Below are 72,089 nucleotides of genomic sequence, written 5' to 3' on the forward strand. Positions count from 1 at the left end.
GGAATTATGCTGTTTTAGTAAAGTGATGAAAGTAGATTCTCCTCTAAGATCATGACCTCACAAGTCCCATGTCTTTGACTAGTTCCCAGTATTCAGCACAACTTCCCTCATATTATGCGTTTCTTAACTTCAATCAGACAGATGCTGGTTACCACTAAGAAGGAATGCCAGCATTGCACATTCAGGGACATCTTGGAATCCTGGTCATTGAGGTCTGTGGGTTCACAGCTGGGTAGAACTTTTGCTTCCTTCTCTTGATAGCTTCCAGAGTGTCTTCTGGGACTATGAAAGTTAATACTCAGCCAGGAAGCTTTCAGGTCGGATATGGCTCTGAGCCTCCAGGTCCTGTGCCTGAATACGTGGATTCTTCAACAATAAGGATATACTTTCAACTTCCAGAAGGAAACTAAGGCAAGGCATGGTTTTAGAAGTCTCATGGATTATCCTAAATAACAACTTTTAAGAGTTTCTCAGGCCTGGTACCAGGGTTTTATGAGATAGTTTATGGATCTTGAGGAGAGCATTGTCAATCCAAGAGGCCTAACTTCAGTTAAATATATCTGCATTCCCTTTTACTTATATGTATTATACAAAATCTCACTCTAAATGGATTAAAGACATTAATGTAAGCCCTGAAATACAAACAACTTATTCTGATGAGATAGAGGTATAGGAAAAGAGTCTCTGAATGGGACTTCATTTGCCTGGGAATTCAGGCAAACCATTAACAAATGGAATCTCATAAAAATTAAATGCTTCTGCACAGCTACAGAAACAATTGAGTGAAGAGGAAGTTCACATAGTGAAAGACGAACTTTGCTAGCTCTGCCTCTGACAGTGGATTAATGTTCAGAATATATAAAGATGTAAAAAAAAATAATAGAAAACTAAATGATCCATCAAAAAATAGGCTATGGATTTGAACAGAGACCTCTCAGAATAAGAAATAAAATGTCTAGCTGTCATAATCACATCTGCACTCTTGCATTTCATCTTCTATGTCCTGTCCTTGCATATTTTCTCACAAATGAAGAAATCAATGGGAATAGCATGTGAAGTTTGAATGGAAAGATATGGAGGAGGGATATTTTTAAACTGATGATGTCTCTGTTCTTACTGGGGAAGTGGACTCTGTTCTCTTCATAGTGTATTCCTTGGTGATCTTTAATGAATGGACAAGGAATCATGAGGCTGATCACTGGCTTGCTCCCTGGGTCATCTAGACAGTACAACCATCTGCTTCTTTGAATTCTTTTTGCTTGGAACTTGGAATCCAAATTCAAAGTTGGCATACACCTGTAACCTCAACATGTGGAAAGCTGAGGCAGTTGACAAGTTTGCAGCTATACTGACCTCATAAGCATACTCTAGGCTTGAGATGTAGCTCAGTTGTATAGTGTTTCCAAAGTATATGCAAAGCACTACAACCATAACAAGACCATACACACACCACCACCACCACCACCACCACCTCCAAAAAAAGAAAGAAAGGAAGGAAAGGAGAAAGAAAAGGAGGGAGGGAGGAATGAAGGAAGGAAAAAAGAAAGAAAAGAAGAGAAAAGAAAAAGAAGTAAAATGGCTAAGAGCTATTTTTAAAAGTTACCTTTAGCAACTAAGGAAACAAAAATCAAAACAACTTTGAAAGTTCATCTTTCCCCAGTCAGAATGGCTAAGATTAACAAAACAAATGAGAAAAAATACTAGAGAAGATGTAAAAAAAAAAAAAAAAAAAAAAAAAAAAGGGAGCCCTCATTCACTATCCATGGGATTGCAAACTAGTGCTGCCATTCTCAAAATTCTCAAAATACTAAAATTCATTCCACCGCATGACCTAGCTATACCACTCTTTGATACCTTCTCACATGACTCGATATTCTACTCTACAGATGCAGCAGAACATTGACCAATCATGTTCACTGATGTTCTATTCACAATAGCTGGGAAATGGAAACAACCTGAAAGTCCTTCTGGTGGTGAATGGGTAAAAATGTGGTACATAAGGAACAGCATTCATCTGAAAACAATTTGATCATGAACTTTGCAGATGAATGGATGGAACTAGAGAAGATCATATCGAATGAAGTGACCCACATCCAGAAAGACATATATCTCATGTTCTCTCTCATCTGTGGTTCCCAGCTCCAAATCTTCAGATGTGAGTGCAGAACTTAGAATTACCACAAAATCCAAGGAAGTAAAAAGGGACCATGGCAGGGCATGGGGAGGAGTACTTGGAAGGGGACTAACAGGACACACGTGATTTGAAGGGGGGAATGGAAAAGATGGGAGGAGGGGTGTTATCAGGGAGAAACAGAAATGCAGGAGAGGGAGGGAAGAGGGGAAAAAACACTCAGGATGGCTGAAAAAGCCAAAAGGAGCAAAAATCATAGTTTTTGATGGGGAAGCTTTTAAGTTTCAACCTCAGTTTTTGTCTCCAAAAACTGGTATTAATATCCACTCTACAGAAATTTGGAACTGACATGTAAGAATTAGCAAGGAACTTGCAATGAATTCTGGACATTCTGAGATGCTATGCTTGTCTGTTCAGAGGAGGGAAAACAGCAGCTGGAGTTCATCCTTTACAGTCATAAGGGAAGCCAGCCTGGGAAAGGAAAGGGAACAGAGCTGAAAGAGAAGGAGGGGAAGCCGGTGGGAGCTCCAACTGAAGAGAACCGGAAGGCTCATCCCGAATAATGGGCACACACCCCTTGTGGTTAAAACCAGGATTAATTTGCTGTCTTAGGATTGCTGACCATAAGAAGTCTAACTTTGCAGCAGGACCAGACTGTTTTTGCATACTTTTCCACTAGGTTTTGATGGCCCAAACATTCCAAGTCATAAATTCTCTAAGCCCAGCAGCCCACTCCTGAGACATGCTTAATTGCCTGATTCGATAGCCGTCTCAAAACTCAACTCAAAAATACTTTCCTAAGGTCATCAGCTAACTGACGGCAGTATCTATTTCCAGTACATGAGTAAATGCACAAATGTCTAGACAAGCAGCCCGATGGTGCATATAGTTCTTTTGGAACTGATTTCATAAATGAGTGTGGGAAATATGAGTTCTGTATGCTAATGAAACCAAATCTGCTTCCTGATTTATAAGCTTAACACTAAATGTAGAAAATACTCATTTTCACTTTCACATGTAAATATAAAAAGCAGAGGAAAGGCTAAGAATTTGCAAATATATGCTATTATTGTCAACTGCCCAGAAATTTCAGGAATGTTTAGACTTAAATATTTATAAAATACCCATTTTGAATGCATTTTTAAAATTTTATTTTTCCAATATAATGACAGTGAAATTTTACACAGCCTGTATTGAATTTACGTATTCAAATGAGGCTTTACCAACAATAAAGTAGATTAATACATTGCTAGAGTTTGGCATTTGCCTTTATGTCAAAAGAGTTAATTTAGCTCTATGAATTACAAAAGACTTCATATTTGTTTCTTTTAAAAGCATTACTAAATGGTTGACCTGTGTAGTTACATAAGGTTTTGATAGCTCCGTTCACATCTACAGAAACTTTTAAAAATGATTCTGAATATTGCAGGCAAAATACTTTTATTGTAGGCAATTATTTAATCTGCATATTTGGCTTGATGCATAATAGATTGTGTAGAAAAGGCATCCACAATATGCTTGAGTTTCCAGCATCTAGCTTTCTTTTCTTTTTTTTCCTTTTAGTAATGATATTGACAGACTGTTTTCTGGGTTTTTTTTTTTTCTTTGCCAGATTATAAAAATGAGGCTGGTTGGGAGTTACTTGTAGTTTCCGAGTTGAATGGCAGAACGGACATAGACACATCGGAAGGTGGATGGCTGGATCTCCCAGTACTGGACAGGATTGCTGAAAAGACTCACTCCGGAGTACGAAGCCTTCTTAGTGTTGTAGCCGGGTGGGCAGAAGTCGTTTGACCCGACTGTGGAGATGTTGTTGTTGTGAAGGTAGACAACCTGTAACGTGAAATAGTGCGAAAGGATTATTCTCTCCGTATGTGTATTGAGGTTCTTCACGTAAATACTGCTTTTAATTTGGACCTTTTGATACGAATACATTGTGACTCCTCAAACCAAATTCTGTTTCCTGCCTTCCTCTCAAAAGCTGTTTTTCCTTCCTCTGTCTCTGTAAATTTCACCCCAATCCTTCTAGGTGCTCAGGCTGGAAACATTACAATTATACTTGCACTCGGCTTCCAGATGGACTCTCTATCCCATCATCCAGCTCTGCTCTCTAATCTTCAAAGTGCATCATAAAGTGGTCCTCCTCATGTCTACTCCGACAGTCCAGCCTAAGTTTCCAGGCCCTCTTCCTTAACTGTTGAAACCGCTGGTTGTTCCTCCTACTTTCTCCTTTGTATTTCAGAAGTCCATTTTTTAAAAATTTTACATCCCAGAGGAACTTTAAAACTAACCACCACCAACCAACACCACCAACCAAAAAGGGCAGTCCAAAGGTAAAATTAAAAGACGATCCATGTCACAAAAACAGGAGAAGGTGAAAATTACACCTTGTCTTTTCCTGGGGATAGTGGGGGAGGAAGCAAGTTCTCATCGGGACCTTCCCATCCTGCAGGCTGACACCATTCTGCTCCAAGCCTGTATCTTATCCTGTCACTGTCCAAGCCCAGTCCAATGTCACACACAGGCTTCCTCCCCTGCAGGAACTGCCCTAAGGCACCTGCAGGTTTGCTGCCTCGTTTTCTCCTATCAGACACGCCTTCTCTCGTTATCCCTATCTGCCATTCTTAATTCAGAGCTATGTCTATCTTTATTCATAGCAGTTATCACTACGCAATGTAATGGGCTTTTTCTCTGTTTTTCTTTTCTAGAGCAAAAGTTTAATGAGGGAAGAAGCTGCTCCCTTTGCTCATGGCTACATCTCCAGTGCCTGCTGTAGAAAGGAGATAGTTAAGGAAATACAGTGACTAAATGAGGGTTATTTCATATATTGGATATGTATTTATCATATACGGTCTACATTGAATATCAAACCTGTAGAGCAAAAATATAAAACTAAACCACTTAATAAAGATTTATAGGAAGAAGTAATGTGTAATAAACTGAACAATAAAGGAAAATTTACACATTAGAATTTAAATAAAGAAACACAAACTCCAAAGTATACTTAAGTATGCATTTACAAAGGTAGGCTTTAAAAAGTTTTCCTTTTGATCTTTTTGTTTTTGAGACAATTGTCCTCAAGTTTTCAATTCTCCTGCCTCAGTGTCTCTAATTCTGTGGTTACAAGAAAGTACCAACATCATACTCTGCTATTTAATTTACAAACCCTGCTCTAAAAATATTGAATTTTTAAATTCATAAAAACATTTTATAAAATACATTTTGTTGTCATGCTTAATACAATGGTAATTTGTTCATAAATTTTCTTCGTGTCACTAGATACCAGATTTATTTAAAAACTAAAGAGACATCAACCAGATATGATGAAACACACCGACAATCCTAATGCTTAGGTGGTGGGGTAGGAGGCTCATGAGCTTGAGGGCAGGCTAGGCTATATAGTGAGATAATCCAAAATAAACTTGAAGTAAAGACTTTAGAAATATGATTTTCAAGTGAGGATTTGTAATCTGTCACCTGCAGGGAAATCCATATCTGTGTAGTGTTTAAAATGCCCTTATTCATGTAATTACTTAAAGGGACAATGGTCTGTAACATTAAAAACCAGGAAAGAGTATTGTTAAAACCAAAGCAATCATTTTGATAATACTTTTAGGATTCTTACATTTTGAAAATGTTATATTGTTATTACTATCCTCTATCCTAGCAGAACTTGTCAAGAAAAGCAAATAATATTTAGCAAGAATTGATAGCTCATGCCAAAAATGAGAGAATATGTCAAGGAGTATGACAAGCAATAGACCATGACCAAGAAGAAGCAGATTCCACATCCTATCAGGCTAGTGTTTTCTAATTCAAAAGCCAGACAAAAACTATAAAAGAAAATTGTAGTCAGATAAACAAAAGTTTTTAAATATTGAATGAAATATTAAGAAGCTGTATTTCACAATGTACAGAAGGACTGAATACTATTTCCAAGAATGATTTATCTCAAGGATATAAAACTGTTTTAACAACTTGGATGAATTAATTTAATACACTGTATTAACAATGAAATACAAAACATCATCTCGACAAGCACAGACAATTCTTGCAAAAAAAGAAAGTGTTCAAAATTCAGGCTAAGCTAGGAATAGAAGGGTGCTGTCTCACTTGATAAAGAGCGTTTGCAAAACAGTTCCAGCTGATGTCTTCCTTAGTGGTAAATGTGAACACCCTACCCCCTGCTAAGACAAGAAAGTTACATCACTTTTATTCCACATTCCATTGCCAATTCTGTATCAATAACATAGTAGATGTAAACTAAAATTATTGAGAGGGAAATCTGGGGAGAAAACATGCTCTCTAAAACTGTGCTGTAGTAATGGGAGGACTGTATAGGTCGATGTTGTCTCAGTTTGAATCAGAGAAACCTCTTTGTGCAGTAGATGGCAATTAATACAGAAAATCACAGCTGGTCACGGTGCAGAGTATAAAGCTCTGTGCAGTTTCAGACATAAATACAGTACTGATATCACACCCCTCCCACTCCCAAGGCTGAAGAAACATTGCAGAGGAGGGTGTGGAAAGATTATAAGAACCAGAGGCCTGGGCAGAAAGGGGTGAAAGGGTGTCTTCTGAACATAACAGGGCTTTTGTATTCATGAGATCACAGCAGTTGTGGTTTCCTGCACAGGATCAAGCCAGTGGAGTCTTTTACATGGGGAGGGGAGAGGCACATAAACTCCCACCGAGCTATTGACCATTGATGGCTGCTAGGCAGGAAGATTCAATTTTTCTTTTTTAAAAATTTACTTTACACAGTTTCAGACAATATAACTTGGTCATATTCTTGTCCCTCTGCTGTGGATATCGCTTTGTATAAATAAAACACTGATTGGCCAGTAGCCAGGCAGAAAGTATAGGTGGGACAAACAACAGTTTCTAAGTAATGTAAGAGTCTGAGTGATTATTTTATACATGGGTTGTGGAACTGCGGGGCCTTGGTGGGACCTGGAGAGCTACATCCAGCTACATCCCTCCCCAACTTTCTATATCCTGGTTTTCTATAAGAGTATGTGAACATCTTCCACTGGATGGTTCATAGTAAACTAACAATGTTCCAGTGGATGGTCCACGAATTTATGGAAAGCACAAGCTTAGACTGTGCTTTATACAGAAGAGAGAGAGAGAGAGAGAGAGAGAGAGAGAGAGAGAGAGAGAGAGAGAAAGAAAGAAAGAAAGAAAGAAAGAGGACATGATGCTTGAGAGGTTGAGGGGTGGGATATGGACATAGGGGAGTTAGAGGGAGGAGGGTTATCACACAAATAAAATACATATATGCACAATACCTTGCATCGGTGCATAAAATTGTCAAAGAATTAATAACATATATTAAAAATTAATAAATATTTATAAATTTTGCAAAATAATTGAAAAAGTAATAATATATGTGAAATCCTTAGGATCTTGAAGGAGCAAAGTAAACAGGATCCAGGTACTAAAAATTAGGGAGAAAAACCAGAGAACACTACTTTCCACATATGTGTTACTATGGAATTATTTCCTTAAATTCAACAGACTTCAAAGCATCGGGCTTACTTATCTTTCTCTGTGACTCACAAAAAAAAAAAAAAAAGGTATACAACATCTGGAAGCTCAGAGTGGAGATATATGAAGCGACATTACAGGAAATGGCATCAACTGGACAACTGTTTCCTATTGAGTTTCGTCCTTTAATGTTTCTAGTAAAGCAGTTCCATGATCTCTATTGTGTGTGCTAATTTGATGAGAAAAACAGGAATAAGGAAGGTGAATGTGGAACCAAAAAACAAAACTAAGCATAAGGAAAATTTTGCCAATAAAAAATGTAGCTAGTTTTGTCAAGGCTAAGTCTATTATTAAAAAATCAATCCACTCCCACCCTGCTGAAAACAATAAATACTCAAGAAAACATGTCAAGCTTCTTGCTCACATTTATGTCAAACACTTACTAAACCCAGTAAATGTCAAATTTGCTGTCAGATGGACTTTAGTTTGCTTCAACTGAACAACAACAAAAGGGAGATGAGACCCGTGTTGACATTTCTACAACATTTAGATATTATGTTATTTTACCTAAAAAAAAAAAAGAGGGGGTCAAAATATTGTTTCTGAGACACAGTGGCTGAACTTAATGCCTATTTAAATGCAAAAAGGTTAAAAAAATGAGCTGGGTGGCGGTGGCACATGCCTTTAATCCCAGCACTAGGGAGGCAGAGGCAGGCGGATCTCTGTGAGTTTGAGGCCAGCCTGGTCTACAGAGTGAGATCCAAGACAGCCAGGGATACATAGGGAGATCCTGTCTCAAGCAAACAATGAAAAGAAAAAAAGAAAGGAAGAGAGGGAGGGAGGGAGAACAACACTCTCTCAAAAAAAAAAACACTGAAAAAATAGAAAAATAGTGATGTACATAAGACAAATTAAAAAGTACTGATTTTTTTAGTAGCTTGAATAAACATTTTTGCTTTAGATTCTCAAGGTAGCACTATAAGTCTGTCTTTTACTATATAGAATTATTTTTGCCATTACTTAGTATGCATGTTATTCACTTTTGGATTTATAGACACAAAAGTAGACCCAATGGACTACTGGCTCTTGTATTTCTATCTTTACCTAGCTATGTAATTTGATAATTTATATAAACTTAATACATTGTTTTTATCAGCTGTTGAATCTGCTTTAGCGTACAGTTAAAATTAGTTTATTCTAAGTCATGTACGTAATCATTGCCTCATAGAACTGGTATTTGTTACACAAATCTATGACTTCAAGCCAACCTACCTCATAAGGGATATTAATTTTAGCAGTGAGTTTTATATAGTCAAGGTATAGTTATTTTAAAAATTAATAAGTTAGGCATGTTTTCTACACAATAAGAATGTATATGTGACAATATTTAAAGTTCTTTTTTCTATGCCGTAGCTTGAATTTGTATGCTCCTGAATTTGTGTTTTAAAACTGTCATCCCAATAATGTGGGGTAGGGGATGGGCCTTTGAAAGTGACCAGTCTCAAATGGGATTACTGTCTTTATAAGAAGACACTCTCTTTCAGTCTCGTGAGACTAAGAGCTGACATCTGGAGTTCAACAGATGTCAACTTTCTGGTGAGGCCCTCCCCAGAAAGTAGCCATGCTAGCGTTCTGATCTTAGGCCAGGAATTTTTTTTCAAACCTCTAGCTCATGGGATTTTGTTATGGTAGAGGGCTATGACACTAAAAACTATTCCCGGGGAGACTTCCCTTCCTCCCAGAATCACAGTGGGAGTTTCCTCTTCATATGGTCCTCATAAGTAGGAATGGTTTTGCATTACCTGGATGTACTTATGCTCCGCCAGCCCACCAGGCACTCTGATGAGTTTGTTGTTGTCCAAGTGGAGTTCCCTCAGATGAGGAGTGTTGGCCAGAGTGCCATTGTCTACGGCAGAGATGCTGTTGAAACTCAGCCCCAATCTGCAGAAGAGAATAGAAAAAAAAATAGTGTGCACAGCAGTCAGGAATCCCTTTCTTATGGACTGTAGGTAATTGAGCAATTGATCATACATTACTTGCTTTTGCATTGGCTGTTTCTCACTTTTCTGAGCCTAGACAAAGACTATTCTCTCTCTTTCTCTCTCTCTCTCTCTCTCTCTCTCTCTCTCTCTCTCTCTCTCTCTCTCTCTCTCTCTGAGTGTGTGTGTGCGTGTGTGTGTGTGTGTGTGTGTGCGTGTGTGTGTGCATGTTTGTTTGTTTGTTCATGTACATGTGCAGGTGTGTGTGTACTTGCATGAGGTGTGTGCTAAGTTGCATGAGCATATATATGTGTATGCATGGGTTCAGAGGCCATATATCAACACTGGTTATCCTCCTTCCTAATTTTCTGCCTTAGTTTTTGAGATAGTCTTTGACTGAACATGGGATCAGTAATTTGTCAAAACTAGCCAGGCAGCAAGCTCCTGGGATCCCCTTGTCTCTTTCTTCCAGGGTAAATGCTACGATGCCTAGGTTTTTATATAGGGAACCCCGACTCAAGTATTCATGATGAACAACATTGACTTGACCAACAGAATCATCTCCATCACCCTAAAGCCTATTCTCAACATCTCAGCTCAGTATGACCTTTATTGAGACTCCTGAATGGATACCTCTAATAAAAATTCTTCTGTAGCATTCTGAAATCATCTTGGAAAATATGAAAGGCAATGTTATGACTTGATTAATTCCATTCCTCTCCTTTGATATAGAAACTGTCTTGTAGTGTAAATCAACTCCTAACATAGAATTAGTGTAGAATGTGACATAGTCAACAAACAACCATGAATTGATTTCTACATGTAATAAACATGCAAATTCATTTGGTAAAGAACAAAGGTAAGAAGGTAAGCCTACCTTCTAGAACAATAAATAGAATTAGTGTGCTGTCTTGGATAAAAACAAGTTCTCCAGTGACCCTTTAGTGAAAATCTGGATCAGCTTGGTGTGAGTTTCACTTCCTCCCACTCAGACATCTGAGTCATTTCTCTATGCTTTACAAGTTTCATTTGGTGGAGGTTTTGGTTCATATGTCTTAAATTAAAGACATAACAAATGAAGATTCTATGATATTAATGGGATTCCAAGCCAGAAGAAGTTGGCTTAGAGGCATGACTAATTCACTAAACATTCTAGGGACAAAACTACCCAAAGCAGAAAGCTGTTAATCCATAGGGCAGATACCAGGATGAGGCCACAGAATAATGAAAGACATCTAACAGCTGCGGGGGATGAGGAGAATGTTTATCAAGTGTCTTCCCATGCAAAGGAGTGGTCTGGAGGTTGCTGAATGATTTCCTTTGCCTTCAGGTAGGTCCAAAGCTTGAGCCCACTGGAACTCAGATGCTGGCCTTACATAAATAAAGCCTCCCAAGTATGGTCCTGGCTTTATTTTGAAGTAATAGTTAAAATGTGCAGATTTTAGTACACAAATAGCATCACTGACTATCTTAACTACTGATTATTAAACTGGCATTTTGGCTGAGAACATTTAGATTTTCTCCTCATCTTAGATGCCCATTTATTATTTATGGCCTTCTCATTTTCACTTCAGAATTGTGGCTACTATACCTCATGACACTCCAAGTCCCCATTATCAATTTTGCACTAGAATGTTTTTATACTATACAATTCCAAATAACTTTTTCAAGATTAATGTTATTTTAAAGTACTTGTTTATATATTTAATCAACAGGTGTTTTTGAGAATCTAAATTTCTCCATGAATTAAAAAGGACAGTGAAAAACCTCAAAAAAGATATTGAACATTGCAAAATATTTCTACTATTAAAGCACATGATGACACACATGCATATGTATGTCATATATATATATATATACATATAAAACTATATATGGACATGTGTGTGTATAATCATTTATATTCTGTACTTCACAAGAGTAATGTGTGGTAATTTCTTTCAACACAGCCCTGATAATAAACTGGAACTGTGCCATGAAAAGATGTTCTTTTTCTTTTCACAGGTTTTCTTTTCTTTTCTTTTTTTTTTTTAATTTTCAACACCAACTCATTTGGTGTGTTCAAACATCACTGAATAATAATAATAGGGGACACAGTGATTTGATGGTTTAATGAAGAATTTTCTCTGGATTCCAAAGGAAATGGATTTGATACATTCAAGAATTAGGAAACTTGGGCTGGAGGGATAGCTCAGCCGTTAAAGGCTAGGCTCACAACCAAAAATATAAGAATTAGGAAACTTGACCCTATAGATAATAGAAATTAAATGGAATTCGTCATACACTTACCAAGAAACCTGAATTTTTTATTAGTCTTTTCATAATGTATTAGTACTTTAAGCTTCTGTTTAAGAAGTTATTCTGAAAGTAATATTTCGATGTTCATATAGATGCCATTTGAATACATTCTCAAATTTGAATTAACTTGTTATAGTTTTCTTAACTTTCTCCTTGATCATGCTAAATTAGAATATACTAAATGGACATTTCATTTTTTTAATTGAATATGTTTTCAAAAGATCTATAAACAGCAAAATATCCACAAAATATATTATCAAGCTTGTTGTCTATAGTAATTGTAATAGTTCATTGACTTTTGTCAAGAGTGCAACAGATAAACTGGAATTTTGCTTTGAAAATATTTTAACTTGTGATAGTTTGAAAAATAGGTAAAGCGTCATGCTTCTAAAGATGAATAACACACCCCCTCATCATTTTGATAGGAAGTAATACATTTTCTTACTTAGCCAAATTAGTCAGTCCTTTCAGGCTGGATGCATCAACTTTGGTGATCTTGTTTCCATCCAGGTGCAGTTCAGTGAGAGAAGGAGGGAGACCTGGAACATGCAAACAGATGCTGGCTCAGCTGAGAGGCATCATACCCACAGAACATCTTTCCATGGGGATGCATACTGTCAATTTCTAAAAACCATTCCAAATCATCTTGGGCTTCATCTTTTTCCTTCTTTCTTTTTATGATAACAAATACACACTTTAAAGGGATGTGACACTTGACTGCTTCTACCTGAGAGGGACTTAGATAAAATTATGAACTCTTTACATCACGTGACAGATTTTTTTTTCTGTTGGTACCCGGAGGATGGAAGTCACACGTCGAACCCCTTCCTGCTCTTTCCAACTGTGTCAGTGAGCTCACACTGCTGCTGTTTTATGAACAATTGGGGTGTTGGACAAAATGAGGAGGTGAACATTGGAATTGTAATGGAAGGATTCTGCATGAGTATTATCAGCGAAGTCTGTATATAAATGGAAGCAGATATGTCATTTACAAGTATTAGTCATAACAAGCACTGGTGTACTGTGCTGATGTTGGGCCTTTGACGTGACTTCTCTGTAAGTGTTGGATGCCTCTGCACCATGACTGTGCAGCAATGGCAAAAACGTACAATGGAAGTGGTTCTCAACCTTCCCAATGCTGCGACCCTTTAATACAGTTCCTCGTATTGTGGTGACCTCCAACCACACAATTATTTTCATTGCTGCTTCATAACTGTAATTTTGTTACTGTTACAAATTGTAATGTAAATAGCTGTGTATTCTGATGGTCTTAGGTGACCACTGTGAAAGGAATGTCACAACCCATGGGTTGAGAACCTCTAGCTTACATGGCCCTACTACATCCAGACTGTTTCTTTGTAAGAGGGCTGTGAAGAGCCCTATAATAAGTAACCCGACATTCGTAGAGACCTGGATAAATAATCTGACATCCCAAGGGCCACTAAACTCTCAATAATACTTCATGAATGGTTGCTATTTCCAAAGATTTAGTAATGTAAATAATAAGCAATAATTGAATTTATTTTCATTTTTCTGTGTCTGCTATGTGTTTATATAGGACTGTGTGTTTATATGGCTGTTGAAAATTCAGTGTTCCACTGTAAAGAATAACAACAGTTACAAACAACACAGTAAATGGATGCATGTAGATCTTGTACCTGGTTGAAGCAAATTTCACTTTTCTTTGTCTATAAAGACACATAATAAGGAAACAACAGATTTCATTGCTATAAAATTTGCATTACACCCACCAAATTATGTTAATGATTGTATTTATTGCAATAATTCTTATATGTTGTTTTTAAAATTATTAAGGTTGTTTGTAGATGAATGCTTTAAGTATCAGATACTATGAAAACATGAAGAAATAAATAAATAAGCAAACTTCTACTTGCCCTGTCTCTGTTATGTACCAAACATTGACCATGTTACTTTTCTCAACGACATTAATTTTCTCAATGCTAAAAATAATGAAAATCAATTCCTTTTCTTATTAAGGAAACAGAGACTAAAAGTTGTAAATTTAAAAGTTTTAAACAGGAAGTGTGCTATTCTTCCATCTAGATTGGGGAATTTAAAACAGCATTCTCTAAGCCAGAGGAAATTAAATTATAATTGAAATTTTCTCATGAATAAATATTATGAAATCACAACTACTTTTGTAATAAGATATTTCAACCACTGGCATCTTCTAGATATAAATAAATAAAAATTTACAAGTCCTCCTGAAAGTGTGACAAGAGTGTACTTAATGAAGCAAATCCGAGATGCCTCCTTCCCTCTCTAACTCAATGAAGTTTTGTTGTTGTTGTTTTTTAAGCAGTGCCAGTGGAACACCACTAAACTGTTCCTCTATTACTGTGTCTTGGCTCCTAAATGCCTCTTTCCAAGATCTCAGTTTCCAAAAAATTGGAGCCAGGAAGAAGTCTGAATATGAAGGAAAAGGTTGCATTATTGCAGATAATTCAATTTAAAATGATCCTCATCATCCTTCCCCACAGTGATACTTGGCCAAAGAATCTGTTCTCTGGTGACATTTTTTTTTTCCTTCAACTTTTCATTTTGGAGGCAAAATAAACAAAGATCAGCTTGGTATAGGTGTTTTACTTATACAGTACAAGCCCCACTTTTCTCTAGTAAGCCTCATGGCAATGCTAGAATGTACTTGATATTAGTACTTACATTTGTAGTTGACTACATTCGTGTATTACAAATGTCAATACTTAGCCTAAAGTCAAAGAATAACTGCAACTCTGTGTTATACCCTTTACTGGGCTGGTCTAACTCAAAATTACAATATTATAATCTCTATACTATATTGACTTTGCACTTCCATGACTTATGGGAGAAAAGATAATAAGGCATCTAGTGATATTCAGGAATAAGATTCCCAGCCTAAGAAGGACAAACTCACAAATTAGAAAAGTACATGTATATAGAGATGTATATGTATGTATGTGCATAAGGAAGAAGACCTAAGTCAAATAATTGATCCTGTGAACTCTGAGGTCTTCCATCGAAATCTCAACTCCACCAATTCTCATCTCTAAGATCCGGCTCTTTCCTTCAACTTTCTGAGCCTGGATTTTCTTATTATAACCGGGACAATACTACTATATTGTCCCTATATATATAGGGACCCCTCAATCCATAAAATATGTCTGACACAAAATCTAGCACTTGTGGGCGCTTAATGAATTATATTGTAAGTTTTGTTTGATTGTGAGGAAGTCCATACAAGCAAGCCAGAAGTGGTAAGAATTTGTTCACAGGACAGAGAGGACAGATACAAAGTAAAGGGAAATGAACACTAAATGATGAAATTTGTCACTGAGAGACATTTTGGAGCATGCATTAGGAAAGACAGTAAAGTCAAAGCCAAAATTTGTCCCTAATGCAAGTGATGTGTGGCAGCAAGTGATTGGAAATTTTCAACTGCTTTATTTCCTACAGCTTAAGGATATTATGGATATATTGGGTATAGTTCGTTAAAATATTGTATATATTATATAATCCATATATAATGTAGTATATATGGATTCACATTTGTCAATGTGTGTAGGTATACATACATGCATTTGTCACTTTGTATCTGGAGGATTGGTACAAACTGTCTGGGTAAGGCAAAATTTGCAGTTGTTCAACTCCATTGTATAAATAATATATTTGCATAAAATCTATGCATATGTGTCTTTATCCTCTAAATTACCTCCTCTTATAATTTCTAATAAAATTTAAATGCGTTGTGAATAATTGTTACACTATACCATATTGGGAATAGTGGCAGGAATAGTTTGCCACTAGAAAAGAAAAAAATCTTTTAAGTATTTTTGATCCATAATTAATTGAGTATATGTGAACACATATATTGAATTTCCCTATGCTTCATATAAAAAGAGCATTTGTTGCAGGCAAGAAATTAGAGACTCAAAATAAATGCACTTTTTAAGTTATGAATAAATATGTGTTTATCTAGTTTAGCTGTCTTACTCATTAATCTATCATTCAACACACCTGTGTGTGTGCATGTATGTAATGCATGTATGTATGTACCTGTCTATCTCAATAGTTATTTTGCAGGGCACCAAAACCACCCTCTGTATAAAAAGACTGGTGTAGGCAAGGGTTTTCAGAAAGCTTTCTATGATCTAAAAATAACCAGTGTTTCCTGTAGATGAGAAATTGCACCTAATACCCAGTTCCAGAGACAGGCACCTGTGCTGAAGAGGGCAGGGGTGAGGGACAGGCGGGAAATATGGAGTGACTTTTGTAAGACTGAACTTTGAGAAGAGAAGAACGTGAAGTTCAAGGCACTTCTTTTGGGTGTTTTGCTGCCTTTGCTGGTTCACCAGGACAGAGTTCGGTGTGGCAGCAGACGCAGCGGTGACGACATTGATCACCCTTCAGTGTTCCGGCTCTGGTTGTCCCAAGGAAAGTGTCTCTTCCTCACTTATGTCTCCAGGTGTACTCTGTGTATGTAAGCTTAAAACTTTAACACATTTCCGAAGAGTAATAGAAGGCAATATTAGTCCCCTCCTTATCTAGACCCATATGTTCTACTTAATTTTGAGACCCCAACCCTAAGAATTTGAGAGTCCTCGAGCCAGTTAATGACAACTTGAATCCAAGCAAAGATTCTGAAGTCTACATTCTTTATGATGACCATGATTAAGTCAGCAGTTGGATCACCTTATTGAGATATGAATGAATGGAAGGTTTTGCAGTGACAAGAATTCCCTGCAGGATTAGAAAATCAAAGTAAAATTTGGTTCAGTTACAGAGATACTGCCAGGTATGAGTATAATCTTTTCCTTTGCTTTTTCAAACAAATTACTGATGCATTCTTATTAACTGTATTTTTTCTTTAGGAAATCATAAATGCAGAATACAAGCTTACTGTGCCTTAAGTTACATCTTAGAAGGGATTTTTTTTTTTTTTTTGGCTTTTCGAGACAGACTTTCTCTGTGTAGTTTTGGTGCATGTCCTAGAGCTCACTCTGTAGACCAGGCTGGCCTCGAACTCACAGAGATCCACCTGGCTCTGCCTCCCAAGTGCTGGGATTAAAGGCCTGTGCCACGGTCACCCAGCCTCTTAGAAGGGATTTTATAGAAGTCTACCTGTGTTTGCATAACCCAAAAATCCAGTAGGCCCAACAGAACCACTTCCAGGAATTGAGAGTTCACTGAAGGTACATTTGCCACATGTATCACAATTTAAATCTCCACAATCATTTTCTTAATGTCAAAGCTCTTAGAATTTGGTTTCTCAAACTATTTTTGGAGAATTTTCTATCACCTTGAGGAATAGCTGTGATGTTGGTGTCTGCGATGCGGATGTACGAGAGCCTCTTCATTCCCTGGAAGGCTCCACTTTCAATTCCAGAGCTTTTCAGTGGGTTGGTGCCCAGTTCTACAAAGACAAAAAGTATGAGGCTCTTAGAGGACATTTTAGGATATCTGTGTCTGCTTCAGTGAATATTCTAGAAAAATAATATTAGCTTTTAATGACTTCTTGACTGAGAAACAAATTTTAAAAAATAGAAGGAAAGACTATTTTCTTTAGAGATATATCAAAATGAAATGAAACTTTGTCCTACTAAAACAAAGACTGGTGTGATGGCATGGGCCCCAACACTCATGGGCCTTGGGCAGGAAGATCACTCCCTATTCAAGAGCAGATTGGGCTATACAATGGATCCCTGTATGAATGAATGAATGAATGAATGAATGAATGAATCAATCAATCAATAAATCAAACAAACAATAAAAGTATTTATGAAAAAGAATAGCAATGGCACTATTTATAATTTCCCCAGAAATGCTGAGTTGGTGTTAATAAATCATACTTTATGTTATAAATTTCCTAAATGTTGCTAAAGAATTTAAATCTACCATTTTGCAAGCCAATTGTAAAATCACATTTAATAATCATACACCCACCAAAACCTTATAAAACATTTTTAGAAAGGAAATAAACTACAAGTGAACAGTACCCAAAAGATCTCCGCTATAGAACGGTTGCTCCAAAACTCTCTGATTAAACACTGTCCATCCTGCATCCTGCTCATATAACCAAGTATACTGTCTTCCCTTCACATTCTCAGATCATCAAAGAAGAATGTCCCATTTCTCCCGGAGCTGCGACGGCTGTTCACACAACCCTCAGACACACGAGTCTCTGACTCCGTCCCCTTTTTGCAGCTAAGGTGTACTTGAAATCCATTCATGAACCCTAAGGCCTGGTCCTCAAGCTATAATCAGATCTGTACCTATGACAATCATCTGGTTCAGTCCGTTGAACACGGTTTTCCGCACTTTGCTGATCTCGTTCTCGTGGGCGCGAAGCTCCTGGAGGGTTTTGGGCATTTTGTCCGGCAGTTCCTTCAGCTGGTTCTTAGACAGATAAAGCCTTTCCAGTTTCACTAGAGGTGTGAACGCCCCAGAGCTGATCTTGCTGATCTTGTTGTTGACAAGAATCAAGGTCTGTAAAGATTGAATAACACATTACCTGAAATCCAAAATCGTCCACACATACACATAAAACATCTATGGAGTCAATTCATTCTTTTCATGAATCTAGTACAGAAATTCAGAAAATCACAAGAAATTAGGAGAATTGTGGAAACACCCTCTTCTCATGTGCATGTTTGTGTGTACACATACTTATAATTTTTTAAAAAATAAATGATGCTAAAGAAATCACTGAATAACATCAGATTCCTAGAAACCATCAATGCCAGAGATCTCATGCCAGTATCAGCTTTTCAGCCTGTCATGAAGTGGCCTTAGGTTATACTGTCACCAGAACTGAGAAGCTGAATGTAGCTATAGTAGGTGACTCTAGGTAGAGGAGACTACTGTCGCCCCTACAGTAGAAGGCTTCAGGGAGTTGTGCTTATGTCTCTTCTATCTTGGGTTTTCTTTATTCTTGCTGTGCCCTTTGTCAAAGGGGCCTGTCAGATCTAGGAGGAAGCTTGGCTTGACTTTAGTGACAAGTGTCCTAGAAGAGTAAGTTCATCATCTAACAGTGATGCCGCTTGCAAGACAGGCTTTGTCAATTTGGAAGCCGTGGCAAGCAAGTTTGGAGTACTGTTGAGCTATTTGGGGCGTCTGCCCTGGGGCAGAAAAGGGTTGGTCTCTTTTGAGCTATTGGAGTTCTGTGGAGCCATTTCGAAAAGAGACAATGGTGCTGTGGTCAGTAATAATTTATGTAATGGTGGAAATATTGAGACTTTACTAGTGTGGTAACCCCTATCAAGAGTTGAAGCTGGATAGTGTTTTATAAATTCAAGGTGATTTCTGAGACAGTAAAATTAAAAAAAAAAAAAAAAAAAAAAAAAAACAAACAAACAAAAAAAAACCAGTCTCTATCTATGGTGCTCCTGAAGAGAAAACCTGGCCATTTAAGTTTTTGATTTTCAGTTTTAATTTCATTGTACACCAATGTTCACCAATAACCATGATTGGCATACTTTTAAAATGTACATGAATGTGTGTATAAATGTGTTTGGGGTCATTTTAGACTATATAAAAGCAATCATTTCTATGTCTTTTTTAAAAAACCTAAAATCCAAGGATTCAGATAATCTTTCCCAACATAATATTTTTTATTGATTATTGATTATTTGGGAATTTCACATCATGCACCCTAATCACACTCACTTCCCAGTTCTCCCAAGTCTGCACCTACAGCCTGGTGACCTCCCCCACCTCAAAAAAAGAAAAGAATAAACAATGTCCAATTTGTGTTATTTAAAGAAAAGAAACTGTACTCAAGATTATCCTTGGCAGGCTTATCTAAACTAATTGAAATGTTAATTTTAAGTTTTTAATTAAAATGACGTGAGTTTGGTGCTTTCAAATGTTAATTATCAAAACTCTGACTGAGAAAAAAGTCTGATTACAAAACTTAAGAAAGATAATGTAAAGATGGCTAAGTACATATTTTTATTATGTGCTCACAAAAATCTGAACTGCTTTTGCTAGACAAACTTAAAATGTAAAAAATACAAAAGATTAATTTATACAAAGAAATGAAGTCAATTTACAGTAAGCCCATGATCATCTTCATAAATGAATAGAAACCCAAATCATTCTAAAATCAAGAATAGGACAAGAACGTCCACTCTTTTCATACATATTAAACATAGAACTTGGGGTGCGGGAGGGAGCGCGAGAGCGGCGGTCGAGCCTCCGGTGTCCCAGGCTAGAGGTGAGCATGGCAGAACAGGAACCCACTGCTGAGCAGCTTGCCCAGATAGCGGCTGAGAATGAGGAAGATGAGCACTCTGTCAACTACAAGCCCCCAGCCCAGAAGAGCATCCAGGAGATCCAGGAGCTGGACAAGGATGATGAGAGGCTGTCTCTGCAGACCCCAATGTCCCCAACGTCATTGTGACCCGCCTGACCTTGGTGTGCAGCACCGCACCGGGCCCTCTGGAACTGGACCTGACAGGTGATCTGGAGAGCTTCAAGAAACAGTCATTTGTGTTGAAGGAAGGTGTGGAGTACCGGATAAAAATCTCTTTCCGGGTGAACAGAGAGATCGTGTCAGGCATGAAGTACATCCAGCACACATATAGGAAAGGGGTCAAAATTGACAAGACTGACTATATGGTCGGGAGCTATGGGCCCCGGGCTGAGGAGTATGAGTTCCTGACACCCATGGAGGAGGCCCCCAAAGGCATGCTTGCTCGGGGAAGTTACAACATCAAGTCCCGCTTCACAGATGATGACAAGACTGACCACCTGTCCTGGGAGTGGAATCTCACCATCAAAAAGGAATGGAAGGACTGAGCTCCAGCTGGGAGGCGGGCAGGGCGACGGACAGACAGAAGGACCGACATGCCCCACCCTAGACCCCTACCCACCCCAAACCAAAGTGCTGACAGGACCCTCCCTCACCATTCCTCCCTGGTCCACTCAGGCAGGCAGCTCTTCTGTCCTGCCCCTCCTCCACCTCCTGCCTGCAGGCCCCTGTGGTCTCCAGTGTCACATTGCTGCTTCTGCCTGTGCAGTGGGGGAGGGGTTCCAGCCTAGGCCTCCAATCTGCTGTGTACCTCCAGGTTCCCTTTGTCTTCCCTTCCTCAGGCCCTGGCTTCTAGAATGGAATGGAACACTGTCTGGGTTGCCCAGCCAACTTTGTCTCTGCCCCAGCTGAGCTAGGTTCCTCAGCATGGGGAAGGGCTGTCTGTCTGTCCTCTAGCCCCACCACTCCCTGGCCAGGTCATCCATCACTGTCAGTCACTGTCTAACCATGATGCCTTAACATGTGGAACGTGTGCTGGGGGCCGTCGCTAACTCTTAACTCCCCTGTCTGCATGAGCATGTGGTCTCCCCTGTCCTTGCCTTGTCTGCCATCCCCATCCTGGTGACCCACCCTGAGAGGCCTGGGGTGTGCTGCTGTTGCTTCCTGCAGGCCTGGCCAGCTCGTTCCCTTTCCCAATGGCCAGGGTTGAGGGTGGCTCCAGTAGCTAGGGGAGGGTCAATTGCCAAAACTCAATGCCTCCAGCCCCATCTAGGAGGCAGGATAGGGTGCCTCATTCCTCTGCCTTCTCTGTCCTTGTAGGCAGCACTCAAAGCCCCTGTCCCCACAGAGAGCCCCTGAGGGACAAAGCCAGCCGAGCCTTACTTGTCTCACCTGGGCCCTATGGCCTGAACCTCGTGCCTGGCCTGTCAGTATTTATTGCCTCCATTTGGGCCAGCTGGCCTGATGCCTCTGCCCTGGCTCTTGGTGCCACCATCCCTGGGCAGGCTCTCCCCGGACCCAGCCAGGACAAACGTGGGACCAAGTGCACACAGTTGGGAGCTGTCTCCTGTGCCTCCCCTCCCCATCCCCGGTCCCCGTGTGGTGTCTGCCAGGCCTCGGCCTCAACAGGCAGAGGAGCCTGTCCCTGCTTCTCTTCTGACTGGGAAATAAACACCCCTGAAGGAAAAAAAAAAAAAAAAACAAAAAAAACATAGAACTTGAAGTCTTAGCTAAAGTCATAAGACAACTGAAAAAGATCAATGGGATACAAATAGGAAGGGAACCATCTTTATCTGCAGATAAGGTTTTATGCATAAAAGACAATCCAGGCCCCATCAAGAAACTTCTACAGCAGCTAAACACTTTCAGCCAAGTAGCAGAATAAAAAATGGGCACACAAAAATGAAGAGCCTCCCTATATACAGATGACAAACATACTGAGAAATAAATCACTGAAACAATACCTTTCACAATAACTCAAAAATATTTTGGGCCAACTCAAACCAAGGAAATGAAAGACTTGTATAATAAAAACCTATAGGCCATTGGAAAGGAAGATATTGAAAGATCTCTTGTGCTCATGGATTATTAATATTGGTGCTATTAAAATGGCCATTCTACCCAAAGCAATCCTCAGATTCTAAGCAATCATTATCAAAATTCCAATACCATTCTTACACTGAAACTGAAAAACAACCTTAAAGTTCATATGAAAACAAACACACACACACACACACACACACACACACACACACACACACACACACACAAATGACAATAGACAAAACAATCCTGAATAATGAAAGAACTGTTGGAGGTATTGCCATGCAAGATTTCCAGTTGCATTTCAGAGATATTTAAATAAACACAGCATGGTGTTGGCATAAAAAAAAAAACAGACGCATTCATTAATAGAAAAAAATTGAAGACCCAAACATAATTCCACACCTCTACAGACACCTGGTTTTTAACAAAGAAGCCAAAAATACACATGGGAGAAAAGACAGCATCTTCAATAAATGGTGCTAGTCAACTGAATGGCTGCGTGCAGAAGAATGAAAATAAATCCACATCCACAACCTTGCACAAAACTCAACTACAAATTGGCCAATGACCTCAACGTAAGACCAGATACCCTGAATATGACAGAAGAAGAATTGGGAATAGGCTTGAAATCATTGGCAAAAAGACTATCTTCACAGGACCCCAACAGGGCCCAACAGGTCCCATTGAGGCATTAAGATCCATGATTAATAAATACTACCTGATGAGACTAAATACCTTCTGTACAGCAAAGGAAATTATCATGTGAGCAAAGTGGAAAACTACAAAGTGGGAAAAAATCCTTACCAATTATAAAACAGACAGAGCATTAATATAATAATATTATAGTCTAATAGACAGAATATACAATGAACTAAAAAAACTGAACATAAAGAAAACAAATAACCCAATTAAAATGGGTTTTGGAGCCTGGCATGCCTTTAGTACCCACACTTAGGAGGCAGAGGCAGGCAGATCTCTGATTTTGAGGCTAGCCTGGTCTACAGAGCAAATTCTGGGACAGCCAGGGCTATGCCGAGAAACCTTGTCTCAAGACACAATTGAACAAAAAATAGGGTTCTTCAAGGAACTTTGAGAGATCTCAAAGGATGAAACACACAAACTCTTGAAGAAATGTTCACCATTCTTAGCTAGCTATGAGTAAAATGAAAACTAAACTTGAGATTTCTTCTTTCCCCAGTCAGAATGAAAACAAATGATGATTAGGAAGGATTTAGGGAAGGGGAAACATTTATTAATTGTTTTTGAGAGTACAAACTGCTAAAGCCACTGTGGAAAAGATGTTATGGTACCTCAGAAAACTGACAATAGATCCACCACACAATCCAGTTATATACCCAAAGGACTTTACGTCTCACTTCAGAGATATTTGCTCATCTGTGTTCATTGCTGCTCTACAATAGCCAGCCAGCAGTTGAAAAAAGCCAAGCTGCCAATCAACTAATGAATGGATAATGAAAATATGATACATATTTCCAATGGACTATTATTTATCTCTTAAGGAGAATTAAATTGTTTGCAGATAAATTAATGGTAAGGATGTAGAAGCAATCATCCTGTCTGGGGTAACATAGACTCCAAAAGATAAGTATTACTTGTTTTCTCATAGATAAGGATGCTAGTTTTATGCTTTAGATATGTGTGTTTCAATTAAAATAAAGACAGAGTAACCTTTAGGCAGGTAGTAAGGGACAAGAAGGGAATCTTCCAAGTAAGGGAAAATAGAATATAGGACTGTAAGAGAGAAAGTAAAAATTGACTAAGAAGCTTAAGTAGGGAGGGGGATGAAAGATAAGGGTGAAGGAGGGAATTTGGGTAAGAACAAACAACATTAAAGGCTTTTTGAACAGCCATCTGGAAACCTACTACAGTAGAAATTTCATATATATATATGAAATTTAAATGGAGTCACCATGCAATAGGGGAGACAATGCCCCAACAGGATATCTTATGCTACCAAGTAAAACTCTCTGTGTCAGGGATAGGATACATCTTGTTGAATCTTCAGCCAATGGGGTCTTGTAGATGTTCACCCTGACACCTTCTCCAAAAAAAGACAAACAAACAAAAAAATCAAAGGATATTGCAAAGGTCACCCTACTCAATGCTAAGGCCCTGTTCCTGAAGACACCACTTACTTATGTCATCAGACATGGGGAATTTGAACTGGTGCCCAATTAGAAACTTCACTCCTACTGACTAGCATTCATGGTGTTGAAAGGTCTGATGCATGCTGTTGGAGAAGAAATGTAATCACCAATATCACTAGCTACAAATGCTGTGACCTACAACAAGGACTTACCTACAAGATATATTGGTGCAATAGTCACATATATTTTATGAGAGTAACTAATCACTTTTTAACTGTATTTGAGACCCACTCTATAAGATGGAACCCATACCTAACACCATGACCTACTATTATCACCCTGCTAAAATATAATAGCAATAAAATGACTCCAAGTGACATATTGCTATACCCATCGACCAGAGCATTGCTCAACTTTAGTAAGAGAAATTGCTTTTTGCAGTAGATGGTAATCAAGAGAGACCAACTACTGGACAATGTGCAGAGCGTGAGAGATTTTAGACGAAGTTCCATCCCTAAGTAGAAACTATATGTGGATGAGATCTGCTGGGAAAGAGGAAATCAGTTTTGTCCATTGGAGGGTTACTGGATATATCAATCACACTCCAGACCAGACCCCATGCCCAGGAGTCACTGGCCACCACAAAATGGACTCCCTGTCTTTTGTTATATTTTGGTACTTTTTGCCATATTGCTTTTGTTGTTGTGTTTCTGTTTATGTATTTTTATTTGTTGTTACTTTCTTGTTTGATCATTTGTTTGATTTTTGAGAGAGAGAGAGAAAGAGAATATAAAGTTGGGTGGAAGGGAAATGGGGAGGATCTGGGAGGACTTGTTGGAGGGTAAAGAACATAATCAAAATATATAATTTTTTAAAATAAAATAAAAGTTATTTTTTAAAAGAAAAAAATCAGTGAAGGCTTGAGCTATAACAATACAGAATAAGGCAAATTGCAGCATTTGCAGGTACTTAAAGTTGCAGAACCTTAATTTAAGATGAAACAGAGAACCTTAAATGCCAGCCATAGAGGACAGTAATGAAATCTTGACATTGTTACATGTATGCAATACAGACCAAAAAAAATCTGTTTCACTTTGTTGAATGTTGAAATATGACTTTTAATATTGTATGCATTTTTCTCAAAAGAGGTTCATGTAGGGGTTCCACTGTCCCAGGTACTGTTCTGAGCATCTAACTGGAGTCCCTCACACATTTATAAGCAATACCTAGTGCTTATGCTCACACACAGTGCTCCTAACCTTCTGGACTCATAGTCTGGCTCAAAGTCGTGTTGTGTGACAATGGAAAAGCAACCGACCTCTCTCTGCCTATGTCCTTATCCATAGAGAAGGGGTATTAAAGTGTGAACGTCCAGGAGCATTAAAACAAAGCCTCCTAAATTTGAAAACTACAACTGCAGCATCCCAAGTGCCAGCCAGATATTTGTTATCAATGGCTGATAATATTTTTTTTATTTTTACTTTAAAACCCATTCCTTACTATCTTTATTAAGTTGTAGTTTCAAAGGAGCGTATCAATGGGGCTCTATGATTATATAAAGGCTATGGATACATATACGTCTATACGTATATATAGTCTATAAAACTACTCACGCGATAACCCACAGAGTTGTAAATGCAGATAACTACTGGAGAATAAAGGACTTCTGTTTTCCCCTTAAACCTTTTCTATTTTAATCCTTACTAAACTTTTGTTTCTTCCCTTCCTTGTCATTCGGTACAATTTTCCCAACCCAAAATTGTAAGGTCTCTTTTCGTAATAACAAGGAAGGAAGACATCGAGAATAAAAGGCTGAGAGAAAAAGAGCCGTCTGGCATCCACTGAGTGATCACAGGCTCCGAAGAGCTCTCCTCTTCTTCCGATGGACACTTTGAAATAGAAAAGAAGGTTTGCCAAGATGATGGCTGTGTCGCCAACTTTCCAGAAGGAAGCTTATGGAAAGAAAGAACTTCTGTGACCGATAGCAGAAACCTTCAGCCTTTCAGAAACTGGATGTCTCTCTATAAAGAACTTTCCAAAATTACCCAGATGGTACTTATATGTCTAAGAAGTTGTAGCTTTTGTAAGGGCTTCCTTAAAAAAAAAAAAAAGATTTGGAATAAAATTTAAGAAAGAAAATTCACATTTTAAAGTGTTTCAGTTCATTGGAATGATGCTTGCTCTTTATCTTCACTTTAATGGAATTATTTCAGCAGTGACTTGGACAGACAAATACTGCTGGTTTTGCCATCAAGTCTGTGGCAAAGCCTGGAGATGGAAGCCGTGAGCTCGGGACTGGCGCTCAGGTTCACCTTAGCGAAGAGCGCGGGGATCCTGGCTCCTGCTCAGGTCTTTCCTCCAGCATGGAAGCCTGTAACTTGTACTCCGGCTGCATGTCTTCTTATTGTCAGCTGTTCATTTTCTACTGACTTTAGTTTTCTCTTATGCAGTAAGCCCTCGTGGCTCTTTGCCTTTCTACACTGAGCTAATCCTTTAAAGCTATTATGTCACGTTTTTCTCTAAACTGCCTGTTAATTGGGCATACAGTGGAATCTGAATTCTCTCTCTCTCTCTCTCTCTCTCTCTCTCTCTCTCTCTCTCTCTCTCTCTCTCTCTCTCTCTCTCTCTCTCTCTCTCTTGATCTTTCGAGACAGGGTTTCTCTGTGTAGCTTTGTGCCTTTCCTGGAACTCACTTGGTAGCCCAGGCTGGCCTCGAACTCACAGAGATCCACCTGGCTCTGTCTCCCAAGTGCTAGGATTAAAGGTGTGCGCCATCACTGCCCAGCATGAATATTCTCTTAATACTACTACACTTGATCTTAGCCAAAAGGCCAAGAAGCGACAATACTCACTACTTACATGTTGTTTACATTGGGACATATTGACAAACTGAATTTATTTTCATACGTAATATTATTTTATCTATTTGATGGAGTTTTTTTTTAATATCGTTGCATCCTAGAATCTTATTTTTAACTCTTTCAATTTACACATTAGTTGTTAGCATTGTCAATATTGAACTTATGGTTTGAGAAAAATATTTGAATTCTTTCACAAATCTAGTATACTGTCTTGTGAATTTATGGCTACAGTCATCTTAGCTGTCAAATAATTCACTACTAAATCTTTTCCTGACCATATTAACTCCATAATGTCTTCAGAGCAGCTTATTCTACTTTACATTCATTATTGTTTTTATATCTACAATACCTATTCTAATATGTAACCATTGGATGGTGCATATTATATTTGTATTTTATTATATATTGCCTATTTTATTATATATTTTCTCAGTTTAACAATGAGTATAATAAATAAATACATGTGAATTAAATGTTCTAGGCCTCAGAATCATGTTACTATGATATTCATTTTTAAAATAAATTATCAACTATTGTCACAGTTGGGGCCATATCACTAAAAGCTCTATTTTCTGGGAATTCTCTTTAAATTCAATTTTAATGTTGACGGAGAATGTGCTTCCATTAAGTTTCTTCCCACTAGGACAATTTTGTTGTCTCATTATTGACAGAAGTAATTGTAATCCCTCTTCCTCATTGAGGCCTCTCAAATATGTTATGTCACCTTCTATTCAATATAGACATAGACATCTCTATCACTTGTGTTGAGGACACAACAGTCATATTCCTTCTTCCCATGACTGTCCCTCTCTTGTTCGTTAAGGCCATCTTGATTTGCTTGTCAAGGATCGTACTTAGTACTTTAAGAGCTGCTCTGCAATGGAGGATGGGGACTGAGATTTTCACAGTGCAATATACTTTAGACATTGGTGTCTGGCTTACATATATTAACTGTGCACTGATATTTTGAGAAGAATCATACTTACCCCACAGGAGTCAGACTGAAAAACTGATAAGTGACTCCTGTGGCCTCTGTAGATGACCTTACAAAGGTTGGCCTCAAGAAGCTTGACACTGAGTTAGTCATGACACACTCTCCACTATAATGATGTTCATTCTTTGCTGTTTTGGGTACTACATTGTGACTGTGGAAGGTGACCTCTGCCTCAACCTAGTGCTTTTACAAACCCCTAAGAAGATTCTGCAACATAGACAATTATGAGAAGTCAGAGGTGAGGCTTTCTGGTGTTGTGCCCCATAGTTCTCACACCTCCTATATTCTTCAGATTCAAATGCTTCACAGAACCTTACTGATTCCCAGCTGCTGTACGAACAAGGTTTCTGTGAAATGTTCTCATGAAACCCATTTGAAAGTGTCTTCCCTTTTCTGACACTCTTGACAATCATATTGGATAGTAAAGTAGAGTAGAGGTAAATGAAAACACACAAACATGAACAATCTAAAGTAGAATGTAATAAATACATATATGTGTAGATAATACATTTACTAAACAACATGTAGATGATTCTTCCTTACTCTAGTGATCCCAAGAAAATTTCAAAGGTTATTCACGCCTCTTTAGAGAAAGAATCACAGAAAGCTAAAGGAATGAGAGCATAAAATAACACTAACATCAAGTGTTTTGTGTTTTATTCTGACTGAAATGCAGTCTATTTAGAGCAAGACATATATTTAGTCATGAAAACATGGACAGAGGTTAAGGTATAAAGATTTTTGAAGTAAGTACTGAAGATAGGGATTATATGTAGAAACAGTAGTGATTTTTTTCAATTTTAGTGGCTGCTTAGCATCTTCTGCTTACTTACCATTACCAGGAAGAGAATCTGAAAAACACATAGCTGTGGGTTATTTTATTACCTCATCTAGTTTTGGTCTTACTGTAGATTTGTTTGGGAAAGACGACGCAAGCCTGATCTTATAACCAAGGAAAAGATAAAACAGTTCTTACGTGCAGATTCTTCAGGCTCTTAAAGTCCCCATCTTTGATCTCAGTGATCTTGTTGTTTTGCAGGTCTAGCAATGTTGTGTCAGGAGGAAGGTCCTTGGGCACTTTATCCAAACCTAGCATAAAAGAAACAGAAATACATAGTCTAAGTGAAGGAATTCCCAACGACAGAATCACAAAAGATTTTTTTTTTAATTTTTTGAGACAATACTTCACTGTGTAGGCTACCCTTACATTTACAATCCTCCTGCCTCAGGCTACTAAGTGCTGGAATTACAACTGCTTCCAACTTACAAAGTGTATGTTTACAAGGAAATTAAAGTTTCAGTGATAAGTCTGTCTGTAACACGTTTTCCTCCAAAACTTATATAGATTATAGTTGAAAATGGTTCCCAACCAAGTCATGAATTTTTTTCCTTAGTCATAAACTGAAAATGTTTCCTGTATAATTGAATTGTTTTTGGCATAAAGGAAAATTGTGTTTCTTTTAGGATGTTGCTCAAATCACCCACTACATGTTGCACCTTAAGAAATGTTTTATAAATATTTGATAGGAGCACATTGTAAACCTATACTACCCATACAAATACCTTATCAATAGAGTGCTCCAGCCAAGTTTCCTTCTCCTTTTTATACATCCAACATTGACACAGATTTGCATTTAAACTTAGCTAGTTGAACTTGTAACCAAGTTCTTGTTTGTCCAATGAAAATGTATCTAAGCTTTAGGGAGAGCAATTCTTTTCATTTTAATTGGAATGCCATGATGATATCAGTTTTAATAGTCATTTTATAACCAATAGATCTATGGTATAGTAGTATGAATTGGGGTAAATTTGGTGGTATATGTACTATGAAATTAATTTTTCGAAGCTTTTGTTTTGGAATGTAGATTTTCAATATATTAATATAGACACTTAACAACTAAGTGGTCCTTGGTCTTCAAAAATATGTTTTACAAGTCATTTAACCAATTGTGTTAAATTTTTTTATTTCCATTTTAGGGAGTATAGGATGTAAAATAAAAACTAGATATTTGAGTCCAGAGGGATGGCTCAGTGTTTGAGAGTGTGGACTACTTTTGCAGGGGATCTAGATTTGCTTTCCACCACCTATATCAAGAGATCACAACAGTCTGTAAATTCCAGCTACAGTGAATCCAATGTCTTTTTTGGATTCATGGACACTGAGACACATACAATGCAAATTCATATAAACAGGTATGCACATATGCATTCCCCTGCCTACACACACACACACACACACACACACACACACACACACACACACAGAAAGACAAACCATATTTGCAAAAAAAAAAAAAAAAAAAACAAAAAACAAAAAAAACCCTGGAAATTCTATTCTTACATAGAATGTCAATCTCTGTATTTTAATATACCATAACAAAATTTGTAATATTTTTATAGGAACAAGTTCCTCTTCATTATACAATTTGAAGTACTAATGATCTCTGACTCATTTGACAATTCTTGGTTTCATTGTCTAGAAGCTGGATGTACAATTGGAGCAACAGATTTGGAAATAAAACTCATGAAAAATATAACTCACTGCAGTTTTCAATTAAAACTAAGATCACAACAAAATATAATAACTACTATGTTGGGCAGATAGCGCTTCAGTTCTGAGTTTTTAATGAGCATGGACTCAGATACCACATGGCAATCAAATTTTAAATCTCATGATTTCTTCCATGGAAATTGACATCAATTTAAAATCACTTATTTCTGAGGTCTTTTTTTTTTTTGCTGTTATTTTTGTTGGTCTTGTCCACAGACCACCACTCCAATGACAAGGGGAGGAAATAGTGTTCATATCCATGACCAGTGTCTTAATAATGTTCAGTATCAAATGCAGTACTCAGCTAACATCGTATGCTCTGTAAACATAGAACTCATTACAGACATGGTTCCCATGGAAATGTAAGACTGAAGTGTTTTCAACACTGAGAAGTAAACTACAAAACAGCCACCTTGTAGGAGGATGCATGAGGGTACCCCGCAATCATAATCATCGCAATTTTCAGAAATGTCAATTTGCTAATTGCATTCAACTAGAGGAGGTAGACTTCTGCCAAATCTTTGATAATTAGTGTGATCCAACCACGAAAAGACGTGATTTCCTTTCATTTGGAATGGAGTGCCATGTCTCATTATTACTGGTTTTCTGTTTTCTGTTAGGGATTTAATTTCCATTTATGCTTACTTTTGTATAATTGAGAACTAAAATTCTAGAGGCTGTCTTAACATTTGGACAATGTCAAGTTGACATGAAATCTCACATGTGTAAGGAAAGAACACCATCTCTGAATGGCTGATCCTTTGATTCATGTTGTCATCCTTGAACGTTATAGCAGAAACTGTTTGACCTAAGTTATATACTTTATAGCTGAAGACTTAGCATAAAAAATACCCACCTCAGCAAACCAAACTAGTAGGAACTCAGGAAATTTAGATCAACAGCTATGGAGCCTGCATGGGACTGGACCAGGCCCTCTGCATGGCAAGACAGTTGTGTAGCTTGATCTGCTTAAGGGGCCCCCTGGTAGTGGCATCATAATCCATCCCTGGTGCATGAGCTGGCTTTTTCAAGCCCACTGCCTATGATGGGACACCTCGTGCAAGGGGGAATGGCTTGGACCTGCCTCTACAAAATGTACCTCCCCATGGGAGGCCTTACCTTCTTGTAGGAGGGAATGGGGGCATGGCTTGGGAGGGGAAGCCTGGAGGGACGGGAGGAGGGAGGTGAGGAATCTTAGATTGGTATGTAAAATGAATTTAAAAAAATTCTTAATTAAAAAAAAATACCCCCTCAGACTTTTGATATTTGCAGATTAGCTCTTGGAGGTCCACTATAGTAAGAAAAATCATAATGCTATGTGTCTGCTCTGAATTACTGATGGACTCATACTCATTTGATGCACCTCAGTTTATTGTTGTTACTTTGAATTAGATAGCTTTAGAGATTATTTTAGTTAAAACTATGTTCTACTACTCCTTTCACAGCAGTATGCTGATAACATATTAAACTGTCTGTAAACGCTTTTGATAGAAGCTGAAACTTAAAGCACTGTGGTATCTTTCACCAAGTGACTTTCAGAAAGGGCTCAATGTCATGAACAAAATTCTGGTTAAGGGCGTGGCTAAAAGACAATCCTCCAGGCTTCAAGTATGATATTTGTATGTCAAATTAATCTGTATGCCCAAGGGAAAAAATTGTTCTCATACCAGATTCCCCCCAAATTCTATACATTTCATGTCTAGATGAAGTGGCATACTGTTAATTAGCATATTCAAAGATCTAGGAAAAGTATAATAGGTGAATTACCCAAAATATGAGTTCTTAGAATGTCCCAAAGGGAAAGAGCATTAATTGTCAGTTAGTCTGTGGTTTCATGTATACTTTATGATGAAGTTTTTAGCAGACCACATTAAAATAAGAAAAATAAATAAGCGAATGTGACTACTTTTGATGTAAGTTCATACACACACCATAAACACACATGCAAGCACGCGCGCGCGCGCGCGCACACACACACACACACACACAATTCTGAGACCATTCTCTGCTTTTATTTTATTACTTGCTTTTAAATATACCTCTTCATAAAATTGAATTGATAGCTGCTGAAAGATTGTGTTATCTTTTTTAAGCTTTGTTTTAAATATATGAAGTGACAGATTTTCTCTAAAGAGAAAAAATATTTATTTGGCTGGGCTTCATGGTGGATACACTTAATCTCAAAACTTGGAGGCAGAAACAGGGGAATCTCTGAGTTCAAGGACAACCTGGTCTACATATCTGATCCAGGCCAGCTAGTGCTAAATAGTGAGACCTTGTCTAAAAGAAGAAAAAAAATTATTTGTCCCAGAAACAAAAAGCAGGGAGGGTAACTTGTAACCTAATTGAATCCTCATTTTTTCTGAAGACAGAAACAAGACCAGAGAAGTAAAATCTCCAAGCTAGCTCAGAGCTAAACTAGACCAATAACTAAGATGCTCTAGTTTCTCCCTCCAGAAGTTTCTGGTATGGTATTCACACATGTGACCACTACTGCACCTAGAGCACCTACAGTCATTCCTAGAAATTCATTTTTGTTCATACCATGGATGTTTTGTGAGAAACTCATTGCTCTTATTCTAGTACCACTGAGAGCTTCCTCATCCTCCTTCCTCTATAAATATGCATCCATATCACACCCTGGAGCAGTGATACCTTGAGCTCAAACTCCTTACAGAACACAGACTAATGCATGCATTCTTATCTTTTCAGAATCTTTGTTGCTCACCTGCAAATTCAGAGTAAACAGAGAAGGGTTTCTGTTGTTGTTTTGGCTTATTTGTTTTGTTTTCCATTATGAAGTTGTTTTGGCTATACACAGGTTTCTTTCTGACACAATCAAATAAAACACCAAGTTGCCTTGTGGTACTACTCTGAAGAGTACATCAGTATAGCCTTGATATTTTTTTCTGCCACATTGCATTATAAAATCTCTCCAGATCCTATTTTCATCAAGGTTTACTTGTTATTTCAATGTATTATGACAAATAATTCCTAGCTGGAGGAATCTTCATTTTGGTCCTAATTTTCAGTTATCAAATGACTCTATCGATTCTGTCATGTCCATTGTTTCCACCTACGAATGGCTCTCTTTTCTTTGACTGTGATGTATTTTTAAGGCATCTTTAGTCACATCTGTAGCTGAAGAAGATTGTTTTCTCTGTCTTACATGGCCCTGGCTAAGGGGTAATAACTTCTTTGCATGGTAAATATTTCTCTTGGAGGAGGATAAACTGTGAGCTGCTAGAGGAAGAAACAGATATGCATTCATAGACAGATATTGACAAAAACCAACACAAACAATTCATCTTGAATTTGATCATTGGATCTAAACCTTTACTCGAAATGAGTAAAGATAATGTAATAAGTTTGGAATCAATAAAAACCTCAACTTTTTCAGGAAATGTCTTAGAAGGAACACAAAGGAAAATTCATGGAACTTCATTTTAATGAAGACTTAAGAGTTATCTTTAAAAATGGAGAGTAGTCCCAGTTCACAGCTCAGTGAAAGAGTATGTGCTTTAACACATCCAAGACCTTGAATTAAGTCACTGTTGACACAAAGCTCTCTCCAGAACTGTTCAATGTGTGTACTACATTTGGATTATAATAAACATCAATTAGATGTGAAATAAATATTTTACTATTCATAGAATCGTTGGAAATATACACATTGAAAGATTGCTAATTTTAAATGTTAACTAGTTATGAGTAATTTATCTAGTTTTCATTATTCATTTCATTATATATTATAAAATATATTTATTTGATATGTATTTTGTGAAATATCTGGAATTTACCTCAAAGTTACTTGAAAGATGAGGAATATAGTAGTAATTAGTGTAATTTCTTGAGACTAGTTGAAGCTCTTACATAGATTAAAAAAGACTTTCATCTTATTAAAAAATCTTTAAAGTTTATTGATTTGATTTGTATGTATGTGGATGTTTTGCCTGCATGTATGTTCTTGTACTACATGTGTTCCTAGTGCTGATGGAGGTCTGAAGTGAACATTGGATCTCTTTTGAAACTAGACCTACAAATGGTTGTGAACTACCATGTGAGTGTTGGGAATTAAATATTAGTCTTCCCCAAGAGCAAGTGGTCTTAACCTCTGAGCTGTTATTTTGCAGAATTTGGATATTTAAAGACATTTATTTACATGATTTCATTCTTATGATTTCAATTTCAGTAATTGTTTTTCGTCTGGGTCATTTTATGGCCACAAACCAAGTTGCCTAATCTGTCAGTGTCCTGAAAAGTGTACTTGGATGCTACCATTCACCGAACTTTTGTGAGAAATCAGTAAACTGTACTACAAATGGATTGTCCATCAGAGTGTAGAGTCAGTCTCAATTTTTATTATCTATTATTAGTATCAGTAAGAAAGACTTTAGATTGATTGTTTGGCTGGTGATTAGAGAATTAGTTTCTCTGTTTTTGTCTTCTGTACATTATGATTATTAATAAATGTTATCCTGGAGATTATAATCTATTTTTCATGTATGTCAAAAACAGGTTTTTCATATAACATCTTAGTCCTGAGTTGGTTCTTCTTGTCAGTAAAGACAAGTATTGTGTTCATCATTGTTCCATGAAGTGCAGGACCTTCAGAGTTTATCTACATAGGTCCATGTGTGGGTAGGAAGCCTTCAGTTCAGTTAGCACATGCTTCCCAGCAAATAATAAGACCCCCAAATCTGACCCTAATCAACTTCATCCTATTTAATGGGGACAAAGACAGACTCCAGTCTTTTGTAAGTCAGTAAAATATCAGATATTTTAAAACCACTTTTGGCTTCAGAATGATTTGGATCAAAATTAATCCAGCCATGAATTAGACATGACTGAACCCAACTTAGCACACTTGAGCCTCTCTGTTCTCATTTGAAACACTAAGATGGAAACACCTTAGAGTTAAGGTTCAATTTGATGGCTGAACACTGTCAGTTTGAACTAAAGCTAATCCTCAATATTTATAAAAGCAGGTGGTAGGTCATGGGAATATAATATCTTTACCATTTACTTTGATATCTCCCTATTTGCCTAGGATGACCGCTGATGTCCCCATACCCCATCTTTCTCTGTAGCCCAAAACTAAACAGGCCTTAAAATTGCAAATCCTCTGGCCGGGTGGTGGTGGTACATGCCTTTAATCCCAGCACTCAGGAGGCAGAGGCAGGTGGATCTCTGTGAGTTCCAGGCCAGCCTGATCTACAGAGTGAGTTCCAGGACAGGCTCCAAAGCTACACAATAAAACTCTGTCTCAAAAAAAAAAAAATGCAAACCCTCCCTCATCAGTCTCCTGAGTAGCTGGGAATATAGGCTTTTGCCACCACACCCGACTTTGTACAACTTCATGAACCATGTACATATGAGACAATCAATTTCTGTTTATCTATGAGATAGTATCCTGAATATAAAAGTTACTATTGTAAGAATGTTTATATATATTTTTTGGTTCTTGTCTAGCAAAATAAAATGCATATCTATTCATTAAATGAGAAAACAAGCTTCTGAAAAATATCATTACATACAAGAGGAGGCAAACTAGGTTTGAGTTCAAGGCTGTGTATCTATATATACAAAACTCTTTCCATTTCTAAATGATTTTAAAGCTATTGAATTACCTTTCAAACACCATTTACTATGTGCTTAATTAAAAAAAAAACCTAGACACAAGACAATGATTGTGTTTATGTGACTTTTCAGGACTCATATATTATCAGTGAGATGAAAGTTATTACCAAATCATATCCCTTGGTGACCCCTGATGCCAGCATGAACAGCTGAACCAGAGTCCATAAGCAAGAGAAATTATCCTCCTCCAAGAGACCATGTACACAAAACAGAGTATCTGCTCAAGATCAAAATTAGGCAGCTTTCAAAGTTTGGGAAATAATGAGCTAATTTCACCTCCATACTTTTTGTTAGCTGCTCTGTGTGTGTTTCGTGGCCCTGTTTGGGGGCTACAGTGAGCATGGGTTTAAAGGTGCCTCTCTAGCTCATGGCCAGGATTAGGACAGCTAGAAAGTACTGTGCTACCTTTATTTCTTTGAGGACCCTCTATACTGCCTTCCATAAGGGCTATACTCTGTTTTAATCCTTTCCCACAGAGTTCAATGGCTCCCCTTTTTGACACCCTCCTAAACCTTGGATAGTCTTAGTATTCCTGATAAAGTAAGTCACTCTTACTGCGATCGGATGATAGAGTTTTGATTAGCATTTCCCTGGTAAGGAGTGATCTTTAGAATTTTTTTTTCATGTATTACTGGGTCACTTCTGAGAAATGTGTATTTAGATCTATTGCTCATTTTAAAAATGTAGCTATTACCACTGATGAATGCCCCTCAAACATGGAAGCTTTTAAACATTTTCAGTTGGTTTATGATCTCAAACAAGAAATCTGGCAAGGAAACAGAAAGTTTGCTCTCAATGAGGGCCTCTCATTCATTTGTAACCAAATATTAACAGGACTAAAGGTCATAGAAGTCTAGTCTGGACTGGATTCCCCAAGACTCAGTCTTATGAATAGCGGTCTGTGCTGCTGCTATGGTGTCTGAGCTGGAGCTGTTTGGAGTATCTGAGACTGCCTTTCTAGGCACAGCCTCAGTACCAATATATTTGGTCTTGGTTTTGTTTACTTTCTTGGTAGTAGATTTTTGGAGTTCCTTATATGTTCTGGAAAAAGAAACATTACAATGGTATAGTTAGCAGTTATGTTTTCCCATTATGAAGGCTGTCTCTCCCCTCCGTTGTTCCATTTTCTAGGTCAAAGCTTTGAAATTTGTTACAATGCTATGTCTAGTAAGCATTAAGTGATAGTTAGAAACATCGTGACGCACATATACAGGGGACTGGCTACTGCTCATTAAAATTCGTGAAATCCTGTCTTTTGCAACATGAATGAAATTGGAGAGAGTTATGTTCAGTGAAACAAGCAAGGGATAGAAAGACAGGTATTGAGTGATCTCACTCATGTGTGGAATATAAGCAAGCTGATCTTACAGAAGTTGAGGGTAGAATGGTGATGACCAGGAGCTGGGCAGAACGGGTTACTGAGGAAAGTCTGATGATCCATGGTTACTAAGTTCAGTTAGAGAAGGATGTTTTGCAGGAGGGTGCACAGTCAGGCAACTCTAGATTGCTACGATTTCAGAATGCTAGAGGAAAGGACTTGGAAAAGTCTTTTGCATGACATAGCAATAAATGTTTGAGAAGACCGGCATGTTGAACAGACCTACAATTCACTCAATGTATATGTGTAGCAAAACATTACATGGTACCAATAGTGTATCCAGATTTTACAAAATCATATATTTATTAAGAGTAAATATAAAAGGAACGAGTTGTAGTTTCTGTTTCCTGTTTTAAAATAACAACTGGGCTTCTTAATTAGCTAAGACTACATTGGCTGCTTGATTTTTTTCAATAAAATGTTCTTTATCTGATAAAGATAGAAGAGAAGCTGTGGTTCTCACACGAGCTTCTGGTTCAGCTCAAAAACTAAATTGCAGCAGAATCTGCAAAAGAATTTGGCCACTATCAATGGCCACTTCTTGTTTACTTTCTCAGGCCTCTGTGCCCTAGATAAGAACATAGTGATGGTACCCTGTAATGATAGCTAGGGCCAGACATTCCATGCATCTTCCAGAAGCGTTTACATCACCTCAAAGACAAATGATAGGGCTTTAGTCTCTCAATTTTATTTTCTTGTCTCTGAAAGGACAGTTTAAGAATCAATGCTGTTCAACATCAGCACAAATAACCCTTGGAGGAAAACATGGAGTCAAGCATTGAAATTGAAAATGTCTGCTCATACTCTATAGTATATAGGTTATATTGACTAAAGATTGGACACTGTACCTCCTCTGCCTCATTAAAAACTCCTCCAAGGATAATCCTATGGAAAACTTTAGCTATGGAAACTGATAATAATTCACATTTTCACCCCTAAAATACCACTGATCCATCATAGGGTGTAAAGGATCAATGAACTATCTGTAGACTTCGAGAGGCATTCATATACACTCTCACTGGAGTTTTAAAGTGAGGTACAGTTTGTGCGAGCACTGAAGAAGACTGAGATAAATGTTTCTCAATTACTGATATTGAATCATTTTATGCTTTTCTCAGCTCCTTTGTTTGTGCATTCCTATGCTTAACATTAGAGGCCATTTCTCTACAAAATATGGCTAGCAAACTGCCCGGAATACATATGGAGCTTCTCAAAGAATCACCCTGTTCTGTTGTGATATTCCTTCCATGAGGAAAGACACATAGCAAAAAGGTAGTCCTGTGATCATTTCTTCCCTTTACTCTAAGAAAATATACAAGCAAAAGAGAAGAAAGGAAAAGCAGCTGCCATGGGAACCAAGTCCATTGACCTTTGGCCCAACTGCTGAGCCTTCAAACTTTCTGAAGATTTATCTTCTAAGCATGTGGCTCTTGGAATTCCAGTCCATTTTTTTTTTTTTTTTTTTTTTTTTTGCTTTTAAAAGGATAAGTCGGCGTCTTTAATGTATTAGGCTAGAGTTTTATGTGCCAAGATTATATCAGATATTTACATTGTACTGTAGTTGTAGTTATTTCTTTTGAAATTTTATAAAGACCATAATCATCTGGGCTACAAACTGCCAAAGGTAAGAAGAAAACCAAGACCAGAGGATAAAGGAGTATTTATGTATCTGGAAGATAAATTTCTGTTGCACAATCCAACTCATTTTGCTTCTGATAACTGCATATTTGGCAAGTGAGTAGTGTTTAATCTCTGGTGCCTGGACCCTGTAAAGAGTAAAGGGACTTTCCTAATATCTAACATCTGAAGAAAACAAATCATGAATTGAAAAAACAAAAACAACAATAACAAAGAAACCCTGAAGACAGACTACAAGATGAGGCATTGGTAGACGTTTTACTTTGCAAAAGGAGGTCTGTTAAAGTCAGAAAGACTTCATTTTTAAGTGATTCATTGCAAACTGCAGAGTTGATGGAACTGACTTAAGAAGGGCCTGGAGAGGGGAAGGGGGTGCGGCGTGGAGAAAAAGCAAAAGGAATCCTAGCCTCAGTGTTCCTTCTCTCTGTCCTTGACTGCTTCCCTTGCTCCTCATTAGGTGGCGCTGTCTCTTGCTTCTGGAATCTCAGAGACAAATCCCGAAAATAGCAAACACTCAGAGAACCCAGTTCCATGAAGACAGGAGATGCATGAGGTTGGCCTGACTCACTTACCCAGATCGGAACACTGGACCACTCGAAGATGACACTGGCAGCGGAAGGGACACACAGGCCCCAGGGGCTCCAGGTGTGGTAGGTCAGGAGGAAGACCAGAATCTTCAGTTTCTGCTGCGCCGGAAGCCTCATCTTCCAGCATGAAGTCGAATAAGCCTCGCTGTTCAAACGGTCCAGCCCAAGAGGCTTGTGCCAGAAGGAGTAAGATGAGAGTCGCCTTCATAATTATCTCATGTATTGGCAACAGCCTGGGAACCTGGGACAGCCTGGAACGAAGCAAAAGGTTCAGGAGTGAGGTTGCCACTTCATTCATGTAGTATTTCTCACATAATAGCTCATAGCAGAGTGAGTACAGAGAAAAATATAGAAAATAACACTTGGTTATGCAGAAGTCAGGCATCCAGAAAGTCTTTGAAAGGTGGTAAAGGTGACTACAAGCACATGTAAACCACTTGCTTACTAGTAGCAATCCAAACAGGACTAAAAATGGCTTGTCTCGTCTTGGGGCCTGAATTATGATGAGGTGGCACATCACTGGCCAGTTGCTTTTGACTAAGAAATCATCTCGGTATTTTCCATGCTCACTCAACAGTGCCATACCACAATCAAATAAGTCTCTGCCTACACAGTGAGACGTCTCCAACTCCTACCAGAGACATCTCATCAAGCCATGTTCATCTCCAGATCCTCTTGAATTTTCCTTGGTCTAGGGTCCCTCTCCGTCTCCTTAAGTTGTTGTAAGAGACTCCTACATGTTTCTGTCCTGAACATTTCTTTTATTCCAGACCCGTCTTCCACAGTGCTGCCCAAGTCATTGTCTAAAACTTCAGCTTAACCTCACTCTGTTCTATTGTCACCATGGGTTGACATCTCATGACTTGTCCACGACAATCGTGTTCTCTGATCTGTTGATACTGAAAGCTACATTTCTCTGCATCTTCTCTCTCAAGAATAGACTTCAACCCTGACACTCAGACCCCCTTGCCAATTTGCTTACCTATTTTCCGAGGAACTTTAGAGATTATGTGAGATTCTGGGGTTCCCTTCTGTATGTCCCGACTCTTCCAAGCAGGGTGCTGCTCTTTGCCTCTTCTGTGATCCCAAGCACACTGCTCTGACCTCTTTTAATGAACTTATCACATATTATAATGTGTTTTGTGTGTTCATTCTGTCCCCACGTTAGCGGATGTTCTCCCTCAGGGCGTGTCTTATTATTCCTTGTTCTGTACCCATGCCTTGCACAATATTTTGAACACGAATGACTCAGCTGAACATCAGTTTATTAACAATACAGTGTATTCTGTTTGTTCCAAGAAACCGAATAGGTCTGATGCTTTAAAACACCAAGTGTTTATTTACACCAAGTGTCCAGTTATTTGGATATAAATTAAATAACTCCAAATGACCAGTCTAAATAACAAAGTACATTTGCTTAGATGGAGATCAAGCAGTCTATTTTTGAGATGGTATGGCTTAATGTCCCTCTGCAGCTCTATAAGCAATCCCCAAGCAGATTGCGGGTGTTACTTTCAGACTCATGATCTCAACTTAGAATTAAACATTTACTATTGTATAGCTGCACCTCTGCAATTACAAATACAATGTTGTTTGAGTCACACTTTGCCATCATCGTTACCAAATAAGAAAAGAAAACAGCATCTTTGAAGAGATCCAGAATACATATCCTAGAAGCTTTAGCCAGATCCACTAGGAAAGAAACAAATGGTTTGTCATTTAAAAAATTCCCCTTTCATTCTTAGTTCACATTTAGTACTGGAGTGTGTCTAAAACAGTACATAGCATACAGGACCGTGATTTTCAATTAAAAAGCTCATAAAGATTGTGATTCACTCAACTGCCCTAAGTTCAATACCAAGTGTCCTCTAGCAGCCCATTCCCACTGAATTCCTGGGTCTCTCTTAAAGGGAGGTTATTGTTTTGGCAAGAAGTTTTCTTGGATTGCTGTAAAGGAGAAGCCTCCTAACTGTTTCGCATTAAAATGCAATGTTTATGGTTTACCACAAGTTTGCTGGCCTTGCATATTTAATGCCTTGTAATAATTTTAGGAGAAAAGAAAATGAATCAAAGTAATCTCAGCTTTAATAAAGGGGAAGGAGAGTTAGTGCAGATGCCTCTTGATAATCCATTCGCCAGGGCAGAAATGCCTGGTGGCTCCTCTAACAACCCAAAAAAGGAAATGTTGAGCACCGGCTCAGAGGACCACTCATCGTTTATGTTTGTTTACCCTTGTTAAAATAGTGCAAATTCTCTGCACAATCTTCCCTTAGATTAAAGCTGGATACAGTTAGACTGCATGCCACCTCAGCTATTTGCTCTTCTCTCTCTCTCTCTCTCTCTCTCTCTCTCTCTCTCTCTCTCTCTCTCTCTCTCTCTCTCTCTCTCTCTCTCTCTCTCCATGTGTGTGTGTGTTAACTCCATTATCCTAGAGAGGAAAAGCATGCCTGAAAATTTTATTCAAATTTCCCATGATATTCTTTTATAATTTTTTTTAGAATACTCAAAGTTCCAGCATGCTAGAGCAATTAATATTTGCCAAGGGTCCTCACGATTTCTTCAGTGTTTGTTGTTGTTGTTGTTGTTGTTTCCTTTTGTGATAAATAGCAAATAGAACAGCAGAAAGAGGTTGTTCTTATACAAACAAAGGAGACTGTAACAGAGGCAACACACTTTTTGCATCTCATGGAAACTGTTACTTTCAAATATTTGCAAAGCCACTCTCACTAATAATGGTTGCTGTAGTTTAGAAATCTCTCATCAAAAGTAATACTTCTGGCCCCTGTTTAGTTAGCCATGTCATCCAGATTAACTTTTGTATAAACACGTTTATACTTTGGGTGGTTGTTTCAAAGCTAAAACTTAACATTTAAGTATCAAAAGAATCTGTAAATACAGAACAAAATTTAAATTCCCCAGTATTTGCTGAATTCAAAACTTCAGTAACCATAGAAATAATTAAAAGAAAAGCAATAAAAGTAACATTTGTTCATAAATAAGAGCTACTATAAAACTCAAATTTTGTTTTGTTTTGTTTTTCTTTTCTTTTCTTTTCTTTTTTTTCCTGGTAAAATAAACAGCAACGGGGGGAAAAAGCCATAGGCATTGAAATCACTGGGGCATACTTAACTAGTCTCTTTACTCTGCTTACCATTAAAATGAGAATCAACCCCCACCCTCACCTCACAGTCAATGCACCTCTTCAGAAAGTTTCATTTGCATTGAATATATTGACAGGAACATTTATTTATATCCAGGAAAGTATACGGCTGTACTACCTCAGATCTTAAACATAATAAATATTTTCAGTGTTGCTTTCCACCACTCTGGTAATAATTCCTAATCATTTCTGGTGTTGCAGAAACAGACATTACATCTCTATAGCTAGACTGTTCACTTGCTGAGGTTTCAAAGGATTGTGAAGTATGCAAGAATCCAGGACCGGAATAAATCTTTAAATAGCTAATGTAGGCACAAGCAGCAGACTAGTTTAGAATGCTTTTCTGTTAGCAGATCATAAAGAGTGAAGCGTTTCATCAGTACAAATGCAAAAACATCAGTATAGACAGTCGTGGTGTTGTTACAGGTTTTTAATAAGCATCTTTGCAAGAATAAAAGAGAAAGCAGTAAAACAATGCATTCAAACAATTATTTTACCGAGTACTTCTGTTTTCAAGCAACTCTTGTTTCTAATGTTGCATCAAGATTATTAAAAGTTTAGCACAACTTCTTTCTCGTTTCTTTCTCTCACTAGGTATTTTTTTTTCCCTGCCCTCCACTTGACGGAAGTTTTATGAGCCTATAGCAGAGTTCAGGACAATTATTGAAAGCCATACCTTTTAATCCGGGTATTTGCCACGGGAGCCCTCAGAGCTGAGATGTAATTACACTAAATATTCAGCCCCAGCAAAAGAGTTTGCAGGTGTGGAAAGGAGGAGGGTGCTGCTCTCTGGCACTAGGTTGGGAACCTCCAGCTTCTACTCCATAGCCCAGTGAGAAACGAAGGTTTCACTCAATGAGCACAGCCAGCTGACACCCACATTAGATCATATGGTAATGATACGTCTCTTGTATTGTAGCCAGAAACTTTATCGGCCTCCTTTTCCCCCCTCCACGTTTGCTTTATTCCTTTTGCATCCGCCTAACATTCCAAACTGCTTTTGTCGTCTAGTGGAGTAACTTGATTTGAATTTTCTCTTATTTGTTTTTTTCTCCCCCGAAAAGATCGTCACTGAAGAGTTTGTCTCCCCACCCCCAACCCCATTCCACTCTCCACCCTTTCCAGCCTTGTTTGTGAGTAGTATTTATTAGCCTTCTGAAATAACATTCGTGTGTGTGTGTGTGTGTGTGTGTGTGTGTGTGTGTGTGTGTGTTGTGTGTATGTGTGTGTGTGTGTGTGTGTGTTGTGTGTGCGTGTGTGTGTGTGTGTGTGTGTGTGTGCTTTGGAGATGTGTGGGTCTGCAAAATGGAGTGAAATGAATCTTGTAGTTGTTTTAAATGTGGTCTTCAGAGCAGCCTCACATGGAATCCCGCCTGGGCTCTGAGGTTCAAGTGCTGTGCGGTTCTCTGCTCATTTTGAATGTATTTCTAGGGTGTTCTGGAAGAAAGCCAGAATTTAATCTAGAAAGCATGTCATTTATTATTTTCATTACTCACGATTTAAAAATCTTTCTTATTGTCCACCCTTGGCTGTTGCTAAATCAAACACATAGAAACCAGAAGCTGGTTATAATATAATTTACTTTGTAGGTTAAAAAAAAATAATTTTTATAGATGGGACCTTTATGGAGTCAGGGCTTTCTGTGGCTGTTTCCAAATTTCAGTAAACAGGAAGAAAAGAAAGAAAATGCAAATAGATGAAGAAATGTTTATTTAGTCATTGGAAAAAGTTTTAGAGGTTTTATAATCCCGCTGCTGGATCCTGTGGGTGGTTCTATTTGCCTCTCCAGGTTCTGACCTGCATCTTTAAGCTCAGGCCCCCAGGCCCTTACCAGGTGGGAACTTGAAATCAACATCTGTGAAAAGTGAGAAGATCCCCCTCTGCACCTCCTCTTTCCTCCCTCTAGCCATCTAAGGGTATGCTCTTACAGTAAATATTCTTTAGCTCTATGAAGCTCGAAGGGATTAAATTCTTGAGAGGGAATCTGAAGGAGGGGGAGGGGGAGCTACATTATTTTGACTCTGTTCCCAAGTCTGACTGTCTGTCCTTTAACTCTTCGTTCTGCCCAGCCCCTTCTTACAATATACTGGGTTATTCTGGTGCCTGTGAAAGAGTCAAGTACAAGCCTTAGTTGACATTGCTGTGAACACCAGTACCTTTCCTCTAGCATTAATTTATTTCCTCCTCTGTATGTTCCATGTATTCATATCTTTCTTCTTACATGTGATGACTCCTTGTTCACATTACAGCTCTTTATGTACATGTCTTACTCCCAAAGAGCGTACAGAGTCACTCTAATATAGTTACAGTATTTAGGGAATTATCTCAGTAATACCCAGTGAATTACCAAAGACAGTCAAATATTGACTGCGGGCTGGGCTGCACTGTGACCATTATCTTCCTTAATCTCTGATTTGTTCTTTAGCCATACGGAACATTACTAGAGTGAATCACGGCAAACTACGACAGCACTTGTTACCCACTGTAGAAGGAAGACAGAAGAAGAAAGAAAGGCAAAGGAATAGGAAAGAAGAGTAGAATATAGATGACAGGAGGAGCAGGAAGAGACATACACATCATTTCAATTTTTACTAGTGGGGTCACTTGGTTTAAGGTCCACGTCTGAGTTCTTCCCTGTGAAAACAGGTTTATGAATTAAACAGCTCCCGCAACCTCTCTGTTCTACAGTGGCTGAACCCCTGGAATGAATGCATAGAAACCACTACTCAATTTATAGCTTTAGATGGAACATGGAAGAAGACAATAGATAGAAAAAATTGACTTAAGGCCTGGCCTTTTCAGTGTAAGTTCTCCGTCAACATTGCCTCCCTTTATTTTCTGGTGTGTTACATAGTTTTCCCTTGAGTCAGGCAGGAGGAATAGTATTTACTCTTTCTATTTCACAAAAATGAAAACTGGAGACCAGTGACCCAGCCAAGCCTGCGCAGCTGCTAAGAAGCAAAGCAAAAAGCAACTCCCAGAGGTTCTCATTTTGAATCTAGGTTACAAAGCTGTACTACATCATAAGGGGAATAAATATTAACCCAGAGAGAGTTACATTGAATTGCTAAGATAGCATACCTTCCCATGTTCAAAACTGTACTGAAGTTCAATACTGGGGCCAGAGAAACAACTTAGAAGATAGCAATATTTACTCCTCTAGGCTGCCAATGTTAATTAATATCTGAAATCCAGGTAAAGGTGAAAGAGCCAATTCCTCAAACACATACCACACACACACACACACACACACACACACACACACACACACACACGCCACTTTAATCATTATCATCCTCATCATCTAATTTTTTAAAAGTTTTAAGAAGTTATAATACTGCATAAACCTTGTTCATATATATGTAGAAATAAATACTTGCGTGACTTTTTAAATTTAGTGACAACTTTAAATTTCCACACATTTATCAAACTCCATCTTCAATTTTCTACAAATTATGTGTTATATCAAATATATTATCATTTCCTTTTTTAGAGGCAAGAACATAGATCACTGCAAAGTCATAAAAGGAAGGTAAGTACATCATCAGTGGAGTCCAGGTCTGCATTCTTTATGTTAGTAAAGAATGATGCCGAGGCTGGAAACAGCACTTTGTAGAGATTGCTTAAGTGCCCCCTGGTCTGCAACGTTTGAGCATTGGATTCCCTGAAATCCTGGCTGCCACATAGATACGTGAAATATTCCAGCTCCCAGTGAATACAGAGCTGTTGCTAAGTCCACTCACACTGCGGTATGCTCACACTGACAGCCCACCAGCTAGCACAACTGTGATCTACATGCTCTCAAGGTCCATTTTAAAGTTAGTCACTCTTTCTCACCAAAAGCACACACAAGTGGGTTAAGTTACACCCTGAATATTACACATCTGAAGAGCACTGAAGCCCAGAAGGCCCTCCTGACACACTTGTTTTCTAAGAGGTCTTGGAAGTAGGTAACTATCTTCCGAAACTGATGAGACTGTCTTACTTCTAGACTGATTATCCAACATGAAGTCGAGACGTGCAGACTTTGCATCACTTTACACCTTAGCGACATAGACAGATTTCTTCCCCAGCAAAGGAAAATAGGTAGGATTAGACCTAGTGAAGCTTGAGAGAAGTTTCAGGAAAAGTTTGTGTGTAGAGAATTTTCCCTTCGGCTCTCTTCTGCCTCAGTGTCCCCAACCCATCGCCACTGTGTTCATTACACTTGTAGCTCGTATGAGTTAGCAAAACTTTTCCATCCCACAGGCATTCAACATTGAAAATGCAGGCAGCCATTATGGTGCTTCCTGTGTGAGCTAATGCTGAGCTTTAAAGAAGGCTAATGGGTAAGACATTAAGTACTCTATCTGACCTTCCCCAATAACACACACACACACACACACACACACACACACACACACACACACACACTTGTTCTTTGCTCTGTTACTCTGGCTCTTGTGGATATTGTTTCCTAAGCCTTGCTTTGGACATTGAAGTTCAAAAATGAGAACTGCATCCCCTCTGTAGCCCAGCAACTCCCAGTTCTAACAACTTTCAAAGCACTGACATCATGTTACAATTGAACAAATTTCTTCCTTAGCATTTGAGTTATACAAGCCTGGTTCTAATATTTCACTTTGTATTATTAATGACACAGCTTTCTATTTTGTTTGTTTTGGTTTTTTGGAGGTTTTTTTTTTTCTTCTTTTCTTTGAGACTGGGTTTTTCTGTGTACCCCTGGCTGCCCTGCAAGTCACTCTGTAGACCAGGCTGGCCTCAAACTCACAGAGATCTGCCTGCCTCTGCCTCCTGAATACAGCGATTAAAGGTGTGCACCATTACAGCCTCTAGACACAGCTTTCTTTATATCTTAGTTTTATTTGCTTTTGGAGATGCTAAGATGCATTTATGGACTTTATAAACCTTCATAGGCTCCAGGTTAAGATTCTGTACTCTGAGCCATGACACAGTAGCCTGGGCTGATGTAAACAGTGCATAAGGAAGACACAAAGATACAGCCTTTCTCTGAAAGGCCATATACTATCACTTAACTGTATGACTCTTCGGTGTTTAAGAACACCTTTTTTTTTTTTAAATTCTTGATTTCTGTCAAAATATTTAGTTTTTTTCTGTACTACTAATAAGTCAGTATGTCCTGGGCCAATCAATCAATGTTTATTGAATAGCTGGAGGTACCTAGGCAAGGCTATAAGGAAAGAAATGTCTAGTAACCTATCCATCAATCAATAAGCAGATATCAATTAAGGAACAACTATAAAAGAAATCATCAGTTTTAGGCATGAGAAAGGCCCCAAAAATACGAAGAACAACTCAAAGGCCATGGCATCAAAGGATTTATATGGCAAAAAGAAATAAGAGGCAACTGGTTATTTATATAAGAGCATCTTAGCAACATCATGGCAGAAAACCTACATATAAAGCACAATTTCCGGCCAAAATAAAATATGATATAGTTAACAAAAAATGTCTTAGTAAGCCAGAGGAGGAATAAGGTGGAGGTCATTTTACACTTGAGTGGTTAGATAACTGTTTGTGAATAACAAGGTAAAATATGAGCCGAATCATGAGGAATTAAAAAAAATGCATTTGGCGTGAAAGGAAGGCGATGGCTTAATTGAGGCAGGCGGAGCAGCACCAATAAAACCTTGAATGCAAAAAAAAAAAAAAAGGCAGAAGATAACGTGTAATGGAATGGAAGTTTAATAGATGTTTTCTTTCACAAGCTGGGGCTCTTTCATCTTCCCTTGAATGTTCAAGAGTTGCCATGAGTGTTCAATGCTTCACAGTGTTACAGAAGTAAGACAGGGGAGAGCCAAAGGACAGAAGGACTTTGAAAGTCTCCCATGAGGCACGTGTCCAAGTATTCATTCATTTCTTCAGCAAATATTCAGTTAGTGATGAACATGTTCCAGCTACTGTCTAGAAGCTAGATTTTTATCAACGACACTGAAAGGACATAATAACATGAGAAAAACATTATCTCATCAGGTCATATCCACCCAGTTTGTCCAGGGTAGGAAAACAACAGTCGAATTTGGATGATAATTGCAGGCTCTTGCTTTAGTCTTGACAATAATATCTTGGCAACACGATAAACTTGCCAGACATGGGGCTGCTGCTCCGGAAGCTGATATGGTATAGTAAAGATAAATGTTTGGGTTGCCAGTTATGATAGGCCTTGTGGTGTGTTCTATAAAATAATTATCCCAATCAAAGCTCATGTTGATCAGTTTTAAAAGTGAAGAACTAATGTGTAAGCAATCCGTATATTCCTGTGTGTGTGTCAGTTCCACTGCTTGTGCCATATTGGTAGCTGCAGAAGAGTGACTACTTAGCATGCATTACCTTGAATGAGAACACAGAGTGGAGAACAATGATAACACAAAAAAGAATGAGTGAGCTTGCTAAAGCTCTTGACACTTGTGAAAATCTTAAGACATTAACCATCCTATATGGGTTCCATTCCTAGAACAATAAAACAGTGTGTAGTCTCAAGAGTGATGCTGATGTTACAGTGAAGTGATAATTCAGCTTGAAATACACAGCATGAAGAAAGGATTTACATAGTATCGTCATCCTTCTACTGAATTCATCAATGGGAAAGACTTCATTCTGAATGAAGGTTTCCCTTACAAAGTGTTGTAAACACTGACATGTCACAGATGAAACTGCTGTTGGGCCTACAAGTATTAGAAATGACTATAAACTTTAAGGGAAAGAGGTGAAAGCCAGATATGACCTGGAAGATAATATCCTGGGTCCTCGTCATACCTGTTCAAAGATGAACTGATGTGTACTCTGGAAACAAGGTGTGCCTCCAAAGACCTCCTCCTTTGGTAGTGTTCAACAAAGACAAATGTCCCATGTGAAGACTAAACTTGAGGCTAAGCCTAGAAAAGATGCAATAGAACAATCTTTAAAACCTGGCCTGGGGACACTACTCAGGGCAGAGTAGCTGCCTAGCATAAGCAAGGCCCTTGGTTCAATGTTCACACTGGTCACTGAATTCTTTTTAGTGATAATACTTAATTATGGAAATCAACAAAAGTACTGTGTTTGGATTTTCCTTGAACAAATATTTCTTCTTCTCATTATGCCATAGAGAGTTAGCGACAGGTAGGGGGTGAAGACACAGACTCTGGGGCCAGGTTGCTGATGTTTGATCCACTATGTAACTGTACACAGCTTCTCCATGAATGAGATGAGCACTCTCATGTATGGATAAAAATGAGTCAAGGCTGTAAAAAGGATCTAAACAAGCCTATCAGAGTTGACGAGTCTCAAGTTCATGTCAAGTAACTGATTTTGGACCTAGGATTTAAGAAATTTCTGTCTCCTTCTGGCCTTTCTTTCATTCCTGCCCCTGAAAGCTAACATCCTGTTGACTTTGGAGCATACAGCTGCAGGTCATGTCTGCAGTGTGTGTTTAATTCTGGGCACCTATTGGGTCTGTAAATAGTCTCCTTTAAGTTCGCACTGTAGCCTAGGAAAAGTAAATGCTCTGCCACCAAAGCAGCCTTGTAGAGTTTAAGAAGGCAAATGAATGAAAAGTTTTATTCTAAACTCAGTCCTGCAAAATAATGACTTCATTTAGCAGCCTGTTAAGAACTATCCTGTAGAATCGACCTGTCCTGTCGTTTTCTCTATGGAAGGTATTGCTTTAATAATTTACGAGATGAAATTTTGATGCAGATGGATATTAACACAGCAACATGAAACAACTCCTGATTTGAATTTGGTGAGAATTTTTAGTTTGGAGACAATTCTGTATGTTGAATTAATCTTTTAAAATCACCTGAGCAAATAATACCTCTTGGAAATAATTTATGTGCCCTCCTTTTAGAAAGCTGCATGAACTCATCATATTTTTCAAGCCACTAAATCACCAACACGCAGGCTTCCTTTATAATTAGGAGCCTGTGGGGACAACAAAAGAAACTTGGAGCGTGACCACATTTGGCGTTGAGCTTCAGTTCTAAATCTCTCTGGCACTTCCTTCATCAAAAGATTGGCTTCTCATGAAACATCTTTCCTCCTGGAGGCCAGTTTCAATCACTTCTCCAGCATCACTAATGGTCTAAGATAATACAAAACCCAACTAGAAAGAGAGTGCTTAATTCTTCCCACAGGCCAAAAACCATAGAAGTTTCTGCTATCAAAACATTCTCCAAGTAGGTGATTTGTCTACCCTCTAGAAGATAAGGTTGTTATGTGCCACATAGTGAAAGCTTCTGAGAGAGCGTGGGAAATGTGGAGATTCATTTTGTTTTTAATTCCACTCTCTGTAGTTGCACATCTTTACAGTTGCCAGCTAGAGATTAAAATGTGATGGCACCAGGATTATGGCCATGGGCATTTAATGATGTTATGACAGATCTGGTGGCTTTGAAAGAAAACTTTTCTTTTTATTTTATTTGTTTTCCCTTTATTGCGGCAAAATATGCACAGCATAAATATTCCCATTTTATACTTGAAGTGGTTATGCTAGCAGAATAAAGTACATTTCCAGTGTCATACACCCATCACTGTGGTCCATTTTCAGAGCTTTGTCATGAAGAACTGTATGGATACATCTCCTTCTTCCCCCAAATACTTGGAGCCCTCTGTTCAGCATCCCCATTTATGAGTCCACCCATTTAAGGCCAAAGAAGACGATCATAACAAGCTTTCAATTTGGGGATAAGACAGGCTTTCTATTTTGTAAGGGAGAGGCTAGATTTTCTTTCCTAAATTAAACAGGGTGAGGGTGGAATAGGAAGGAACTATCCTAAAGGAAAGAAGCTGGTGTTCTACTCCTTCCAGGAGAAGGGTTTCCAGAACGTAATCCTGGAGTCAGCCAAACAACCCCAAAGGACCAGAGGCCTCAGAGCTTGCTGTTCTCATACCAAAGGTGGAATTTGGAAGTACTTATTGGTCTTTATGAAAATAAATGCCAGAAAAAATGTGATACCCAGTGTACAGATTTTCTGTAGGAAAAAACACCTCAATGAAGCCTTAATGGCATCAATTGTGTGTTTATAAAATGCCTGTCATGAACCAGATGATGCGAATAGAGGACAGTGCTGATTCTTTATTTGCAGGTTGATAGTCTAGGTTCTCTCAGTACAGATCTCAGAACTTCAGGGATACAGCTGTAGCTTCAGGAATGTAACTGTCTTGTTTCAACAGATCTGTTAAGTGGGAAAAATGCATTTTATGACTATACAGAACAGCTAAACATAATAAAATAAAAAGATTTAATCTTGACCTCATTAGAAACATTTTTACACGATGAGCATTTTATAAAAACATTACAGACGTAGGTCTTTCTAGGACAATTACATCTGCTAAGGCTTTAGTTTTTTTTCAATGCATTGACATTGTAAACAAAATACATAAGTATTTTATTCTAAATAACAAATACTTTAAATAAAGCTTTCCTAGAATAAAAGTCAGTGTAAGATACAAGTTGCTTTTGGGAAAAAATAAGTTACTTTTCCTCTCACTTTAAACATTTACCTTGTTATTTTATGTACATGTATGTGTGTATGCCTGCTGTGTTATGCATACCATGTGCTTGCAGGTTCCTGCAGAGGCCAGAAGAGGGCTTTGGAACTTCCGCAAATGGAGTTAGAGGAAGTTCTCATCAACCCCACAGCGGTGCTGGAAACTGAACTCCTTTCCTCTCCAGGAACAGAAAGTTCTCTTTTTTTTAATTTTTTTTAAATTTTATAATTTAATTTAATTTTACCTATCAGACACAGGTTCCCCTGTCCTCTCTGCCCCCCACCCTCCCCTCAGCCCTCCCCCCATTCCCATCTCCTCCAGGGCAAGGACTCCCCTGGGGATTCAGCTCAGCCTGGTAGATTCAGTCCAGGCAGGTCCAGTCCCCTCCTTCCTTCACTCAGGCTGAGCAAAGTGTCCCTGCATAGGCCCCAGGTTCCAAACAGCCAGCTCATGCACTAAGGACAGGTCCTAGTCCCACTGCCTGGGGGCCTCCCAAACAGTTCAAGCTAATCAATTGTCTCACTTATCCAGAGGGCCTGATCCAGTTGGGGGCTCCTCAGCTATTGGTTCATAGTTCATGTGTTTCCATTCGTTTGGCTATTTGTCCCTGTGCTTTTTCCAACCATGGACTCAACAATTCTAGCTCATACAAACCCTCCTCTTTCTCACTGTTTGGGCTCCTGGAGTTCCACCTGGGGCCTGGCCATGGATCTCTGAATCCACTTCCATCAGTCATTGAAATGGATGAGATCTACATGAGCAAACTGGACTTGGGGGGGGGGTAATGAAGGGCAAGGGTCGAGGGAAAGAGAGTTTAGGGAGCGGGAGATCCCAGCTGGATCAAGAACAGAGAGGGAGAACAAGGAAAAAGAGACCATGATAAATGAAGACCACATGGAAATAGGAAGAAGCAAAGTGCTAGAGAGGTCCCCAGAAATCCACAAAGATACCTCCACAATAGACTACTGGCAATGGTCGAGAGACAGCCCGAACTGACCTATTCTGGTGATTGGATGGCCAAACACCCTAACTGTCATGCCAGAAAGTTCTCTTAACCACTGACCCATCTTCATGGCTCCTTTAGTTGTGGTCAAAAGATTTCCTGTATCCTGCCTGGCCTGAGATTAGAACAAATCTCTCTCATCTGCTGTCCTGTAGCCACTCATAAAATAATCATTCAGAGACTTAATGTTAATTACAAACTGTATGGCCCATGGCTAAGAATTCTTGCTAGCTAGCTCTTTCATCTTAAATTAACTCATTTCTATTAATCTATGTTTGCCACTTGGCTGTGGCATTACAGGTCTGGTGACCTGATGCTCCTTTGGTGGCCACAGGCATCTACTCAGCCTCTGCCTTTCTTCTTCCTGCCTCTCTCTTGGATTTCCTGCCTGGCTATAACCTGACTCACCATAGGCCAGAGTAGCTTCTTTATTAACCAATCATGGCAACACATATTCACAGCATACAGAAAGATATCCCCCAGCATTTAGTCTCATTTTACAAATCATAATTTAGTTCACCCCAAGCTTGGTTATTGCTGATCATCTTAGAATGCATTCTCTGTAAAGGTGGCCTATTGTCTCTTCTGTTCCTGTGATATCCATCCTGCTTATCAGTCATTGCACACAGTGAACTGGGTAAGTTGAGTGTTTATGTCATTACCCTGTGTGACACAAAGTTTTGTAAATCCAAGGCACATGCATTTGACTTTTCTGTGTTTCATCCTTCAAGATTCTAAATGACTGTATTCACAGGCAGCTGCCTGCTTCATTGGCATGCCATCAAGTTCAAGTTTGGTCCAAGGTGAATGCTGCTTCAGAGTGTTAATTTTGGACATCTTTGCTCTGGTTTTTCTGTTGCATTCCAGAGCTGAGACTTCAGCATCCAGGACTGCTCAGAAAGACCCAAAAATGACCTAGTCTGCTATGTTGCAAAAACCTCTCCTGTCTGTTCTTCCTTACTACCTCCCCATTTTCAACCTGCGTTTTCTCTATCACCACTACCATTTTACCTCAAATTCGGTGATAATGGAAATATGATTCAATAATTATGAGAATCCAAGTTTAGTTCCCAGCACACACATCTGGCAGTGCACAACCACCTGTAACCCCAACTCAAAGGGAAAAGGTGTCTTCTAGACATTCTCATAAGCACATAACTCCATGCAGGCACAAATTCACATCATTAAAATATCAATCTTTAAAAATTCAGTCCATTGATTACTAGCTTCTTAACATGTATCTCCTCTTACTTACTTAATACTTCTAAATAAAAAGTCTTTAAAATGCCACTTTGTGGCAGCTATATTTTCTACCCCACATAAAAGAACTACATAATTATTATAATTACATGCAACCCTCTGTTTCTAAGACCAACTTCCAAGATGTTTTGATGCCACTTAACAAATTTCAGGCATGTAGACACTAGGAGGATTTCCATCTGAAAGACCATTAAGTTTGATAAGCTCACATTAAACATCATTTGGGAGGTCATCCAAACTGTGTTCTCAATGTCCCAGAGGATTCACAGTGATGCCAATTTGAAGGCTAAAGGAACCTTGTGTCCTCTGACATATACTCTATCTCCAAATGATTATATAGACTGACCCTGTTAAGTGAAGCTATTTCAGACACTGTAGAGTGTGTCTCACATTAATGCTTCCTTGAAAGAGTTCCTCACTTTGTGCCATGGCCCAAACTTAGAATCCCCAGTCTCATGTTCCTTTTGGTACTTTAGACTGTTAAGTGGATGCCCGAATCAGAGATGCAGGGTTCCACATAAAACAGACTCCAGGACAACACTGTCTCACAGGACGTCAACTGTAGACAATTTGGAAGTAGTGTTTATTATCAAGCAAAGAAAAACAGTATAAGGATGTGCTACACTACAGTGACCTCATGGACACCCAGCTGAAGCCAGGAAGCTTTGAAGCTCAGAGATATTTAGGGGCGACCTGAACATAGAAAAGATGTGTTCCATAAGTCACATCTTTGGGTACAAGTTGCCCCAAGGAAAGGGTTACAATCTTGCACAAGGGAGCTCTCTTCATCCAAGGGATCAGGCTGTGAAATCTCAGAGGTGAACCACTCTGGCATCTGGAGAGCTCTCTTGGTCCTGAAGACAGATAGTAACATCAACTAGAAGAGCTTCCTGTACTGTCATGGGACTAACATGGAATCAAGGTTTCACAGGACTTTCTGTTTATAAGAAAACAACAGTGTAATTCTTTGTCTCCTCAAAAACCACCTGGGGACAAGTATGCACCAAGTATTTCAACAGTTTGTCTCTGGTATCCAGAATAAAAGTGATACAGTCATTCTACAGTGGTTTGCTAAATAATCAAGGTAAAATTAAGCAAACATAAAAAAATCCCCGGGAAACTCACCACAAGTATATAAGCTCTGAGTCAAATGACTTGGTAATTTCTAGACATGGTAGTGCACATATGGAATTCCAGCACTTGGGGGGTGGGGGCAGAAGACAGTGACTCTGAGGTAAGCCTGCTAACACAAATGGAAAACAGACAGCTCTTTGTTATGGAGTGTGATGCCTTATTATCTAGTCGATGGAGCTGACACCCTGATGCCATCTGAAAGATACATGATTCTCTTCCAAATCTCCCCTTTAACCACAGCAACACTGATATTTTCTGTCCACATCAATATACCACTAAGAACAAGTCCACAAAATACTCCTGCAGCCATTTCACAGTATACCTCTAAAAAAGTACTTTTTTGCCATTATTTATTATACTTATAAGCACACATAAAGTAATTAAAAGAATCTGCAAGTAGATACAATTTAAAAATACTTTGTTTCCTAATCTGAAGCTGAGGCCACTGGATTTTAGATATTTCTTTTCATATATGTATTCATGCAGCACATTTCCCACAGCCCCAGATTTACTACATTCTCCAGATTTTGACAAGTTGAATTTCCATTTTCATTTATTTTAGATATTTAAACTTTTTTTCCTTAGGTGTCTTCTTTGATCTAAATGTTGTTTAAAAGTATACTGTCTAATATCAGTTATTTCAAATTAGATATCTTTCTGTTTTATTTCTATTTTAATTTTGTTGAGACTGAATACATTTTTTAATGTTTTCTGTTCTTTTGGATTTGTTAAGGCTTATTTTGTGGGCCTGAATGTGGTCAATCTTGCTGAATGTTCCATGTGAGCCTGAGAAATATGTGTTGATGTTGGACATAGCTTTCCATGAGTGCCAGTTAGGTCAAATTGATTGATGGTAATATGGAGACTAAATACACTTTAACATTCCACCTGATGATCTGCCAGTGACTGAAAAGGAGATGTGAGAGTGATCAGCTATGTAGTGGGCTAACTTTTACTCTTTTCAGTTTTGTTAGCTTTTGCTTCATGTTTACTGATAACGTTTTATGCAGGACTATCCACACGTAAGAAATTTTAAAACTGACTCTTTTACCAATATATAACGTCTCACTTTCCTCATAATGTTTTTGTTATGAAGTATGCTTTTTATGATGTGCATGCATGTGTGCCCCTGTGTGTGTGTGTGTGTGTGTGTGTGTGTGTGTGTGTGTAGGTGGGGCATGTGTGCCATACTGAGTTTGTGGAGGTCAGAAGACAACCTTCAGGAGCACATTTTCTCCTTCCACCATGGTTCTAGGGATAAATCCAGGTCATCAGCCTTGGATGAAGGTACCTTCACATACTCAGTCGTCTTGCCAGCCCAAGTGAGCTTAAGATATATGTATATATAATTTAATATATATTATAAATGTATATTGTAAATATATTTATAAAAAATAAAATACATATATGTATATACATATATATGCACAAGGCTTCTTTAGATTGGTGTGAATATACTATATCTTTTTTCATCCTCTTATGTAAAACCAACACAAATTTCTCTTGCTTTTGTGCATGTATGTACACGTATATATGTATTCATGTGTGTGAACTATACATGCATATGTGGTAAGGTACAGTTGTACACACGTGTTTGCATGCACATGAAGCAGAGGACAATCTTTATTGTTTTTCTGAGGCATTGCCCATCTTTTCTGGAGACAAAAATCTCTCATTGACCTGGAAATCATAAAATAGGGTATATTGGCTGGTCAGGGAGCACCATGAATCCATTTAATGTCAAGTGCCTAGTGCCGGGATCATGGGTGTGTTACAATGCCTAGATTTTGTAGGTGGGTTCTGGGATGGAACTAAGGGCTGCATTATTGCAGGACAATCACTTTACAGATGGAAACATCTCTCTAGCTTTGAAATTTTATAGTTCTATTTTTGAAGTTAGTTTCTGGACTTTGCTTGTATCACTTCTCACAATTTTAAATGGTCTGTTTTTTTTTTTACACCCATAATTAAGAATTACTGCTGATATAGTTAAATTAACATCTAATATATTGGTGCTTTTGACTATTTGAAACATTTAATGCCTCTTTCCTCCTTTAGCTCATTCTGTTTCCTTTGGTTTTAAATGAACATGTCACGTGATTTCATCATTATCTGCTAAGAGTAAAGATCATTTTATATCCAACAATTTCTATATATTTTTCCATGTATAATTGAACTGTAGACTTTTTATTTAAACAACACTATTTTATCTCATTTCTATCCCAGCACATCACAGCAGCATTTCCAGTACCTCTGCCTTTTCTCAAGGACTGTGTTTCCATGCATGCCACATTCCGATGTGTGCACATTCACACAATAACCCGTATGATTCAAAGAAAGGATTGACTTTTCCATATCTCATTACACCCAACCTATATGCTTTCTCCTCACTAGACCTATATTTATATTCTATAACCTTTTCTTTCTGCCCAGTGAAAATTTCTTCCAATTTTTGCATACAGGTACTTTGGCAATGTTTGACTGAGAAACACCTTATGTTTATTAACTCTGTAAGATAATTTTTCTGGGCATAGAATTTATAGCTAGGGCTTTATTCTCTTGCTCTATGTTTTTAATAGTTATCTCTCTGAATAACTTGTAACAAGGCATCTACTCCAGATACAGAAAACTGTTCTTCTGGATTCTTTTAAGACTTTTTTTTTTGTCTCCCTCATAGAAGGGTGAAGGGAGGCTAAAGTCTAGGTTTGTTTTGGCAACCACAATGTGTTGTGTTCCCCGAGCTTCCTGAATCAGTGAGAGACTTTCATTGATCTTGGAGAGTTCCCATTCACTATTCCTTTAGACTCACTCTTGCAGGTGTGAGATTGTTCAACAGGTTTTTGTTGCTTTTGTTTTGTTTGTTTGCTTGTTTGTTTACTCAACAGGTTTTTGTTGCTTTTGTTTTGTTTGTTTGCTTGTTTTGTTTACTAATTTGTTCTTGCCATTTTTATTTTTATTTGCCATTATTATTTGCTTGTTTTGTTTACTAATTTGTTCTTGCCATTATTTATTCATATCAGGAACTTTCTGATACTCCCTCCTCCAGCTCACTGAGTTTTCTTTAGAAATAATCTGTGGTGGTATTGTGTTCCCCAAAATATTGTGTACCCTAATAAACCTATCGGGGTCAGAGAACAGAAAAGCCACTAGATACTTAGGATAGGCAGTGGTAGCACATGCCTTTAATCCCAGCATTCCAGAGGCAGAAATCCATCTGTTCAAGGATACAGCCAAGCACGGTGACTCATGCCTTTAATCCCAGGGAGTGGTGGTAGAAAGCAGAAAGGTATATAAGGCATGAGGACCAGAAACTAGAAGCATTTGGCTAGTTAAACTTTCAGGCTCCTAGCAGCACAGTTCAGCTGAGAGGCATTGGGATATGAGGACACAGAGGCTTCCAGTCTGAGGAAACAAGATCAGCTGAGAAGTTGGCCAGGTGAGGTTAGCTGTGGCTTCTTCTGTCTCTCTGATCTTCCAGTGTTCACCCCAATAATTGGCCTCAGGTTTGATTTTATTAATAAGACCATCTAAGATTCCTGCTACAATAATCACTATTCCAAACACCATTTGTTGAAAGATATCTTTTCTCCAGTGTTTCCATGGGGTCCTTGACAACAATCAGGGAGGCATATACTCAGTATATTTCTATGCCTTCTCTTCATTTTCAATTTCATATGTGTGTCTCTGATTAAAATGATACTGAAATTGAGTATCTTTGAAGTGTCTCTTGAAACAAACAAGTGAGTTGTCTCAAGTTTTGCTGCTTTCCACCCACCTATTCCTCCTTTGGCTTTTAATTTTTTTATCAGTTCTTGTTATATTATTTAATATATTATAATTAAAACATTGATATATATTTCCCCCTTCCTTTTTCTTTCTCCAACCACTTCCGCATCTCTCCTTTCCCTGTTTCATTATTATTATTATTATTGTTGTTGTTGTTAAATACGTGTGTGAGAGAGTGAGTACTTGACCATAAATACATAAATACAGCCCAATAAGTACGTTTTTCAATGTTTCTATGTATATGGTTCCCATGCTGACTGCTTTGCATTAGACATCCAGTAAAGGGACTCATTTCTGGGAGAAGCCAATTCTTCCTTATTAAGCAATCATTACTTGCCTGTAGGTCTTCATCTAGAGGTGGGGCTCCATGGGATTCCCACCACCCGTCTGTGTCTGCTTGTCTGTTGATGTTGTCATTGTTCAGGTCTTGTTTGTGCAGGTATTTATAGGAGAGACACTCTCACAGCTAACTTTACGGGTCCTCTGACTCTTCACATAGAATCCTTTTCTGGTCCAATTTCTATGACACTCCTTGAGCCTTAGGTGTAGAAGTTGTGTTGACAAAGTGTCTTTGGGAGCTGAGCTCCCCACAATCTATTGATCTCTGCACTGAGTCCAGTTATGAATTTTGTCATGCTCTTCATTTATTGTAAATGGAAGCTCGTTTGATGGGGGTGGGGTGGGTGATAGCTGTGCTTATCCTGAGTATAGAATAAGTTTTAGGACATAATTAAGAATTATGATGGTCTAGGAAAGTGGCAGCACTGGGTTCTCTTTTAAGATCCATGAACTCATTTGTCCAATAGGTAGCTAGGTTTATAAAACTAGGCATTATTTCTCTCCTGTTGAGTGGGCCTTAAATCCACTTAGAAAGCTATTGGTTACCACTGAGATATGCATGCTGCAATTGCACCTTTGGGATACATTGCCATGCTGGGGTTCATAGCTGTCCTAAGCACTGTTTCATTGCTTTGAAGAGGAGCCCCCAGGACCAAGGCAACTATTATAAGAGACAACGTTTAACTAGGGGTTTGCTTACAGTTTCAGAGATTTAGTCCATTATCATCAAGTCAGGAAGCATGAGTAGCCTTCAGGCAGAAGCTGGAACAGCAGCTGAGAGCTACTTCCAGATCCACAGGCAGAGAGACAGAGAGACTCTGGGCTTGACATGGTCTTTTGAAACCTCAAAGCCCACCCTCAAGTGACACATTTTCCACAACAAGGCCACACATCTTAATCCTTCTAATCTTTTAAAATAGTGTCATTCCCTGGTAAGCTAGCATTCAAATCTATGAGCTTATGGGGGCCATTCTTAATCAAACCACAATATTACACTCCCTGGCCCTCATAGGCTTGTAGCTATAGCAAAAATGCATTCAGTTCTACTTCAAAAGTCCCCATAGACTATCTGAGTCTCAACATTGTTTCAAAGTCCAAAGTTCAAAGTCTCTTCTGGGACTCAAGGCAATCTCTTAACTGTAATCATCTGTAAAGTCAAAATAAAAAAGCAAATCACACACTTCAAATATACAATGACAAAATATATGTAATACCATTCTAAAAGGGAGAAAAGGCAACAAAGTGAGGAAATACTGGACCAAAGCAAGATCTAAAATAAGCAGGGCAAACTCCAAAATTTGCATGTCCACACCCGATGTCAAATGGCTCTTCAGATCTCCAACTCCTTTCAGTTTTGCTGACTGCAGCACCTCTCTCTCTCTCTCTCTCTCTCTCTCTCTCTCTCTCTCTCTCTCTCTCTCTCTGGCTGTTTCCACACCCTGTTATCAGCTCTGCTTATCATGTATCCTTAGACTCTGGCTTCTCCAACATTTTGGGTTCTCCAACATAATCCAGGCTTCTTCACCTTCACAGCTTCACACATTGTCTTTTCTAGACCTCCATGAAGGGACACCCTTGACACCAACCTGGTCTCAGTGACTTTCCTTAGCCAGGGAGGGAGATTCTACAATCTCCTTCATGGATCCTTGTCTCCAAAGCCAGAACCACATGGCTGAAGCTGCCAAGTTCTGAGCCTGGATGGGGCTGGAACTTGATCCACTCATAATATTACATTTGCATCATCTTTCTGTTGGTGGTGGTTTCCTTCACTGCTTAAGAGTTTCTTTAATTCTTTTTCACAAGTTGGAAGCTTAGCTGGGTGAGGTTTTGCCCTGAGGTCACAACTCCCCTTATTCCATTTAGCACCGGGCGTTTCTTTAAACATTTAATCTCCTTGAACACTGGAGATGTATGTTTTATATTTCTTTTTTTCTGCTGGTTTCTTTTTCATTATAGATCTGCATAAGTGGTCACAAATAACCACGCAACACAGTCAATACTAGGCTATTGTCCAATCTCCTCTGCCAATGCCCTTAGTACAAAACTCTTCAATTTAGCTTTAGGCAGAAGTTTTTTTAAGACATGGGCAAAAAACACCCACATTCTTTGCCAAAATATCACAAGAATTGCCTCTAGGCCACTTATTAGTATTCTTCCCTTTTGACAGTTTTTGAGCAGGGACCCCAAATTCCATATTACCCTCAGCACCCAGGGCTTCCAGGTTACTAGTAGGATGGTGCGTTAAGCCCCTTTAAAACATCCAACCAATTTTCTTGTCCAACAATTGTTTTCCATATTCTTATATGTTTAGTTCAAAAAAATCTTCCATATTCCTCCAGCAAACAGCATGGTCAGACCTGTCACATCAATATCCTACTTCCTGGTACCAACATTTGTCCTAGACACTGTTTAGACACTGTTTTGTTGCTGTTAAGAGACACCATGACCAGGGCAACTATTATAAGAGAAAGCATTGAATTTTAGACTTGCTTACAATTTCAGAGGTTTGGTCCATTATCATCATGGTGGCGTGCAGGCAGGCACTGAAGAAGTAGCTAAAAGCTATATCCAGATACATAGACACACAGAGAGAGACTCTGGGTTTGACACAGTCTTTTGAAACCTCAAAGCCTACTTCCAGTGACATACTTTATCCAACAAGGTCAAACCTCTCAATCCTTTGAATCGTTTAAAATAGTATCACTCCCTGGGTGATGAAGCATTCAAATTTATGAGCCTGTGGGGGCCATTCTTATTCAAACCACCACAATAGCTACCACAGCTGTACAGGACTATTAATTTTTTCCTTCCTTAGCAATTCTCATAGTACTTTCTGGTTTTATGAAAGCTAGACCACAGGAAGGCTTTCAGGCTAGATTGGCCTTGAATCATCTGAGTCCTGTGTCCACATTATGTAGTGCCTTCAGTGACAGGAAATGAACTTTTACCTTTAAGAGTCAAAGCAATGTCAGCAGCAATAGCCTATATTGCTTTGAGAGTCACTTGTGTGTGTGTGTGTGTGTGTGTGTGTATGTATGCATGTATATAATTTTAAGTAAAAATGTATGATTCCTTGAAACTTCATCAAACAAACTTGATGTTATCTTTTAAGTGTCTAGTGTCTTTTGTGGCCCTTTATGGATGTTAATATATTTTTTGTCATTTCTGTAAAACATGTCATTTGGATGGGAATTGTACTGAGGACACTTTGAACTAGTTGACTCCATGTGAGGTCAGAGAATCAAGTTGAGATCGTAAGACTTGGTGGCGAGTGTTTTCTGTCTCACCAGGTTACATACACAATTCTTTTTTTGTAATTCTTAAGAATATTTAGCTGGTTGTGGTGGCACACATCAGTAGAATTTGCTGAGGGAGGTGGAGGCAGGAGATCACAACTTTGAGGCCAGCCTATGCTACACATTGCTGGGTGGTGGTAGTGCACACCTTTAATCCCAGCATTCAGGAGGCAGAGGCAGGGGGATCTCTGTGAATTTGAGGCCAGACTGGTCTACAAAGAGAGTTTCAGGAAAGGCACAAGGCTACACAGAAAAACCCTGTCTCGAAAAACAAAGATTATTTTATTTTTAGTTCATAAAAAAAGAAAGGGTTAATTTCGTAGAGTTAGCTGGAGAATATGCATTTATACTGTAGTACAATTCCCCAGGGCAAGTCAGCAAACATTTTTTTATAAAAAGACTTCTCGGGAAAAAAAAGAGCAAATGCTGAGTTAGAGTCGTGTGCAGAGTGGGCAGAGTAGCAAATACATTCTCTACATATGTCCCTGTTTTATATTTTATTACTATGTCATTGAATACTCCTTCTTTGATAACTGATAGGTACGTGAAACTGAACGTATCATTATTTAACCAATATTCATGTTTTCTTTCAGTTCTCCACAGCAAATGGCTAAACACATGTTCAGTCTTTTAACTATATATGTACATGTGTGTGTGCATGTGTGTAATTATATATATATATATATATATATATATATATATATATATATATATATATATATATATATATAGTTCTTAATTGACGCCCCTGCTCTTCTCTCAATGGATTCAAGATTTTTCAAGTGATGTTTACCAACATCTCTTCACTCATTTTCTGCTCCTTTCATTGAGGTCTTCTTCACTGCCTCAAATAAACACTTGTTATAAATAATCTTCCTCCAACACTGATTCCCTCCAACCCATCATCTACAAGCTACCAACACGATCCATGTAAGCAATGCATTATGGCACTGCTACTCAAAAATCTCCAGAACCTACATACAGATCATAAGCTGCAGCCGAACATGATTGTGATCTTCAGGTCAATTATTCTTTTATTTTTGTAGACATATGTATTTTAGTGCTTTTTAATTCTTTGGAACTTTTATACCATGTCTGTTTATCATCTCACACACCGTTCTTCCCTCTAACACCTTCCATAGCAACCCTGCCTCCCTACTTGTCCCAACTTGATGCCTTCATTTTTTAAATAACACGTAGTGTCTAGCGTTTGCTACCACAGTCATACTCCCGATGTGGGGCTTCCACTAGAACACAGCTGACTCTTTAATACCCAGAAGCCATCAAATGTCTGTTGCTCTTCAATTTAAGTGGGAGATAATGAACCATTTCTTTCTTCATGCTAGAATGTTTATTGTCTTGATCTTGTGTAGGTAACCAGAGCTGTGTAAGTGTATGAACACTGGTGTCCTGTAGCATCCAGAAAAAAAACTGTTAAGCTCTGATCTTTCTTAACCCCCAACTCTTATAATCCTTCCATACCTCCTCTGACTGGGATTGGGCACGTTGTTTGTGAATATTGCTAAATATTTTATTCTTTTTAATTATTTATTTTACTTTTTTGAGATTATAATATAATTGCATCATTTATTCCCATCTCTTTCCTCCTTTCAAACCCTCCCAATTACACTTCTTTGCACTCTCTCTCAAGTTCATGGCCTCTTTTTTCATTAAGTATTGTTATATACATTACATATACATATATACATACATATTCCTAAATACATAAATAGAACCTGCCCAGACTGCATAAAATTACTTATATGTTTGTTTTAGGGCTCACCATTTGTTATTGGATACTCAATTGGAAGACTATTTCTCCTACGCTCAGCATGCCTTATTTGTCTGTTGTTCTTTGCGGAGGTTTAAGGTCTTGTGGGCTTTCCTCAGTCTGTTTTAATCATGTCTATTAAACCATAATGATCCCAAATATTTGTCATTATACCCTCGCATAAATGTACTCCTCATTCATCATTAAAGAATCTCCTCTTTACAACAGATGGAGAATATTAGAGAAAACTGCAGTCAACTAAAACGCAGAGTTGTGGAGCCCAGTCCCAATGGATTAATTAACAAAACAGCTCTTGAAGAGGAAGGGGAAAGACTAATGGAGAGCCAGAAGTCATGGAGTTTGCCATGAGATTGTGTCTCCTAGGTATGTGAGAAATTACACCACAAAGTCTCACCATGACTGCCTAAGCGTGAGCTGAACAAGGATGACAAAAAATAGTCCTTTAATTTCTTAAACAATTGAAGACTTAAAAATGAACTAACGATCACATACTTTAATTGAAAAATGTTTTTAGTTCTTAAAACTATGTACCACAACCTGAGTTCTTTCACTTAAAAATATTACTCATCTGGTCTCTTCATTGAGGTTTAGGGTCCTGAAATGTTACACAATTCACTGCTATCCAATAAAACTTGAGATGCTGCCATCTACATTTGGTATTTACACCACCTGAGTGGTGGCCACTAGCCACATCTACTTACTGAGCATCTGAGATGCAGCTCGGATGACTGTGGAAGTGAACGTTTATTATATTTAATTGTAACAATTAACATTTTAATTTACATAGTCACATATGCTTGTGGCTATCTTCCTACACAAAACTAAAGCAAACTATATCACCTCAAATATAAGATGAATGTTACGTTCATGCTTAGGTTTCTAGTCTCTTCTCATTTGTTCTTTCATGCTGTTTGTGAATACCAGTAGAATGAACAATTGGTGATTCCCAAATATGATGACTACAGTGTTTCATGTCTCCTGGTTCCTGCCTGGAGTTTGTTTTCCCTCGGTGCATAAAATACACTTACTTTAAATGTATACCTCAAATACAACTTCCAGTATTCTAACTTTTTACTTGTAATTCTTTGAGGTTACTATCTTTTTTGTTATTTACTCTATCAGGTGCTTAGGACAAACTTTTCTCAGATCAACTGTAGCATCGATTTGTGATTGTTTATATGCATATTTTGCTCTATTAAACAGTTCATCTAGTATATTTCTTGAAAATAAAGATAATACACTCTTTATTACAAATAGTCAATATTTGAAATGTGATAAATAAACATATGCTGAATGAATGAATGGACATTTGGGTCTTTGGTATTAGTCAGCTTACAAACTTGTTATCTGAACTTATAAATTCTATTCTGTAAATACATTTGAGTTTAGGTCATTGGGCTGGACAGCAACTTTACCTGCTGAGCCAGCTCTCTACCCCGATATAACTTCATTTTTCACTCCATCAGTTTATCTCTCTTTCTATATATATAGTATTACACTGAGACAGTGATAAAGTTGAAATTTGAGAAACTATAAATGTCAAATGTAGTGCCAAGTTGCTCTGCTACAGCTTGCCTTCATGACAGCCCTGATTATCATATATTATTAAATACAGAGAGACGAGGGAACACTAGTTCATGCATAGGTTCCCATGCCTCATTTTTCAGTTTTTAACAAGATTTCTGTAGAAAAGCATAGTCATTGTAGAATTAAGAAAGCTTATGATAGAGTTATGAACAATCAAAACGTTACATCAAGGTTTCCAAATTTCTTAACACTTGATTGCCCTCTCATTTATCACCCTCACTTTTCATAAGTAATTATTGACTAAACCTGGTTTGTCTCCTAAAGAAATTTATTTTCGTGTTTGTATGAGAAATACAGTTATGAATCATGTAAGCACATAATTTAAGCATTCAGAGTGATCCAGATCCATTATTACATGTTTTTACTTGCATTAAATCATTTCATGAAGGTAATTGCAAATTATTCCTAACTACTTTTTCTTTGGTTGACGTATAAAATACAGATTTTTTTATTTATAGTGTGGGTAAATATTAAAATGTAGAAGTTATTTTTTTAATTCCAAAAAAAAGAATATTGGCTTGAGAAAAGCAGTTTATTTGCCTCATGAAAAATTTTATTAAGAAATGAAATTGCAGTAGCCATAAAGCAGCTTTGACAATCAACTGAATATACTGTTTTAGAAATTCATTGCTTCCAAGTCTAATCATGCTCACAGTACTAAACACAAAGCAGAACCTGATGGTGGCTGCTATTAGATATTCTCCGTGACATGGCCAATGTCACAAACATGCATATTTGGGCAAGATGACTTCCAGAGAAAAGGATATGAAGCACTAGATGATTGGGTTCAGCTGTACTCAGTAAGGCACTAAAGGAGCAATGGTCTTTTTGTTAGCTATTCTTATTATGAATCACAGATTAGTTACTTCATTCCTGAGAGACCATGAATATGTTTTCTTCCCGAATGCTTGGCCTGTAAAGTCATGTTCAATGTAAGGAAAACAAGAGTCCTACTTCAGAGCGCTACTGTAGGGCCTTCACTTTTAGGTAAGTAACATCATGAGCTGGAACACTTTAGTTCATCAATCAAGTCCCCAATAACATAAGGAATATGAATATTTTTAAAATTTTTATGCACCATTTACAATGAAACAGAGTCCATCAAAACTGTCAAAATCTCATTACAATACAATTCTCTATGAAGGTGGTGTTAGGGTCCCAGGAAAGACCAACAGTCACACGTGCAGTTTAGCAAGAGTGTTTATTTCCAGCATGATGGGGTGGCAAATAGCGACCCCGAAGCAGGGTGTCGCAAGCTCCTTTTAAGCAGAATTAGGAGAATTCCAGGGAGGAGGGATTAATCTGTTGCTGATTGGTGGAGGAATGATTAGTCTGGGAACTGATTGGTGGTAGACTGTTGTGGTTAGGGGCCCATTGGTGGTAGTGGTGGGGATCTAGTGTCTAGGGGCTTATTAATGAGAGGGTAGAGGAAGCTAGCAGTAGTCTGGGGGTCATCTCCTGAGCAAGAAGAAGGGACTTGGGGTGCCTGCTGAGCTGGCGGAAAGCTGGGGGGGGGGGCACCTGTTGATTGGTTGCCCCTAAGTTGTGGTTTTCCTGAATATTACTTGCTCAGCTCCAGCCTGTTCTAGTGAACCAAAACTAAGACCTGGGTCCATGTCAGGGCTGTCAGGGGAGACTGTCATGGCCCTGGTTTGGCCATCTGGTCCTCCCAGTTAGGATTTTTTTTTTTTTTTTGGTCATATCACTATTTTATCTCAGTCTCAAAAACAACACATCTGCTACATTGTATGCCTTTACCTTTAACTAGTATTGTATGTGATGTTATGAGTTTGATACGAAGTATATTCTGAATGGCTCGTAGTTGAAAAATTTGATCTCTGTCTGTTGGCACTACAGGGTAGAGACTGTTGTATCAGGGCCCCTCCCTGCTTGCCTCTGCTTACTGGTGCTCATGATGTTGCAAGCTGTTTCAAGTTTCACAGAAAGGAAGTGAGCTAGCCATGGACTGAAATAGCTGAAACCATAAGCCCAAGTAAGTCATTTCTCCTTTTAAATTGTCTGTCACAGTTTTTGTGAACACATATCATGCATAGTAGGACACATCGCAGGCTAGATTAGCCCTGTCTTCTACTCATGAGCGTACACAACAGAGCCAGCCTCTAAACTGCCCATGGGCACACAGAAACTTGATATAAAGTAGACACCCAACAATTAAGGTCTTTGCTTTTACTTTCCAAGACTTATGAAGTAATCGTTTAACGGCTATTGTACAGAATGTAGGGGTTGTCAGCAGGTTTATGCTCCACTCAAAGGAGTAGATAAGGATAAAGTGGTTGAGGCAAAAGAAAGAACAAAATCGTCAAAGTAATTATTCAGACGTCAGTGTTCTGTTCTGACCATGGAATGCAGCAATGGCAAGCATAGCAAGATAGCGCCAGAGGTGCAGCACTGAGTGGCACTTATATCTTGGTAGTAATTAACGGCCCTCTAATTGGACTCAAGTCCAGTGTAGCAGGAGTGCATCCCCTCTGGTACTGGAAACATAGCCCATGGCTAGTGAGGTCATGAGTCTTAAAGGAGAACCTAGTAACATTGCTTTCCTAAACCAGTCTAACTCATAACTGCATTCTAAATGTTTGTCCTTACATTCATAGATAAGTGTAGATCTCATCCCTTATCAAAAAAGCTCCTTTTTCTTCAGCAGAAGGGGTCCATTACAGAAAGCTTCAGTGAGCCAAGATGTAGGGAACAACTGACTTTGGGGTGCCCAGCCCAACTAAAAATGTCATAAATACAACTCCTGTGGTTAAAGCTCAGGGAACATTACTGAAGAGCAAGCACAAAGACTGTAAGAGCCAGAGGATCAAGAAGTCTGCTGTGATAGTGTGCCTTCTAGCTATGACTCCTGAAATCTCAACATGGCTGCCTAAACAGGGCCTGAACAATTCCAACACCAGCTGACATCCCAATGTAGGCAGGGGAGATCTCATGTGGCCTCACCCCTAGATTAAGAGCTACAAGCAATTAACTGCTGAGAGATGGAGATTTAGTCTTCTTTGGGGATTGGTTATCCAACTATCAGCCCTAGAAACATGTAAATACAGGCAACATTGATTGAAAAGACCCAGCAGGTTTTATTTATATGTTTATTAATGTATATGCGTATGTGTAATAACAGTTAAAGAAGAGGTGACTGGATTTGGAAGGGATCAGGAGGGGCAGACGTGGAGGGGTAAAAGGAAGGAGAGGGAGGAAATGATGTAATTATATTTTAATTAAATATACTTTTTTAAAATTTGTAAAAGCTTCCAGAAGGAAGCTAGAAGACTGCATTGTTGAATATTTATAAAGTGTCTTGTTGGCAGTGCAGTTAGTGATTAGTTAAAGGAAAAAGTATATTTGCGTATGAGCAGATTCCATTTACATAGAAGAAAATATTTAAATTAAGAGTCTTAATATGTGAGATCCATGGTAGAAGATTTGGAAATCCCTATGTCTGATCTGAGTGAGACATTGCCAAACCAGGAAGCCATACTTGTATTTCAGTTCTTCAGAAAGAGGAGCCTCCCAGTCGTTAATTTCCTAGTTATTAATAATGCTTTATTTAAACTGCAGATGGCTTTTGTTGTCTTTGAGTTCTGTTTTCCTGGGTGATCACCCAAAATTCTGAAGCAAGTTTATGAATGAATATATAAAATATTTATCAATGACGTAGATGCACTTTCTGGGGAATTTGCGTTTCATTACGGAATGCCTTCCAGATGTTATTTGCAAACTACTTCTGCTAGAATTATTAGTAGGAAAAGAAACTCCACTCCATCTCCTAATTCGATGTCTTGACACACAGCATCCACAGTAGTTTCATGGAGCAGAAGCCCTGTGGAATGCTTCCCAAATTCTAACCTCCAGACACTAAAGAAAGACAATGATATAGGAGTGAGTGAGTCAGAAAATGAAATGCGTACTGAGGATTCAGAATTCTAGCTCAAAGCACAACACATCTTTCTCAAAGTGGCTATTAAGGAGCAAAAGGAAAAGGTTGCAAGGAAAAATTGTATGGAGGCATACATTAGGAAAAACACAAAGGGTGTAAACATCATTTACAGCATCCTAATGCTGACCTACCTGGAGTCCAGATCACTTCATATCCTCTGGTTGTGACTACTACCCTTCCTACATTAGGTCACAAATAAGACATCAGGGTTTGACTAACTGGCTTGGGCATGAAGCAGCTCCACTCAAAAGGGCAGCCTGTGTCCCCAAGGCCATAATTAACCAAAAGTACTAATAGCCGTTTTTACTAGTTCCCTGAAATAGAATAAGTCAGTCTTCATGGTGGATTTTTTTTTTCTTCACCAAATGCTTTGGTTTAGTGTTAGATTAAAAGGTAGGGTTAAATGCACATGATACATTGTTTCAGAGTTCTTTAGCTTTGCTGTAATCTGTATTTTTGTAACTGGTTTTTACAGAAGTAGCCACAGAATGACAGTGTGGCTTAAAACTGCTGAGAAAGCACAATGTGTTCATGGAAGCCCGCCATAGACATGCTCTTTCTTTCCATCTTATCCCATTTTCCCCTGTAGTAGGCAATTCCCCAAAGTAAGGGAGCATTTTCCACACTCCATTCCCAGAGTCGGTCTGCACAGTGTTTCTGAAGGATATTACTGGCAAAGAGTCCATCTGTACTGAGGTACACCAGGATTTCCCACAGCTGTGCTTTCTAAGCCTTTCATTCAACCTTTATACCCTAGGTGTTAGCACCAAGGATGTTTCTTTCTAGTCTACATCAGTTTTATATTGTTGCAGAAATTGTCTTTATTTCCTGGAAATTCACTAAATTGATCTAAGATTTAGTAGCTTGAAACAACATAAAGGTATCCTATAGTCCTCCCAGTTTCCGAAATGAACTCAACTGAACTAGATACACTGAGAGGAAGGCACAGGCAGGACTGCATTTGTTTGTGGAGACTCTGGGGTAGAGTCTGCCTTCTCTCCTTCCTTGTGTTTCTAGGTTGCCTACGATTGTGGCTGATGGTCAGCTTCCATCTTCAAGTCTAAGAAGGCTGACTTAGTCTTCCATCAACTCCTCACTGTGACAGTGACTCTCCTACCTCCTTTCTTCCACATTTGAAGATTCTTGTGATTACGTCAGGACATCTGGACATCCCTGGAGAAACTCCCTGCTTTGAGGTCAACTAATTACTACATGAATTCCCTTTTGTCGGGTAATGTATTCTCAGGTTCATAGCTTAGGACATGGGTCTCCTTGAAGTACTCTCTGTCTGCCGTAGAGTCTAACCCAACTTCAGGCTTCTCCAATACTCAGACAT

At 38.4% G+C, this 72,089-nt stretch overlaps 2 protein-coding genes across 3 annotated transcripts; one reads left to right on the forward strand and one right to left on the reverse strand.

The window, feature by feature from the left end:
- Positions 1–3,669: 3,669 nt before the first annotated feature.
- On the reverse strand, positions 3,670–44,159 carry Dcn (decorin). 2 transcript variants are annotated; one of them, XM_059245189.1, is made up of 8 exons: positions 43,786–44,159; positions 39,935–40,200; positions 29,132–29,244; positions 18,168–18,381; positions 17,195–17,308; positions 12,344–12,437; positions 9,424–9,562; positions 3,670–3,964 (listed from the first exon to the last, which is right to left on the reverse strand). In XM_059245189.1, the coding sequence occupies exons 2-8, from the start codon at positions 40,155–40,157 to the stop codon at positions 3,770–3,772; spliced, it is 1,092 nt and encodes a 363-aa protein (XP_059101172.1). In that variant the 5' UTR covers positions 40,158–40,200; positions 43,786–44,159; the 3' UTR covers positions 3,670–3,769. The 2 variants fall into 2 exon arrangements, with proteins under 2 accessions (XP_059101172.1, XP_059101173.1); XM_059245190.1 differs by lacking the exon at positions 43,786–44,159 and adding an exon at positions 40,932–41,110.
- On the forward strand, positions 20,062–21,745 carry LOC131894864 (rho GDP-dissociation inhibitor 1-like). Its single transcript, XM_059245191.1, is given in 2 exon segments — positions 20,062–20,261; positions 20,264–21,745. Coding segments are annotated over 2 exon segments (576 nt in total). The 5' UTR covers positions 20,062–20,116; the 3' UTR covers positions 20,695–21,745.
- Positions 44,160–72,089: the final 27,930 nt, after the last annotated feature.

Source organism: Peromyscus eremicus, chromosome 18 (genome assembly GCF_949786415.1).
Source record: "Peromyscus eremicus chromosome 18, PerEre_H2_v1, whole genome shotgun sequence".
Classification (NCBI taxonomy): Eukaryota; Metazoa; Chordata; class Mammalia; order Rodentia; family Cricetidae; genus Peromyscus; species Peromyscus eremicus.

Bases quoted from the DNA above. Each gene is read 5' to 3' on its own strand.
- Dcn (XM_059245189.1), bottom strand. From the start codon at position 40,157: ATGAAGGCGACTCTCATCTTACTCCTTCTGGCACAAGCCTCTTGGGCT. The intron at 29,245-39,934 runs GTAAGTGAGTCA...CTTTTATGCTAG, and splicing joins GGTCCAGTGTTCCGATCTGG to GTTTGGATAAAGTGCCCAAG. The intron at 9,563-12,343 runs GTAAGAAAATGT...TCTCTTCTGCAG, and splicing joins GGACTGACTAATTTGGCTAA to ATTGGGGCTGAGTTTCAACA.